This window comes from Cajanus cajan, chromosome 10 (genome assembly GCF_000230855.2).
Source record: "Cajanus cajan strain Asha chromosome 10, NIPB_CcT2T_4, whole genome shotgun sequence".
Lineage (NCBI taxonomy): Eukaryota > Viridiplantae > Streptophyta > Magnoliopsida > Fabales > Fabaceae > Cajanus > Cajanus cajan.
Genome location: NC_138526.1, coordinates 48,303,782 through 48,374,973, shown reverse-complemented (window position 1 = coordinate 48,374,973; position 71,192 = coordinate 48,303,782). Strand labels below are relative to the sequence as shown.

The 71,192-nt window shown below is 30.0% G+C and overlaps 9 protein-coding genes across 14 annotated transcripts in view; 7 read left to right on the top strand and 2 right to left on the bottom strand.

Moving 5' to 3' along the window:
- The first annotated feature begins 4,693 nt into the window (after nt 1-4,693).
- LOC109805733 (ubiquitin-conjugating enzyme E2 7) lies at nt 4,694-9,291 on the top strand. Of its 2 annotated transcripts, none has more exons than XM_083066046.1 (6): nt 4,694-4,968; nt 5,066-5,168; nt 5,786-5,883; nt 6,025-6,125; nt 7,606-7,683; nt 7,769-8,892. In XM_083066046.1, exons 1-6 carry the CDS (start codon nt 4,926-4,928, stop codon nt 7,784-7,786), a joined length of 441 nt encoding a protein of 146 aa, XP_082922172.1. In that variant the 5' UTR covers nt 4,694-4,925; the 3' UTR covers nt 7,787-8,892. The 2 variants fall into 2 exon arrangements, with proteins under 2 accessions (XP_082922172.1, XP_020223503.1); XM_020367914.3 differs by lacking the exon at nt 7,769-8,892 and adding an exon at nt 8,912-9,291 and having other exon boundaries at nt 4,698-4,968.
- A 146-nt stretch (nt 9,292-9,437) lies between these two features.
- On the top strand, nt 9,438-16,618 carry LOC109806668 (uncharacterized). 3 transcript variants are annotated; one of them, XM_020369140.3, is made up of 7 exons: nt 9,438-11,406; nt 12,334-12,712; nt 13,382-13,533; nt 14,120-14,215; nt 14,918-15,174; nt 15,413-15,633; nt 16,103-16,618. In XM_020369140.3, the coding sequence occupies exons 2-7, from the start codon at nt 12,359-12,361 to the stop codon at nt 16,469-16,471; spliced, it is 1,449 nt and encodes a 482-aa protein (XP_020224729.1). In that variant the 5' UTR covers nt 9,438-11,406; nt 12,334-12,358; the 3' UTR covers nt 16,472-16,618. The 3 variants fall into 3 exon arrangements, with proteins under 3 accessions (XP_020224729.1, XP_020224730.1, XP_082922171.1); XM_020369141.3 differs by having other exon boundaries at nt 12,316-12,712; XM_083066045.1 differs by lacking the exon at nt 9,438-11,406 and adding an exon at nt 11,428-11,529.
- A 12,533-nt stretch (nt 16,619-29,151) lies between these two features.
- LOC109806295 (P-hydroxybenzoic acid efflux pump subunit) lies at nt 29,152-34,752 on the top strand. Its single transcript, XM_020368665.3, has 3 exons — nt 29,152-29,783; nt 32,220-32,387; nt 32,666-34,752. The coding sequence occupies exons 1-3, from the start codon at nt 29,256-29,258 to the stop codon at nt 34,325-34,327; spliced, it is 2,358 nt and encodes a 785-aa protein (XP_020224254.1). The 5' UTR covers nt 29,152-29,255; the 3' UTR covers nt 34,328-34,752.
- A 2,567-nt stretch (nt 34,753-37,319) lies between these two features.
- On the top strand, nt 37,320-42,981 carry LOC109805625 (UDP-glucuronic acid decarboxylase 6). Its single transcript, XM_083065838.1, has 14 exons — nt 37,320-37,475; nt 38,073-38,186; nt 38,815-38,901; nt 39,073-39,160; nt 39,518-39,609; nt 39,957-40,021; nt 40,099-40,187; nt 40,354-40,431; nt 40,555-40,648; nt 41,022-41,023; nt 41,907-41,971; nt 42,045-42,108; nt 42,220-42,260; nt 42,553-42,981. The coding sequence occupies exons 2-14, from the start codon at nt 38,097-38,099 to the stop codon at nt 42,736-42,738; spliced, it is 1,041 nt and encodes a 346-aa protein (XP_082921964.1). The 5' UTR covers nt 37,320-37,475; nt 38,073-38,096; the 3' UTR covers nt 42,739-42,981.
- A 151-nt stretch (nt 42,982-43,132) lies between these two features.
- Nucleotides 43,133-47,973, top strand: LOC109805624 (ACT domain-containing protein ACR9). Its single transcript, XM_020367787.3, has 6 exons — nt 43,133-44,191; nt 44,288-44,500; nt 44,735-44,840; nt 45,863-46,214; nt 46,605-46,889; nt 47,724-47,973. The coding sequence occupies exons 1-6, from the start codon at nt 44,029-44,031 to the stop codon at nt 47,868-47,870; spliced, it is 1,266 nt and encodes a 421-aa protein (XP_020223376.1). The 5' UTR covers nt 43,133-44,028; the 3' UTR covers nt 47,871-47,973.
- A 3,069-nt stretch (nt 47,974-51,042) lies between these two features.
- On the bottom strand, nt 51,043-51,804 carry LOC109805885 (histone H2A). The gene is made up of 2 exons (XM_020368153.2): nt 51,510-51,804; nt 51,043-51,419 (listed from the first exon to the last, which is right to left on the bottom strand). The coding sequence occupies exons 1-2, from the start codon at nt 51,717-51,719 to the stop codon at nt 51,180-51,182; spliced, it is 450 nt and encodes a 149-aa protein (XP_020223742.1). The 5' UTR covers nt 51,720-51,804; the 3' UTR covers nt 51,043-51,179.
- A 13,254-nt stretch (nt 51,805-65,058) lies between these two features.
- Nucleotides 65,059-65,855, top strand: LOC109805985 (histone H2A.2). Its single transcript, XM_020368304.3, has 2 exons — nt 65,059-65,342; nt 65,433-65,855. The coding sequence occupies exons 1-2, from the start codon at nt 65,133-65,135 to the stop codon at nt 65,670-65,672; spliced, it is 450 nt and encodes a 149-aa protein (XP_020223893.1). The 5' UTR covers nt 65,059-65,132; the 3' UTR covers nt 65,673-65,855.
- A 2,131-nt stretch (nt 65,856-67,986) lies between these two features.
- Nucleotides 67,987-68,794, top strand: LOC109805995 (histone H2A). The gene is made up of 2 exons (XM_020368316.3): nt 67,987-68,296; nt 68,387-68,794. The coding sequence occupies exons 1-2, from the start codon at nt 68,087-68,089 to the stop codon at nt 68,624-68,626; spliced, it is 450 nt and encodes a 149-aa protein (XP_020223905.1). The 5' UTR covers nt 67,987-68,086; the 3' UTR covers nt 68,627-68,794.
- A 1,778-nt stretch (nt 68,795-70,572) lies between these two features.
- The window catches only part of LOC109806644 (uncharacterized), a 2,364-nt gene continuing 1,744 nt past the window's right edge, over nt 70,573-71,192 (bottom strand). For 2 of the 3 annotated variants that reach the window (XM_083064945.1, XM_020369115.3), the window contains exon 4: nt 70,573-70,775. Coding sequence is in view for 1 of the 3 variants with exons in the window: in XM_020369115.3 (XP_020224704.1) it covers nt 70,728-70,775 (48 nt within the window). In the remaining 2 variants the exon portion in view is untranslated. The other variant, XM_083064946.1, reaches the window with a different exon arrangement.

Genomic DNA, 71,192 nt, shown 5'->3' with positions numbered 1-71,192 from the left:
CAAGTTATCCATATATACTTATATCCCTAACTCAAACTCAATATCTTGTTTAAGGCCCAAAGAGAGTAAGTTTAATATCACATAAACTAATGACTTGTTAGTATATAATTTTTATATACTTAAATGTTATATTTGTTAATTTTGATGAATAGTTAAAGTGACCGTTATACTTAGTTATTATATTTGTTTATTAAATTATATTTTATATTTTATTAAATATCATAAAACTGGCTAGAAAGATAATAATCAATGTTATATTTATTAAATATAGTATATTTTAAATTTATTAAATATAATAAATATGTATATTAAATTTAAGACATTTCAAATAAATAAATTGCAATTTAAACAATAAATGCATTAATTTTTCATAAAATTAATAAAAAATAATAATTACACAATAAATATTTTTCTTGGTATAGTAGAGAGAAAATAAGAAAGTGATAAATTTTTGAAGAATTGTATTGTATCTTTTATAGGCTAAATTGTATTTTTAATCATTTATTTTATTTTTAAAAAATTTGTTCTTTATTTTTTAAAATGATTATTTTAGTTATTTATCTTTCATATTTTAGTCAACTTGTTTTTTTAGATACAATTTTGATTATTCTCTAAAAATACTTTCATTGGATTAACTTACTTAAAAACTATTGATGTTAAAACTTTTTAATTTAATAGTTTGAAGGTTGAAATTCAATGTGGAATATTAGTTATTGAATAAAGTAAGTTTATCAAAATTTATTTTTTAAATAAGTGGATCTCCATCTCTCCTCATATATATCTTGTAACTTTTTTTAAATTGTTGTATTTTTACCAATAATTATATGTTGTAATATTCTGAGGCGAAGTGTTTAAAAATTTTGAGAGTTGAGGAATTCTTGATGAGTCTTAGGATGTTTTAGAGTTTTTTTTTTTTTGTAGAAATCTAGTTTGACCCTAAAAGGAAAATTAATAATGATAGAATTGATATACCATGATTTTGTTTTATAAATTTAATAAAATAACTAGTATAATTACTTATATTAATGTGTGTAATTTGATTAAAAATATTTTATAATAAAGACAATAAAGATCATATGCGAAAAAGATATTTGTAAATAAATTTTATAATATTTGCAAAATTAAGAATAATATATTATACTAGTATTTTAATATGTGTATTTCATAAGTTAAATATTGATTATATATAACTAATACTTATAATAAATTACATATAAATAAATAATAAATTTGAATATATAAATTATATTTAAACTAATACAAGTAAATATTTTAAATATATAAATTATATTTTAGATATATAATAAATAAATATATTAATTTAATTATTAATAATTTATTTTAAAATATTAAAATGTATTTCACATGTAAATGTGATAAATAAAAAAATTGAATTTAATAGAAAGTTAAAGAAAATCTCTCAAAATGCTTCTATTGAATAATGGCTCCTAAAATTATTCTCCTACATATTAGTTATTTAGATTTAATATATATGAATTGATTAAAAGTTAAAATAATATTATTTAATTATTGTTAATTCTTTTACAGTAATATAATTAAATATTTAATTAATATGATTTTTAATACTTCAAAATCAATTATCAATAATTAACATATTTATTTATACTGGTTTTATATAGTTTATATATTTAAGTATAATATTCATTTATATATAAGTTATTGTATATTTTAATTATATATAATAAATATGCATGTGTATTTAATAAATTATTATATATATACATAAATATTATGTTTGAATATATAACTTTTATTTAAAATTTATACAAATAGGCATTTTTAAATTAAATTCTATATTATGATAATATTTTAAAAAAATTATAATGAGAGAATTTTAGAAATTCTTTTAATTTCATGTCTAATTAAATTTTTATTTATTATAATTATTATCCATTGATTGAATTTAAATATTTTTTAAAACAAATTAACTCTCTCTCTCTCACATAATATATATATATATATATATATATATATATATAGAGAGAGAGAGAGAGAGAGAGAGAGAGGAGAGTTATAATAAGAATTTTTATTAAGTATTACACCATAATGGTGTGTTTGGATGAGGAATTTTACAAATTTAAGAAATTTAAAATTCTTTGTATTTGAATTACTTTGATTTCAATTTTTATCATTCTTAAAATATTTTATTTGGATAAGTCAATTTAAATTTCTCAAATTTTAAATTATTGGGTTGGATATGGTAATTTGATTCCACCATGATAAAATTGATTTTAAAAATATATTTATATGTTGATATTTTTAAATTAAATTTAAAAAAAATAAATAATAGCTAATTTTAAATATTTAATAATTTAAAAAATTAATATTAGGTAATATTTAATAATTTAAAAATATTATTGAATATTCAATAATTAAAAGAATGAAGAGATAAGAGATAAAATAAAATATATAAGTGAAATAAGAAAAACAAATATGAAGAATTTTAAATTCTTACTTTTTGAAAGAATTTGAAATTCTACTATTTTAAGGAATTTCACAAATACTTGAATTTCAAATTCCTTATAAATTCTCTATCCAAACAAGGTATTTCACCTCAAAGAATTTTAAAATTTTCAAATAAATGAATTACTTCATTTAAATTCCTCATCCAAACACACTAAAATAAAATTGACGTAATAATATATATATATATATATATATATTTCAAAATATACTAAAATATAAACATTTTAATTATTTTCAAGTTGTTGTTCAATTTTAACAAAAATTTGATATAAACATATAAAGTGATATGAACTTTTAATCTAATGGTTAGATTTACAAAATTCATATTTAATATAAATTTATTGAGCGGTGTAATACTTAGTAAAAGTTATACCGATATTATTATAACTCTCTCTCTCTCACACACACACACGTGTATATATATATATATATATATATATATATATATATATATATATATATAAAATTTATTTTGAATTTTAGTTTGTATCATTATATGTTTATCGTTGATAACATTACATTTGCAATAAGATATTTATGGTGTGTTTGGATGAATAATTTTAAAAATTCAAGGAATTTTAAATTCTTGGTATTTGAATTACTTTGATTTCAATTTCTATCATTCTTAAAATATTTTGTTTGGATAAGTCAATTCAAATTTCTCAAATTTCAAATTATTGGGTTGGATATGGTAATTTGATTCCACCATGGTAAAAATTAATTTTAAAAATATATTTATATGTTGATATTTTTAAATTAAATTTTATAAAAATAAATATTAGCTAATTTTTAAATATTTAATGATTTTAAAAATTAATATTAGATAATATTTAATAATTTTAAAAATATTTTTGAATATTTAATAATTAAAAACATGAAGAGATAAGATAAAATATATATGTGAAATAAGAAAAATAATATGAGAAATTTCAAATTCTTACTTTTTTGAGAGAATTTGAAATTATACTATTTCAAGAAATTTCACAAATGCTTGAATTTCAAATTCCTTATAAATTCTCTATCCAAACAAGGTATTTCACCTTAAAAAATTTAAAATTCTTAAAATAAATGAATTACTTAAAATAAATGAATTACGTCATTTAAATAAATGATTTACATTTATTATAAAATATTTAATTTTAAAAAATATAATTTTTTATAGATAAATTTATACTATAATTTACATGTAATTCATTCATCAAACAATCTCACAAAAACCTTTGATTTCACATGATTTTTCCCCTTCTATTTTTACTTTTTCTATCTTTTTCTCTTTTAAATCTTTTCTCTTACATTTCTTGCTTCTCTCTCATTTATTTATTTATTTATTTTCTTTGTCTCATATATTTTTTTTCTCTATCTTTATCTCTCGTCTTTCTTACTTTTTTCTCTCTCTCAATTTTCTATCTCTTTTATATATATATTTTTATTCATTTATCTCTTTTTCTTCTCCCTTTTTCTTATCTACCAACTAATGTACAATTTATCGGTATTTTATTTTAAATTATTAAATATTTAAAATGATTTTTGTATCATTTAATATTATCTATTGTTAAATTTTTAAAAATTTAAACATTTAACTATTTATTTTTAATAAAGTTTAATATTAAAATATAAAATTTTGAAACACTTGTAGGTCATAGACATGACCCTCAAAATGAAATTGAAGTTTTCAAAATTTAAGCCATGCATCATTAAAAATATGATTGAGAAAATATTTAGTATTTTAAAATCATGTTTCACAATTTTTAAGCCAAGATTCCTATTTTTATTAAAGACACAAGCTGGACTTGTATTAACATGCAATACTACATAAGTTTCCTTGGAAAGAATGTTAGTTTGATGAATTTTTAATTGAATTAGTGCATGAATTTTCATCTTTAATATTATTAATTAATGAAAACCATAATTTTAAACATATTATTTAGACTCAAATGCATGAAAGAGAATATTTAATTATAATAAATAAATATAAAATTAATTTTTTTAAAAAACTTTCTTATCTAATTAAAAAAATACATTTATACAATAAAACGTTTCTATTTAATAGATAAGAGTTGAATAAAAAAATACCTAAATTTGTGAAAGTTGTCTAATTTATGTATGGTAAAGTGTACGAAAATAAAAAAAAGAATAAAAAATTATAGAAAAAGAAAGAAAAAGGAAAACGGAAGGAAAGAGAGAATAAAAACTGAAACACGCACCCTTCGGAGCTGGACACACCAGGCACGCAGGCAAGACACAATACACATTACATTACACACACAGCTCAGAAGGAAAGAACTCGCATCTGTATCTCTTTTCGAATCATTTTCTCTCTCTCTCTCTCTCTCTCTATACATTTACGTTACATAATCCTTCACACACTATATATACCATATCATACTTCATATACAATTCAACCTCTTTTCTCCTCTCTCTCTTCTTGAGTTCAATTCATGGCATCTCAAGCAAGCCTCCTCCTCCAGAAGCAACTCAAAGGTCTCCTACCCTTCACCCAATTCTCCCCTCCGCTCTTTCTTCATTTCCTTGCGTGCTTTTCCCGCGCTCTTCTGATTCATCTTTCTCTTTCTTGCAGATCTTTGCAAGAACCCTGTCGATGGCTTTTCTGCTGGTTTGGTCGACGAAACCAACATTTTCGAATGGAGCGTTACCATAATTGGACCCCCTGATACTCTTTAGTAAGCTTCTTTACTAGATGCCCTTGTCTTTTTTTTTTTTCTCGCCAATTTCATTTTGCCATTTTCAATTACTGGTGATTTCCTTGCTTCTGTGTTCTGGGGTTTTGGGTTTCTCCCTAAAGATCATTTTTTTAATTATACTCATCGGGGGTTTTGTTGGATTGCTTGGGTTTTGAGATTCTTTTTAATTCTTGCACGGAAGGGGTGTTTTTTTTATCTGCCCTAATCGTGATGAATCCAGTGATTCTTGTGTGAGTCTTTCCGGATGTTTTGTTTAATTTTTTAGATTATGGGTTGATGTTTGGAAGTTTGGTTAAATTTGAAAAGAATATATATAGATTGCGTTTCTTTTTTATTTCGGCTTCTACAAAAGATAAAACTTTCCTGATTTGGGTTGTTCTTGGTTGGTTTCACTTGATTGATTTTCCTAAGATGTAGGCTTTGCTTATGTTTTTGTTGTAAAAGATGACCTAAGTCACTATTTTCCTTTCCTTTTATTGGATAGGCATAGGCTTTATTGTTGATTGTTTTATTTTGTTTGTATGATCTTTTATGGCACTTGAGTTTTTACTGACCACTTGGTTTTCTTGTTTTGACAATTCTTTGATTTCGTGTAGCGATGGGGGATTTTTCAACGCCATTATGAGCTTTCCACCCAACTACCCAAATAGCCCGCCATCAATGAAATTTACCTCTGAAATATGGCATCCCAATGGTTGGTTTTATTCGTTTTCCATCTTGCATTGGTTAAAACACCAAGTTGGATTATGTTGTTCAATTTGCAGTGTATCGTTTTACCATTTCCAATCTTGCTTTGATTAAAACACGAAATTAAATGATGATGTTCAATTTGCAGTTTATCCTGATGGGCGAGTTTGCATATCAATTCTTCATCCTCCTGGTGATGACCCAAATGGTTATGAGCTTGCAAGTGAGCGCTGGACACCTGTTCATACAGTACGTAAAAACACAAAACCATATGTTTAATTATTTAGTTTAATTTTATAATGAGAACTCTGCCTTTTATTATTCAATTGGTGATTATGCTTTGATTTGTTGGCTAAATTAACCTAGTTGTAGAAACATGACAGGTTAGTAATTTACAATATCTCTTTGGCATGCTTTTGTTAAATAATCAAGTTAAAATCTGTAAATACCCACCACCATAAGCAAACCATGTAATAATTGACACATGTTTACTAATTTTCCTCCTGTTGTTTGGCTGTATGCATGATGTGCTTAATCTGAAGGCATTTCCATCAATGTTATTTTGCAATAAGAGATACTTAAGAAATACTAGAAGACTTTAATATTTTCAATCCTTTCACTCCATAAATGGATCTAGACATATAGTATATAGTATATTTTTTAAATGCAATTCACTGCCCTAGTGTTGGAGATTAGTGTAGTTTAAACTTTGTAGCAGTAGCACGTGTGATCTTGTTTGATAAGTGCTCCAAAAATTAAATTGTCTGTGCACACATTTGGTAAGGTATAAGGTATATATATACATGGCAGCAAATAATTGTATAATGAATTTATATACTATGCTTCATATCATGGTGGTTCCTCTGTTTGCTTCATACATACACATAATCTAGAGTAGATCCCCTTGTGATGCTGTCTGCATTGCATTAATAATAGTTCACATGGTCATAATAGGATAGAGCTCTCCACTCCATACATGCATTTTCAATGAGAAGGAAAATATTAGTGTTTGGTTTGAGGGAAATGTAGGAGAGCAAAACCCCTCTTTATCTAATTTTGGCTCCTCTTTGATATTGGGGGAGGGGGGGATTTGGAAGAGAAGTAATTTAAACATTTTTAGTATAATATCTAAAATATCCTTAGTTATATTTTTAAATTCAAAATTCTAAATGTTCAAAGATAAATTAGTTTTTAAAATCTTTTTCCTTCCCTTGTGAACCAAACAACAAAAGAGCTACCTCTTTTCTCCTCCATTCCTTTTGCCTCCCCTTCCTTCCCCTCTTCTTCCTCTTTTGAACCAAACAAACCCTTGGTCTACTGCTAGGCATTAAAAGTCCAACTTTCTGATGGCTAACACTCTTCCCGGTCTCTGAATAAACATAGAAGACTGAAAGGCTCATGAGTAGTAGTTGTTGCAGTTTTTTCGACTTTCAAGTCTGTGATGGCTCATAGAAAAGCCGTAAGGGAAAAATTTTAAGGTTGTTGTAGAAGCTTTCCAGTATCATTTATGAAATTGAAATAACTAATGAGCTTGTAAAGGTGAACAATATTTAATCATAAAGCTAATTTGGAGTATTAAAAATTTTAAGATTAGATTTTATTAATATTTTTGCTGGTTGTTATTGCAAAATGATATGCTACTTCTTGTCCACCCCTAGTGGTTTGACATACTACTTGCAAAGCTTTTAAAACCTGCTTATGAATAATTATTTTCTATGCTATCTTGCAGGTAGAGAGTATAGTCCTAAGTATCATATCAATGCTTTCCAGTCCTAATGATGAATCCCCTGCTAATGTTGAAGCTGCGGTAAGTTTGACCATTTTCTGATTTGATTTTATTTCTGCAATCTTTCCTGAACTCCTATCTTATGGTACTTATTTGCATTCTACAGAAGAAAAATGTAAATTGATATTTTTCACGAGAAGCATGCAAAAGTATCAGTAACTAACTGTGAAGGGAGTACTTTTGTTGATGCTGTTATCATAGTCTTAAAAACTTGGTGTAACAATAAAACAAACTTGGGTCCTGTGGGATTGATTTGATCCTTTATTTTTTTTTAATTATTTCAGTAGTTATTTTCTTAGATTAGGTATTGGATATTAGTGAAATTCTGAATTATTTAGGTACTTGAGCACAGATAGCTAGTTGGTGTGAAGAGTGAAATGTGGAATTGCAAATAATACAAACTTTAACTTGTAGAATACTTCTACTAATGATTAGATAACAAAGTGAGACAAATTCTATTTTTAGCCTGTAAGAAGTTCACAAGTGATTAAATATGGTAAAAGCATAATATTAATAAATGGTTTGTTTAGGAAATGTGTTATGAGGGAAGTAGGCATTGCTCAAATTGCTCTGATTTAAGCAATACCCTGAACTTTTATATCAGAGTTATGAAGCACAAACAAAGGGCATGAAAATGTTTCTTTTAGTAGTATTTCAGCAAGCTTGGCAATGGGGCTAGTAGGGGTAGGTTTTTTGCTCTACCGAATCCTGTCCCATCCTAAAAGATAACATTTATGTACCCCTTAAGTTTTAGGGTGAACCTGCACTGCTGCACCAGTCCCACAAGAAAATATTGAAACCTGCAGCGTATGTCCCCACCATCACTATCTCATATTTATGAATACATATTTCTGTCAGAAGATTTTAAATAAATATACCAAATAATGAATTACGATCTTATAATTAATTCATCATTTCATAAAATCTATAATACATATGTTCAAGATAAGTGTCATACTAGGAAAAGATTAACAATAAAATTTTAGTACCTGGATGAGCTTCTTTGGGAATGATTTTATTCATCTTCGACATACTTTTCCTATTAAAAAAGTATATCTCATTTGTTTGATGAGTACTTTAAGTAGATAATTTAAAATGATTCTAGAAATACACATTGCTGCTCCCTATTAAATTTACTGATTAAAGTGCCACGTCTGGGGCTATGAATTGCTTCGATCTTTACATTTTAGTAGATCTTTATATTGTTTTGTAAGTTTTTCTTAGACCGTGTTGTGGTCTTGTTTTTCAGAAGGAGTGGAGGGAGAGCAGAGATGAATTCAAGAAGAAGGTTAGCCGTTGTGTGCGGAAATCACAAGAAATGTTGTGATCTACAGCTCCTGCTTTTGTGAACGAAAGGATATACAACTCTGTATGGATTGATTCACCTGTTACTGAGTAGACAAGTGGTCATTTGTCTTGGAAAAACCAACTGTATTCTAAGTGCTTGGCCAGAGTGTTTGGTGACTAGTTATTGGAAATTTAGTTTGTTCATTTGCATGACCTTATTGTTAAAATCTTTGATTAGGTGCAAAGTTTTGCCTTTTGCTGAATATTTTGATTGTGGATGGATGGATGTTGCATTCTGAATTTTGTCATTGCCTGTGTTAAATATAGGCTTCTTTACCTGTATATTGCTGTTTTGCCTAGCGTTGGTTACGTATATGGTTTGAGAGACCAAAGAGGTTGGTCCTTCGCTTGAGGCATCACATCACTTGTCTTCTGTTGCCTCGGGTAACTGCATGCATCGACATCCTCAGTGCATACGCAATCGCAATGTTATAAAAGGAATACCTTTTGAGAACTGTTTATGTTTTCCATTTTTATATTAACTATTTTATCCCTTATTATTTTCTATGATTCTTTTAAACCACTTTTTCCTATATCAGTATTTCTTACTATTTTCATTTCATTTTATTTTGAAACTACTTATGAACAACGGTTCATAAAAATAATCATTTTTAAAGTGCTGGGTGCCTTTGTCCTGTAACTATCTAATAACTCTTTTCTATTTTTTCCCCTATGTTTAACCTCCCTTCATCCTTATGTGAAGTGTATACTAATACAACGTTTTTGTATGGAATGACTAAATGAAATATGCATATTTTTATTGCATTTACTAAATCGTAAATATTTTGTTGCGGTCACCAATTGATTTTGGTATCAAAATGATGAGTTTTTACTAAATAAAACTATAATTTCAAAAGGGCAAGGAACATCAACTTCGTGTTTACACCTGATTGAAGTAGACGTTGAGCTTATCTATTTCGCTTGATGCAAATTATGGATTATGCCAGGCTGCAGTTACATATGATCACTGGCATGTTGGTTGGTTGTACCGACGTCAAAAAATCAACCCTCTCACTTTCAGAATTTTCAATTCCTCTAAACTCATCATTGGTCGGTGATCTTGTCAACGTTTATATTAATTAGATTAAGTTTATATTAGTTTATGTAAATAAAAATTTATTGATGAATATGTGTATTGAATTCTGTTTTTAAATTTCTACCGCTTGTTTGCTGTTTACAAACTTATAATCAAGAGCCTTGTAGGCCTTTATGCTCCCGAGGTGGTTTCCTCCTTTTGAGACAACAACTCGTATTGATGTGGAGAAAGCATAGCTAGTTGCTATATTGCATGGGCTTCAAATATGTCGGGATAATAATCTAATGGACATTCAATGTCAAACTGATGGTTTCAACATTGCTAATATCCTCCAATCTAGAGTTTGCCTGAGATACCATCCTTATGCGACTTTGGTTTTTCACTGAATAAAAAAGATATCCTATATATGTTTTTTTTTTTGTTTTAAATTATATTGATTAAAAAACATTAACTTATTATATAAAAGATAATTTATGTTGATCATTTTTATTTTAAAAAAGTGACTCGTGAGCCAGCTTGTTTTGGTCAAGGGCTTGTAAAATTTCAGTCCCACACAAAATTAGCCCGCCCTGCTTTCCTCAAATTTTTGTTGGTCTTTGATAGACTAACTTGAATGGACTGCGTTGTCTCAAATTAACAATAAATATTTACTGCCTTATTAATCATTAAATGATCAGTAATTACTAATTCTTATATGTAGTTTGCACATTGATTATTTTGACAATCAAAATAAATAAATTGTATTTTTATGAATATTATGTAGTATTTTAAAGTTGATAATTAAGAATTAATTTTCATTGACAGGATGTGTTTTCGCTGATCAAGTGTTATTTAACAATAGACAAACAAAAAGCAAATCTGAGAGTACCAAATTGATCTTATATCTTAGAACAAACTTTACAACACAAATAAACATATTATTAAACACAAATAAATTGTGTTTAATAATATATATTTACAACTCAAAAAAAATATTTATAAATATTTATGTGTATTTATAAATACACATAAATATTAAAAATTTGCAATTATTTAAAAGTATAACTATATTAAAAATTATTTTATTTACAAGTTTAGTTTATTGATAATAAAAATATTGTAAAAACTTTTATGATGAACTTCTAGCGCAATTGTAAACAAAAAAAAAAAAAAAAAACGGTAGCTGCTGAGTCTGAGGCCCAATACCCATGTCATCCCCCTGAAATGACAACTGAACAGCGGAAATGCGTAAACTAACGAAAACAAAAGAAAGAAAAAACTGTTGAGTAATGAATGCGCCGGTTCATTGACTTTCGGCGACGAAGGAAGATTCATCCATTGGCGATGCGCTGAACTTGCAAACTGTTGTAATTCTATTCCAGGTCCACTTGTGCAACTAATTTCATACTTCAATTTACTCCAATCACTTTGTTCCCAATTTTAATCTCAACATCGTTGCATAACTGTAGCCTTTTAAGTTTTAACAGCTCAATGTTTTAGCTAAGGTTCTCCGCTTCCTGCGTCATAGTTTAAGTTCTAAAGATGCTTCGTATAATCGTATCTGTGTCATGATCGTTTTAGAGTGTTTGTGTTTGTGTTTGTGTTTGTGTTTGTGTTTTTTTTTTTTTTTTTTGCATAATTTTTACAATTAACCACTATCAATGCACTGTGGTTAAATAAGACCGTGTATTGACTTTTTTTTTTTTCGCTTAAACTTTCTCTTGTGCTCTTCAATGTCATGTTTAGTGATGAGGATAGTATAATTGGATGCTTTACTTTACTCTTCAACAACGTATGGATATAAATAATCATGTTTAATTGACGATGGTACTCTACTGTGGTTGGTTTATGATATAAATAAATAATAATGTATTAACTTTTTGGAAGATGGTGTTGCACTCTGACAAAATTCAACATTTCTGCTTCATATACACCTGTCGTTGGCATGCGTTTGGATTTGCTTAAATTTTAGGAAGCAGTTGGTTTTTTTTTACTTTTTTTTTTATTTTTTTTTATTTAAGAAAACCTCTCTTCTCAAGGTTTTTATTATAGGCTACTTTAAACACATAAGTTAATCTAAACACCAACTGTTGTCGTGTTTTAATATTGCTGTTTTAAGATTTTCTCTCCTTGTTTGCCTGTGGTTACTTTGTTGTTATCTAGTTACTTCCACATCCGTGACGTGTGCTTTAAATATAATGTATTTAGATTTATATTAGATTGATCTGTGAAACATGTAGACTCCAGTTTGAAAACATTTTCATTTAATATTGGTTCTTCTATTTGAAAAGATACTTTGGTTGTACCAGAGAAACTTGACTGCCATCGGTTTACATGGGAGTCATGGTGGATAATTCTGATTTGAGCAAGATCCATAAACCAAGCAGTGTCGTGACTGAGAATAAAGCTTACAAATATCTGCTAATTGCATCTCATCCTAAGAGTTCTGTACAGAGAAACTATGGACATTTCATTTCGCTGATTCATGGCCGCTTTGGAAGTTGTTCTGTGGGTCGCATCATATTTTTTTTACTTAAAGTTGCTGCTTTAGAGATCATAAGGAGGTTCTCCAAGACCAGATGCCCATGTGTATGGCGAGGTCTTCAGGCTCTACAGATCCTATGTTATCCGCCTTTTAAATGGATTCAGGGGTGGGCACCCTTCAAGGGTTTGGTTGAAAACATGCAGGTTTGTTATATAAATTTGTGAACTTTTTCATCAAAGATATATTTGAATGACATTTTAATGAGGAGAGCATAATATAATTAACATTTATAGTATATCATTTTCAATTACAGTCAGTTATTTTCATATTGATTTTGATTCAATATATCAAATTTGCTCCCCTATATCTCAGGATGTATATACCAAACTGACCTGAAAAATGAGTTATTTGGGAGCATCTGTGAAGTTTTATAAATTGGCTCGTGTTCTTACCGAAAAAGAAAAACAAATTAGCCTATCTCATGTATTTTTGCGTATCAAGGAGATATAACATAGAGCTATGTTAATCACAATACATAGGGCTATGTTAATCACAATCTCTTACACCATGCTTTACACTTTTCTTTCATGGGAAGAATGGAGAGAGTGAAAAGGGAAAGGTCAATATCTCTCTCTTTCTTTGCCCCATCTACTGAAGAAGTGAAGGATGATATTGAAGATTTTGATGTGTGAATAGTATTGATGAATACTATATGGTACTACGCTTGCCCCCTTTTACCATTTTGGTTGAGGATCAAATTGATTGAAGACTTCTCTCATTGCTGTTTGTGCCAAATCCTTAATGTTTTCTAAATGTACCAAGTTTAGCTATATTCATGAGAGCAGATGGCTAATAAATCTCTATGCTTTCAGGTTCTATCAAGACCTTTGCTAGCCCTTTCAATTGCAACATTGTTTTCTGATCAATCAAAATGTAGTGATGGAAAGTCAGATTGTAGTACTGATTCACAAGATGCAGTAGCATACTCAGAATTATCTCCTTTACAGGTTGATTTGAATACAAGGTATATGAACACTGATACTTTATGCTAATGTTTATTGTGTGCTTATTTATTTCCTACTCTCTAATTCATAAATACAGGTTCCTTTATGAGCTTTAATAGCAACATAAAATTACTTTTTCCAAACTCAGGAAAGTAGAAAATGTAAACTACATTGATGCAGTTTGCTGGATTTTAGAGTCTGGTGATTTCTTTGTAGAAAATGTAAACCCTGTTCAATGCACTGTAAATCCGGTGATTTCTTTTGTATTCTGTAAAAATATCAACCTTTAGTTAAAAATTGGGATTTTTTTCTTCATAACTAGGGTTACCATTTGCTAGAGGTCTCGTGTTTCTCCGCAAGTAATGTAGGATATTGATATTTGTTGGGCCAAGAATGTGAACAACCAAGATCAAATCAACCTTGATGTTTTGATATATCATGTATGTGATACATATGAATCCCAAAATTTAGTGTATTGATGGCTGAATCTTCTGGTGAATAAAGTGCTACTGGTTTCTCCTTCTCGGGATTAATCATAGGGTTTTACAATCTCTTAAATTTGTAGCTCTACTTTCAAGCTTCTTACATTTTCCTTACATTATGCAGCCAGTGTTTGACAGATCCTAAAATTTTAGAATCTGAGAAGTGGTTGATTCATCTGAATCAAGAGCTTGAAAATCAAGGGCTTAGTTTACCAGAAAGGTATTTTACGGTTCCCTTGCATTCACGATATAGAATTCTAAACATGATATGATACTCCCAAATTGTGCCATTCCAAAAGAATATCATAATGCGGCATCCCCAAACTTTCTGTTTCAAGCTAGGCTACTGGATATTCGTGCAGTTAAGTCATACCACTTTTTTATATTGATGGTGTAGCCACTATTTTCTGTTAGCAAAAGTAAGAAACACAAAACATTAATGATTTATTGACAATTGCATTTTGTCTCTTATCATGAAGTTGAATTTGCTAGGATATTTTTGGGTGAAATTTGAATTTATCACATCACCTACTTCTCAATTTTGAACTCATGTAACAGTATAGTATTTGACTACTGGATAACCCAACTATATATAATTGATTAGTATCTTTATACCAATTGTTTCTTGAAAAAATCCTAAACTATGTTAATAATATTTCATGAAAATGATTATATGAATAACACTCCTGGCTGGTCCCTTCCAATTCACTACTTTTTTGTTTTAATTTTCTTACTTGTGTTTAAACATTCTTATTTGTTAGTTTGTATGAAAAACTTTTTGAACACTAAACAACTTATCTTTATATTGTGCATGGAGTCAGGTACTAAAATCAGGGCAGGGAATTGCCTTTTCAGTTAGCAATAGCATATTTCATGGTTTCTCCTGTTGCAACAGACCATAATTTAGTAGTTATTTATGCAGAATCAATGATGACGAGCTTCGCAGATTTTATGCAGCTTCTAATGAGGAATTTTCTTGCTTCCTTACCTCAATCAAGAAGACCATACGATGGCGAGAGACATACAGAATTCTTTCAGAAGAAGAGCTGAAAATATGGTCAAAAATGGTGTTCTGGCACGGGTCTGATGTGAGGCACAGACCTTGCCTAATTGTAAGGCTTGGGTTAGCCTGCAATATGTTGACATCTGAAGATAGACCTCGATTTGCTCAGGCAGTCAGTAAGTTATTCTTTTGTGAATGGAGTATTTCTTGTCATTTTCCCCATATATTTGCTTATTACCAAAATAAAAAAGTTACAAATTTTTCTTTATTTTGTGAGTCAAGACAAATACTTATTTTCCCTTCCTTTCATTTCTCACTCCCTCTCTCTTCAGAACATCAGCCAGTTTTGTTTTCTTGACGTATTACTTTTTGTTCTATAGTTTTATGACATTTGATTTGAAGATGTTATTTCAGTATCACAGGTAGAATATGGAGTCTTGCACCTGGTTGATTCGAACAACCCTCAAATTACAGTGTTTGTGGATTGTGAAGGGTTGTCACCAGTGAGAATTCCCACGCAAATAATGAGGTCTTGTTCTTCCCTTCTGCAAGACCACTTTCCTAATCGTCTTGGTTCTCTGTTTGTCATACGACTGCCAGCCTTTGTTCATGTTATTGCCCAGACTTTTATTCGGGTTAGTTCTCCTTTTAGCTTATTCAGCCTAAAATAACTAAAACTAGCAAGGAAGGTGCATCGAGTTGGTGATCATGAAACATGTAGGGGTATCAAACAAATTGTCTGGTATATTGCAATTTAATTTAACAGTGGAACACGCCAAACTAGATATTAATAGCCAAAGTAGTAGGGGTCTCTTTAGGTACTTCTCCAAAAATAGTTTTAGGAGAGAAAAATAGGAAAAATAAAATAAGTTTTTATATAAGTTAAAATTGGTTTATACTTAATTTGTAAAAGTTTTTTTCCTATTAATTTTTTCAATATCTTACTTTTAACTTATGCATAAGTTAGTTTTATCTTATAATTTTTTTTTTCCTTTCCTATTTTTTCTCCTAAAAAGACTTCTGAAAAAGTTTATCTAAATAGGCTCTAGATCTATAACATAAAATGCGCTTTGCTAAACAAACTAATTTGTGTATCTGAGTCAGGATTTGAAGCCTGCTACCAAAAACAAGTTAAAAATAGAAGGGGAGAGGTATCAGAAAGCTCTTTCTGATCATCTGCCAAAACTGCCTTCATATCTTGGAGGCTGCTGCACTTGCATGAAATGCTCTAACATTGACAAATGGGATATGCTGCAACCTTATGCATCTGGGACTAGTAGGAGAGACGGGGTGGAGGATACCAGTGACAGTGACAATGAGGATTCTCCATCATTGCCTCCTTCTAATGAATTAGAAGGCTGCTTATACGGAAATTATGACCAGTTGTTGAGAACTGCAATCGTAGGTTTTCTCATAATTTGGGTTTTTATAGCTCTTGGTGCTGTAGTACTTGATCCCAGTAATTTTTATTAATTAGCCCTCATAATATAAAGACATGCCAAATTAGTTTGTATCTTGTCTTGGTAAGTAAATCTTTTTAAGGGGCGGCTTAATCCAATTCCAAACAGTAACGGCATACTGTTTATGATTCTTAAGATGAAAAATATCTAGTTATGGCTAGCACTACAATTTATCTTTTTAGTTTTATACATTTTCTTTTAACAAATAGAATCACGTTAGATATTCTAACTAACTACCGAAAATCTTGTTAAATGTTATTTATATTTAGGCTTATAGAAGTGGTTTATGGCATTTGTAATTTTATTTTGCTTATTTTAGTTAGCTTTGTGGACGAACTTATCAACATAAGGTTTTTTATTTGTATTTTTTTTTATGTTCATTATAGTAAGTTGTAGTCAAATTTATAAATGACTTCTTATTTGATAAGTAATTAATTAAGTTATTAATTTCTACGCGCGCTAAATCTTTCTGATGAACTAAATGGAGATGAGCTATTGTGGAGTGACATAAATGATATAAGATTCGATCGTAGTTTGTGTTTTCTATGACGCAAGTTTGATACTTCCTACGATCATAAAATTTTAATTTTGTAGGCTTATCTACTTAAGTAGATCGTTTGGTGTCAAAGGTGATATCCCTTTGATGGGCTTTTGTTGCCCTCAATTTAGCAAATAAAGTTATGGGTTAAATTGTATATTATTGAAATTCGATTAGTTATTAAGAGGACAATAATTTTGGTCTAAGAATTTTTAACATGTTATTTGATTTTTTGCTTGGTGGTTATGGAGCTTCTATTGATTCCAGTTTGATTAGTAAAATCCTAGGCTAATGCGAACATTATTGAATTTTGGTTAATTACTAAGTGGACAATAATGTTTGATTTAAAGATTTTTAACATGTTATTGGCTTCGTGTTTGGTAATCATGGGATTATAATCTTTTATCTACCATTTTAATGATTAAAAAAAATGGAGATGTTATACATTAATAATATTTATAAAATCAGCATACAAACTTGGTGTAAAAAAATAAAAATAAAAAACTCTGCACATGAACTTCGATAGTTGTTGTAATTATTATTTATACTTTTTATTAATAAAGGTGATTGCTCATTTGATATACATATTTTTTGAATAATTTTGTTCCTAAAATTACCTCTCTAAGTTACTCTTGATATTTTCACTATTATTTAAAAAATAACCCTTATATCTACAATTATCTAGAGGTGTCTAATGGGTCAAACTGACCTAATCTAACTGACCTATACAGATCAAATGTTATTTTTTGCTAAGTTGGTTTGACTTTTTTTTTTTTGCTGTCATTTTTTGGTTAAATTTAGTACATGTCAGGCCATTGGGACAAATTGGTCTAATTAAAAAAATATATTAAAAAATTAAATTTATTTTTTTACGATGAAAAAAAATTTATGACATGATTAATTGATATTATATATTTTCATGAAATACCTAGTCATTTTTGTGTAGTTATGAATACTCTATCACTACAAGTTAATTACAAAAGTTATGTTGATTTCATTTGTCATTCTTTTCCTTAAAGTTGAAAACCCATCCCAGTTATTTTTTTAAATCATATTATACTATTCACAATTTAATGCTCAAATAACAATATGATAAATAATAATCAAAGGTTGCAAAGCAAATGTAACACTATCAACAAATAATAAATTTCATACTTTCTCTTAAAATTTTGAGTATGTTATCATTGTTAGAGGCATTATCCAATGTGAGGGAAAATATGTTTCCATGTATCCCTCACTCCTGAAGAACACCAAGTAAATTTTCAAATAATTCTAACATGGTATGTGAACTATCCAATTTGCAAAATGAAAACAACTTCCTATTTAGCCTCTAATTTAAATAAACATAATGAGTGATCATAATTATATAGCCTTGAGTAGTTGCAGATTAGGGGTGTGCATGTATTGATTCTTTAAAAGAACTACATCGAATCGCACCATTTTATCAAATTGAAAACCAAGTTTATGGGCTATATGAACCACATTAATAAATTGGTATAGAACCAAACTACTTTTATAAACAGGTTCAAATTTGGTTTATAAATGATTTTAATATCAAACCAATTTTGAATCGATTTTACGAACTGAACCAACTTTAAATCGATTTTTATAAGAAAAAATATTTTTTCTTCCAAAATTATGAACAAAGTCATGATTAATAGACTCTTTAGAAATAGATTAAAAAGCTTTTACTATTTAAACATTTAACTCAGAGACTAATTAAATAGACAAATACATCATATAAGATAGAAAATTGTTTATTTTATTAAAAAATATTGTTTGAAAGATTTTGTTTTTTTACACTAACAAAAACTTATAAAATTCAACTCAAAAGCATTGGAGAATTATAAGTGTCAGATGAAAAGTTATTTATGAAGCATGAATTGATAACTAACATTATTTTAATAGTCTAATGACAATCAAAAAGTTTTAAAAAATAAAAATAGAAAACACAATGATTGTAAACAATATTCAAATATTTTATGTGATATTATAAATCACTAAGTGAGATGAGGGACATAAATAAATTATTTTAATTTAATTTTTTTATAATTTAAAAGTGGTGCATCAGTGTACTGAACCTAATTATCAATGCGGTTCAATTTTTAAAACTCATTTTATATAAACAATGCGGTTTGATTTTTTTTTTCTTTTCAAAATGGTTATTTTTTTTTAAATAGTTTTGTTCAACTTCAAATTAAATCAGTTTATTTGATTCTTTGCATATCCCTATTACAAATGTCTATACATCATAAGTCAAACATATTCTATCCAGAATAGTAGGTAACACACATTCTTTAACTTTTTCTATTCAATTAAAAACACTTTACTTCAAATGATTAATCCTAATTTTAAACTTATAAGCACAAGCAAATACAAAAAAATGAAAAATTATTACTGTTGTAGTATTATTATATATATTATATTTTATTATTTTATAACACATTACAAAAATTGATGTTAATTTAGATTATTTCAATTATTAATTTAACATGTTAATCCATAAGCCTATGGGTAAGTCCAACTTGAGGCCATTTGGCTAGTCGGGTTTAACGGGTCAGATCAAAATGACCTGATTCTATTTAGGCCTTCTTTTTTAAAGCCTAGACTTTATTCTGGATTGGTTGGGTCGACTCATCAAACTAAATCCAAATTGACAGTTCAACAACTATCTAAGAACTGTTTACACTCTCATTTTCATTATAAATTGTTCACTTTTTTTTAAATACAAGAGTCACAAAATGTCTTTATAACATTTGGCTGGGTCGGTCCATTGTGCTAAACCCAAATTGACAGCTCTACAACTATCTAAAAATTGTTTACACCCATTCATTTTCATTATAAACTATTCACTTTTTTAATAAAAAAAATGCATGAGTCACAATGACAATGATAATGATAATCAGAGATATGTGACAAATGTTGCATTTATTACTGTTTGGTAAATTATTATTTTTAATTAGGATGCATGAGAGATACTTGTTACTCTATCAAAAATATATATTTTTTAATCTAATTTCACTATATTTAATTCAATAATATTATTTTTAAAATAATTTTCATTTAACTTTCAACGTTCCTTTTTATTTTTAAGGCTTAAATATGTTTTTAGTTTTTTTTTTTTTAATTTGTAATAAATTTATTTTTGACCCCTCAAATTTAAAATTATTATTTTTAGTTCTTGTAATTTTCAAAAATTTTATTTTAATCCTTTAGGTTACCAGTAACACATTTGATAATGAAAAATTGAGATAATTATAAAGTATCAACTACGTTTAATGTGATATTTTCATTAACATCGACATTAATAGGTATATTGTATGCGACAATATTTGATAGATTCCCTAACAAGATTTGAGTATAAAAATTAAAATAAATTTTTTAAAATTACAGGAACTACAAAAATCAATTTTAATTTTGAAGAATTAAAATTAAGTTAATTTTGCTATATTTAAGTTTACCATTCATGATTATTTTTTCATTAACTATTCACTTTTCTTTTTATATAAACGAGATAATGGGGTACTTATTAAATAAGGGTTTTGGTTTCAAATATAAGAAAAAAAAACTAATTCACATTTTAATTTCTCTAATTCGATTAAGAAAACAATCTATTTTTCTAAACTATACCTTTTATTATAACTTGATATCATGAATAAAAAGTTCATGTCAATTATATTAAATCAAGAGGTATTTTAATAATGATATCATTAAATAGAGTAAAATTAGTTAAAATTTATTTATATTTGAGATAAATATCCATGATTTTTTCTTTAATTATGTTTAAGACTAGAAAGATTACTTCTTAATTTACGTGCTTTAATCCTGAAGAATTAAATATTTGAGAGGAAATTATTACATCCTTATAAAAACAAATAAAATTGGTGCAGAATGAGTAACTCAATATTATATCGCTCAACTTTATTATCACATTTAACCAATTAATAAACCGATTGAGCTAACTCTTTAATTTTTAGTTTTTTATGGGTTATGTGTTCAGTATCACAGTTTTGTATGTATTAGATTTTCTTCACCACTTTTGTTGAATTGGTTCATTTCATAAAATTTCCCTCGAGAAGTCAAATTAGACGATGTAGAATCTTGCACAAACAGGCTGCACAACACTAGGCTTTATTTAAGTTGTTTTTCACTCCATGTCAAATTCAAATCAGTTGAGAGGTAGCTGCAGCATTCTTTCAATTTAATTATATGCATGAGATCCATACAGAAATTTCTTCTTATTCTTAAAAATTCGGACGAGGTAGTAGCATTATTGTAGCTGTAGCAGTTACGATTGTGGTTACATCTAAAACACGCGTATCAGTATTTAGCGACTAGCAAGAAAAGAAAAGAATTTGTTTTCTTAAACATGTACAAACTAATCTTTAATGTATCAGTTTTAAGATATTGCGTGGATTTTATTAAAAAAAATGAAATAAATACGATCAATAAGTTTTGTCCCATGTTGTGGCATGGTAAAACTCCATTATTAGGTTCGTCATATCACCCCCACTTTACCCTGATCTCACTTCTTTATCTAATTTCAGATTCTCAGGAACCACCACTAGCAGCAGCAGACAGTGTTCGTTGTTTGAACAGTGCAAAGCCTGAAGACCAGGAATTAACCATAAAAACAATAGACAATAAATTTAGAACTAAAGACTGAAAAGTACACCACTGAAGTGGGATAGATAGAACTAGTAGTATTTTATAACGTATAGACAAATTAGGAGCATTACTTTGTTACATAGGATTCCACTAACAAGTATATATATGATTCTTAATGGGCTGCATCCTAGTTCTTGACCTAATAAATTTTCACACCAAAAAAGATGGTGCTGTGGGTCCTCAATACTTTCTCTGTATCATGCACTGTTTAGACTTAAGCAAAAGAAAGAGACATTCATACTTATTTCATGGCCATTTCTCTCTCGAGCTGAACAGTGTATAAAATGTGTATCCTCTTACCCTTTTTTTAAGACAGAATATATATACCATGCATGCTTGCTTTGGTTGCATTTAATTTGCATGTACTACACATATAAAACCTTGATGACCGATGAGATTAAAATTTTAGTGAATTACTTGGCGATTGATGATGCTTTTGGTTATAAAGAGTCATTCTTATATATTTCGTGATCATTCTTTCCCTCTTGAGTTGAAGAGTGTGCAAAACGTGTATCCAGTCTCCTCTTCCACACTTAATTTATTTAAGGGCTAATCTTGTTGATCAGGATAATCTCCATTTATTATATCATGCTTGCTTTAATTTTGTTGCATTTGCATGGATAGACCTCTGTTGTATTTTATTTTCTTTCGATTGGTTAAATATTCCACCGATGGATTTCGTTCATTTCATCACGAGTACAATTCGTTGGCATATGCACCGTTGAAAATGTGGATATGTTATCTATGCATATAAATCTTCATTGGAGGCATTTCACTCTTTTATTATTATATACAAATGAACCAATCAACATACCAATAGACTTGTAAAAGGATAATAACTCGTACTAGAACTATTTTCCCAAAGCAAGTAGACACATGGTGGATGGTGACAAAGCACTTAGCTATAACTGCATGCAGAGACCTTACTATTTGATTTGTAACTTCAATTGCTAGCTATTAAAATTTCATGGGAGGGGGTGGCTTTAATTGCTTTATTTACTTTGGTGTGTACGTGGCTATATATCGAATTGACAATTTAATAGAGAGAAGGCAATTTTATTATTTCCCTTATACACTTTTTTTTTGTTCTACTTTTCAGTGTAAAAGAGGGCTACACCTGTTGCAAGAGTCACACCAACATTTTCTCTTCAAATATTATATGTTTTACATTAATGTATAACTAACAAATCTTTTAGAATTAATATATTAATATTTTACCTTAATATATGTACTGCTATATTTTCATACTATATATAATACATTTGACGTATATGCCTATTAAGTTAAAATTATAGAAATTAACATATTTTAATTTAATTTTCCCAGATCATATATAGTGACAGAATTTGTGACTGATTTTTTATTATAAAAACTCAATAAACCGGTCACTAATCATTATTAGTGGTTACTAAATCAATCATTAAAATTAAATTGTTCGTTTAATAAAAGTAAAAATAAAATTGGTAATTGAAGACTTGGTTTCAACATACATTAGTACATATTAGCAACCAATGGTTCAACAACTATTTGAAACCACCCTTCAACTTGAGAATTTCTAGTAATTAGTGCAAAATATCAAAATTTGGAGCAAGTGGGAGTGATATTTTATGTGTTGCTTTCCAAAGTAAACCAAAAACTGAAACTCCAGCTAACAAAATCACATCTCCTTTACACTTTCAGTACTGTGATATTAAATTGTTCCAGAAAATACTCATTATATAATAATTAAGGGGGGCAGCAGCAGCTCTGGTTTGATCGACGAACTTGTAGAACAATTTCAGTTGATAAGTGCCCTATCGTTTCCCACTTGACCTTTCCTAGTCCTAAAGGGAAACGTTTCAGTACAATATATATATATAGTCGAACAGAAAAAAATAATATTTAGTGGAGATCTACGAAAATCCCACTTTTACTTGCATAGTGCATGAACGATTCCTTTGATGCTCAGAATGTATGGTTGAGTTTCAATAGCGTTAAACCCAATGCCACTAACAACGCATTCGTTTATGACGTTTGTGATTATTTTTTTTTATCAGGAACATGAATTGGGTTTGCATTTGACGTGTTACTGAATATGTTTGGTTCAACTGACAAAAATGAACAAACATGTACAAGCATCATGATTTTGGAATGATGTAACTTTTTCTATTCAAGTATTATTCTGTAAGGCCATTTTCGTCCCACCATCTCTTTTTTTTTTTTTTTTTTTTTTTTTTTTTTTTTTTAACATTTTGGGATCAATATTTTCGGTCAAACTTAGTCTTGATTATTGCATTTTTAAATTGATGAATTCAGCACTTCATTCCTTGCAAATATGTGAATTTAGTTCCTTTCCAACCATGCTAACGTCACATTTATTTTAAATAACTTAATTAAATATGAGTTAATCAACAGTATAAAGATTTTTACGCTAACAACCAATCATATCTTTTAAATTATTTTATTTTATTTCATTAAATAAACAACTGACATAACACTATTAAAAGATATGATTAGTTATCAGTGTAAAAAAACTTTATACTGACAGTGTATAAGCGATTAACTTATTAAATATTATTCGTTTCAAAAAAGAAAACTAATATTTATTTTACATGAAAATTTGTTCATAAGTTAAATTATTCAAACATAAATATATACTTTTACCCATCTAATGATATATTATCACTTATTAAATAATATAGCATAAACAAATAAAAATATTTTTTTATTTTTTATTTTCATTATAAAACTGCATTAAGATTAAACTCTCATTGAACACATGTTCAATGATATAAGAATATTATCTCACTATTCGTTCAAGCTGAATGAACGACAATATATAAAGTGTGGACTTAAAAATGATCCTACTTGCTTTGGATTGCAAAATGACAACTTGTGGATTACTTCAACTTTAGAGAAGCTAGACAAAGGAAAATGGCCGTTTCGTAATCGCAGACAATGATTAAAGAAAAGATAAAGTTATTTTTTACCAGTAAAGAAAAGATGGAACTTTATATATTATTTAAAAAGGAGTTGTATTTTTATATTATTAAATTTACTCTTTTAAAAAAAAATTCACAGTTAAATTAATGATTTTATATATATAAACGTTATTATTATTATAACAAAATCCTCACATGCTCACATGTTATGTCTTGGGTATTGATATTTTATATCCTTGAGATAAGAAGTGAACGTGGTGTGCTTAGTTCAGAGGAGGGAACCTTCTCTAGCAAAAATATATAATTACCTAGTTAAACGGTCTTAAAATAAAGAAAGCTAAAATATATTTTTAATCTTTTAAAATATCTTAAAATTTGGTTTGGTTCTCATAAAATTTTAATATTTTTAGTTTTTATATATTAATAGAAACATAAATGTTTTTCATTTATGATGAGAGACTACAGCTACATTACTAATATAGGGACTAATAAAAATGCAATAAAATTTTTAAACAAGTTAAATCAAATTTTAAGGATTTAAAACAATTTGACAGTAAAAAAATATTTTACTCAATAAAGAATGAGTTAATCACCTATACACTGTCAGTGTAAAGTTTTTTTACACTAGCAACCAATTATGTCTTTTAATTGTGTCATGTCACTATAAACACATTTATTTTTAACAATAACATGACACAATTAAAAGATAATTGATTGTCAGTGTAAAAAATTTTACACTAGCAGTGTATAAGTGATTAACTCATAAAGAATAAGGTTTTGTGGATACTCAGTCCTAATCTTCACCCTAAGAGAGAAAATTTAGAAGAGGAAATATAAAAGTTTGATAGGTAAAATTATAAGAAGAGAGAGATAAAGATAATGTTAGGTGATTTAGATGTTAGTGTAAATTATGATTTTGTTAAATACAATATGCTCTTGTTTGGTTTCATGTCAAACACACGTTTAAAATTAATTTATTGCGATTAAAACAATTAGAATCATATTTGTTGTAAGTTATATTATTAGTAAATTTGATTTTAAGATGTAAAAATTTACATTTAATTGAAAATAATTATTGATATTATCTATAAAAATATTATTATACCTTTAAAATTAATTTTCATAACAAGTTTTCAAACAACATTTAATAAAAATCAAGTTCATATTTCTTGTTATTTTAACAAAAATTATGTTACTTTTAACTTACATCTACTCAAAATCATGATCAACTTTGCAAAGTCACATTGATTCAAAATCAATTATATCGATGTATATCCAAATACATATTATGTATCAATGAACAAAGAAATAAGAAAAAAAAAACATAGGGAAATGTAATAAAAAAAATGCTTTTAATTTTTTAACTAGGACACCCCTTAACACATTTTAAAAGAAAAAAAAATATTTAATTGCATTTTTTTTGCCACCAATATCTTTCATATTTTCGCAAACCTTGTCATTCAACTTTCAAAATTTTTCAGATTATCACTTAACTTTTAAAATTTCATAGATTTTGTTATCATATTAATTAACTATTTAATATAATATATTAATTATTGATGTGATATGTTAATTATGAATGTATATCATTACTATATCATAAATATGTACTAGTGATCAACTCTATGTTACCTAAAGAATCATTGTACTATGTTGACTAATAACATCATATAGTTAACTAATAAAATAATAAAACTATGTAAAATTTTAAAACTTTGATAACAAAATATGCAATTTAAAGAGTTGGATGATAAAATTTAAATTAAAAAACATAAAATTTAAGTAAAAAAAATGCAGTTTTTTTAATAAAAAAAATCGATTGATGTTTGGGTCAAATGTGCTTTTCCACCCCGCTTCGAAATCGACCAACCTAAAGCAGATAAGTAATTTCGGAAAAGCAGATACTTTGAAACGCGCCAACGAATAATCAACTTAAAAATTTTGGTTTATGACAAGTTTATGGATGATGCTATTTGTCCTAAAACTTATAAATTTCTTTGACCATAAATAAACTTATTTAGTATAATAATTTATAATTTATTTTCATAATTTAATTAAAGTATATTATAATTTATAAATATATCCTTATTACTTGAAAATCTTTTTTTTTTAATTTAGAAGTTATTTTAATAAATATATTATTTTATATGTAACTCTGAGCAACTTGATCACAGAAAGCCATATAACAACGGGTGGTGTTAGCAAAGTATCCGTCCTTATATTTACTTCCAAGAGAAATATACACAGGCAGACTAATACTGCATCAGTGCTTATTTTATATGTAACTCTAGTGTGGCCGTTGTGTTGAAAGACGGCACTTTAAGCAATATTATACAAAGAAATCCATCTGACCAAATTCGATCAATTGATCAATCTGAAACCGACTTAATCAAAAATATTATGGTTAGAAATGAGGTTAATTTTGGATTTCTTAAACCCGATACCGACCGAACCCAAAGCTTATTCAGGATGTCCTTGACAACCTTATTTCTTCCTTCTGCATGTCAATTAAAGGACCATGTGATTAATTGAGACGTAAACTGAAATCGTCATAGAGAAGGCAATAGTTTTCCAAGAAAATCATTCATTCCCTTTCATTACAACAACTTCAATATTTTCTATAGTACCGTGGTTTAATTCACATTAATTATTTTACCGTCTCTTTTGTACTACCTATTAAATTTATTTAATACTACCGACCAAACATTACTCTATTTAGGGTTCTTTCCCTTTCTATTTCTTCAGCCGTTTAGGCTTATACTAATACAGTTAAAAAAAACAAAAAAATTGTAGCTAGTTTATTCATTGTTGGGCCTTCGTAATTAATTAAGCTTTTGTCCTGTTTTCTGCATGAAAGCATTCCTTAATTAGTTAAAACTACGGAAAAACATTAATGTTTAAAAATGAAAAAAAATTGCTTTTTTTTCCCTATAACTAATTAATTCGGACATGCGCATTATTTAAATTAATTAAAGTGAAACATTTCTCCATTTGGAAAACGAGAACGATGTTAGGATTTTTTTATAGGCAAGCGCACCCAAGTCTATGTAGTATGAATAAAAGGTTGTCGAACCTCAGGGACTTGTGAGATAAACTTAGATTTCTATTATATTAATTGATGCTTATGAATTGAAAACTGGAATAATTACACATATTCAAATTTGATATAGATGATTTTCCAAGTTCAAGAAATCATAGAGTAATTTGATTTAAAGAAAAACAGATATAAGAAACAGTTGGGATTTGATTTCATCAATCTCCCTCCTATGCATTCCTATTGATTCTTTCTAAAAATTCCATTACCCATTACCATTGAGTTCACTAAATTCATTCAAACCCAATCCCTTGGCATAAGAACTTCTAAGATATTTAACTAGACGAATGATCCCTCACTTCATTCAGTTTAATATCTTGCATTAAGAATCAGAACTTGATACAACTATTAAGTTCAAGACCATTCCTGGCTCTCAAAACTAATAGGTGATTCGTTCCAAGTCTGGGTTCAGAAAATGTTTTCCAACCAAATCCCAAACCCAAAATTAGAGATAAATGATCAGTTTATCAAAGCATTAAAAACAGGAACAAAATCACTAGCATAAAGTAATGGATGATATATATATTTGAATCAAAGAGAAATACATAGGAGTTTGATGATTACATCTATCCCAACCCTAGAGATTAACTCTCCATTTTACAAGAAAATCACCAAATTACAAGTTGAGAGGTAGAAGAAGAAGAAGATCCTTTGAAGATTCGCGTCCCCACGAGCTCCAGAGTACTCTGTTTCTATCCTCTCTCTGTTTTCTTTTTTTCGTACAGCTAGACACCTTATCTCTCTGTTTTTTTTCTTATATATTAAAACAGAGTGAACAAGAGAGAGACGAATCCGCTCAGCGCCTTGAAACGGCTGAGCGGATTGGGAGTTCTTCACCATGAAGAAACCTCAAGGGCTGAGCGCCTGAGATCCGTTGAGCGCTTTAGAGGCAGAGAGCACCCCTTGTTCCTGGATGAAATCCGCTGAGCGGATGGGAATGACTGAGCGGATTGGAGGCAGAGAGCACTCCTTCTCCTGGATGAAATCCGCTGAGCGCTTTGAAGTGGCTGAGCGCCTTCAGTTTGGGAAGTTCTCTGACCTGAATCCGCTGAGCGCTTTAGAATGGCTGAGCTATTCTTCTCCAGGTTTCAAAACCTACAAAATAAGCACCAAGTTGGATCAAAGGCTTCCTATTCCCTGTACTAACATTAATCAAAAAGCACCTCTTTGATTCTAAGCATATATATATCAAAATAATATTAATATGTACACAAAATGTGCTAGATAAGTGTCTTAAGTGAGTATTAAATCAAACTAATTAGACACTTATCAAACGACTACAACATGGTCCATCCATGCACAACTGTTCAATTGTCGGAATCATATTTTTTTTAACTCTCTTTCTATATATGTTTAATTTTATCCAACCTCTTACAAACAATGATACATGAGGAGGAGAAAAAAAGTAACTGTTAAGATGGGGACAAAAGTATATGTAAAGCCGCATTTAAAAGAAGCTTTTGTGAGCAATTATTTTTGTAGAGGGAAACATACAATGGTACTGCATTTGAATATTCCTCCATTCTTGTCATTATAAAACGAAAGCAAAGCAAAGCATGGCTCCTAAGGAATCAAAATGGGACGACCCTTGTGGCGAGAGTGTCTCTCATCTGCGTTGAGAACAGCCCTAGCGTGCACCATAGTGGGGTGCGTCACCCTCTACGCTCCCTCCTCGCTCTGCAACCTCATAGCCTTCCCTGCATTCTCCTACGTCACAGCCATTATCATCATCATCAACGACGCCACCTTCGGACACGCCTTGCGAGCGTGCTGGCTCGCGCTCTACGCCACCCTTCAGGGCATTGGCCCCGCCCTCTTCGCCTTCTGCCTCCTCCCACCCAGCCGCTTCAACAAGTTGACCACCGCCGTGGCGGTGGCGCTCGCCGCGTTCGTGGTGGTTCTGCCTTCGCCTCGCTGCACGCACTTGATAGCTAAACGCATATCGTTGGGTCAGATAGTGCTCGTGTACGTTGTGGCGTATGATAATGGCGTTCACACTGATCCTATCATGCACCCTTTACGATTAGCGGCTAGCACTGCCTTAGGTGTTCTTGCTTGCGTTCTGGCCTTGATGCTTCCATACCCGCGTCTTGCATGCTACCAGGTAATCCATTAATCTTTCGTTCATGTCATTTTCTTTCACCAAACCTAATTGTGTTAGGCGTGACAAAAACACTCAACTCTATAGCTAAGTTATAGTTAAGAGTAATCTTCATCTTACAAAGTTGAGTTAGACTCAAAAATCATAATATGAGAACCAGGTTTAAGGCTGCAGCTACTGTGATGTTTTAACGTGGTTCACGACTTTTTCAAACGGACATTTTATGTGTTGCTAAAGCTTAATTTGTTTGAACTCTAAAAACCACGTCAACATCAACATGCATTTGTTTTCCGAGCAAAATATTGCACTAATTGCTGATATATATATTTGTCTCTTCAAGATGATTTCGGCTGTGCCATTACAATACTGACTTTTTGTTGACTGAGATATAACAGTCTTTGCGGCCACCTTTTCCGAGTGCATGTATACACTCCATATAGAAAGGAAAAGAAAGAATATAACATATTAAGGAGAAAAAAAAAAAAATATATATATATATATATATATATACACATACCAATAATGCAAAAAAATTGCATTTTTATCTAATTATATACCGTTATGAATGATAAATTTACTGATTTTTATAACAATTATCTTAAAAATAATGTTAACAATTTTTTTTTATTGGGTGTGAAAACAAATTTTTATTAAACTCAAAAAAAAAAAAGGAAAACATAGCCTAATAAGAATATTAGAGTTATTGTTAATGAATTATTTTGATTTTTGAATTCCTTAAACACCATGCTAGGTATAGGAGGCTTACCGTTTACTGTAACTAGTATGACACAGAAAACTATTTTATTTACAAGCTTACTTTTTTGAAGATTAACGTTATCCTCCCCCCCCCCCCCCCCCCCCCTTTTATTTATTTGTTTGTTTTGATTTGATTAACTTGAGATTTAAAAGAAGTATTGCTTGAAAGTCATCCATCTAGTTGTAAAATTCTTAACGGAATTGTACATATATTTTTTCGCAAAAATTTTAAATTGTTTTGGCATGTAAAACATTTTAGTATCAGCTTATTTTGGAAAATTATTTTTATAGCTTTTACAATATATATAATTTAAATACTTAAGGTCTACCAAATTGAGAAAGTAAATCTGTAAAGGTAGATAGAATGCAAGTTGTGGTTTTTTTTTTATTTTAAAAAAGTGAAAATTAAAATTGTGAAAGCAAAAGGTTTATAGATATTGTTACCCTTGAAACAACACTTATTCTAAAACAATGGTATTGATAGGTAGATATATACCTAGAGAATGCGCACTAAAAATGTTACCAAAAGAATATCACAAGCACAACGTAATAAAGGTTGTGGCTAAAATGCGATCCCGCTGTCAACTAAGTAACAAGAGTGCACGAGTGACAATTAATTTAGAGGGATGATAAATGTATATTCTATTTTTGGTAAATTAGTCGAGGTAGAAAAAAGAGATAAATAAGAAAGAAAGAAAAAGGTAGAAATAAAAAGTGATTAACAGAATAAGTAAATTGATATATATATATATAGATGAAGGTTCAAACGACACCGGTGTAACTTTTATTAAGTGTTACACCGCTCAATAACTTTATATTAAATGTGAATTTTAAAAATCCAACCGTTAGATGGAAAGTTCATATCTCTTAGATCATATATGTCAAATTTTGTTAAAATTGAACAACAACTTGAAGGTAATCAAAGTGTTCATATTTTAGTATATTTTAAAATGTATATATTACGTCAATTTTGTTTTATGAGAATGAAGTATTAAATCATCTTAGATTAATATAAAATTTGATATATATGATCTAAGAGATATGAACTTTCAATCTAACAGTTGGATTTAAAAAATTCACATTTAATATAAAGTTATTGAGCGGTGTAACACTTAGTTAAAGTTACACCGGTGTCGTTTAAACCCTCCTCATATATATATATACTATTCCGTATTTATTTATAAGAATTATTTAGAATAATTATTTATTTATTTTTATATAAGATTGTATCTCATATATTTAATTATTTTAGACTAAAATATTCCAAATTGAGATGTGTTCTTTTAATTTGATAAAATGCATTAGTTAAGAACTCTTTAAAGAATATCAACTTTAATTGGTTAGAAGAATAAAAAATATTAATTAAGAAGATAAAGTACATAACATACATTTTAATTGGTTAGAAGATATAAATATTAATTAAGAAAGAAAAGTAGTAGAATAATAATTTTAAAATATATATATAGGACAAATTTATTGTTATTAATTAAATTAATTATTTTTTTAATTTTGATAAATTAGATAATTGAATCTTTTATATATATATATATATATATATATATATATATATATATATATATATATATATATATGTGTGTGTGTGTGTGTGGGTGTGTAGAAACGAAGGTATTATTTTCTAAAACATATTTCTATAACCAAATTTTTTTTACGCAATTAGTACAGATGAATCAAAGCTACAAGCTATTAACAATGAATACCTTGAAGAGATTGAAGCTTCTTGTAAAAGTGATATGCGAGGAGGACAAGACCATTGCTGTCGGATTAATCTCCCATGCCAAGTCATTGGTAACTAAGCGAACCAAGCTCGTTTCAATCATCATGCACTACCAAGTAAGCCCTAAAACTCATTTCATGAAAGCAATGTATATTATTTTTAGAGAAATAATATTTGTACATCAATTTATATAACTCGGACAGAGAAAAGAAAGAATAGAGACAAAATTTTGAAAATAAATAAATAAATGATGTAATAGATATATATAGACACAGAAGATGATGTTGTACAAATTGTTTTTATATATATCATTAATCTTTCTTTTTCATTGTTACATGCAAATAAGCCACAAGCTTGTTTTTTAATTATGTTTTTTTTTCCTTTTTTTGTTCAGGAGGGCATGCAATGGGAGAGACTTCCAATAAAAATTTTCAGATCACACTGCTTGAGCCTAATAGAAAGACTTGAAGAGGTAGATACCAATCTAATAGGGATGGAGTTGGCTTTGACTTGCACCAATTCATTCCCATTCAACACTCTCGACGAAGACCTCAAAAAAGGTCTTAATAACCTTGAGAAGCACGTTAGCCTAACCATAAAACAAGCCAAACAAACCTTAAGAGGTGGTTCACTAACCGTTCCCGAATCCAACGCAGAAAACATAACTCAACTTCTCCAATCCCTTCATGCCATTCCAACAACTCACCAAGAGTTACCCATTTTCTTCTTCTTATTTTGCGCCAAACTCCTCCACGAGAAATCATTGACCGAACCTCCAACTTGTGCTCAAGACAAAGTTCATGGAACTTCCAATTCTCCCAAAGGCAAAGAAAAATGGGCCAATTGGGTAGCAACATTAAGAAGTACAAATGTTATGCCAGCAATTAAGTTCTCTCTCTCTTTGGGCCTTTCAGTGTTCGTGGGCTTAGTATATAGCAAGGAAAATGGGTTCTGGGCTGGGCTTTCAGTGGCCGTGAGCTATGTTTCGGGGAGGGAAGCCACGTTTAGAGCAGCGAATGTTAAAGCCCATGGGACCGTGTTGGGTGCTGTGTATGGAGTATTGGGCTGCTTCGTATTTGAGAGATTCTTGCCCATTAGATTCTTGTCTCTCCTTCCTTGGTTCATTTTCACAAGCTTCCTTCAGCGAAGCCGAATGTATGGGCCTGCTGGTGGCATTTCTGCAGTTATTGGGGCCATTCTAATTCTTGGTAGGAAAAACTTTGGGCCACCGAGTGAGTTTGCTATAGCCAGAATCATCGAAACCTTTATTGGGCTTTCATGTTCTATTTTCGTGGATCTTATTTTTGGGCCCAAAAGAGCTTCCACGTGCGCCAAAATGGTACTCTCTCAATGCTTGGCCACACTTGGTGGGTCCATAGGGAGTTTGAGTCTACTTGCTGGCAAAACCGATTTGGAAGATAACCAAAGGAAATTGAAAATGCAAGTTAACGAGCTTAGGAAATTTGTTGTGGAAGCTGAAGCAGAACCCAATTTTTGGTTTCTACCATTTAATAGTGCTTGTTATAATAAGCTTTTGGAGTCATTGTCAAGAGTGGTGGATCTCTTGTGGTTTGGAGAACATGCATTGAAGTTTCTTCAACAAGAATTCCAAAGAATTAGGGTTTGTGGGACAGAGGGTGTGCACACGCTAGAGGTTGAACTTGGACATGTTAAGAAGTTGATTTGGTCTTCAATCAAATGTCTTGAGGAGATTTCAAGAATAAAATCACCTAGGAGTATTGGAAAAGAGGTTGAGAAGATGAATAACTCTTATGATCTTGAAACAGGAAAGTCAAGTGAGTGTGATATCTGCATGGTTTCGAGTATAGGAGAAGAAGGAATAGAAGAAACTATTGACACTTTTCTACAACAATCTAAAATTGTTGTTGATAACTTATATGATGATGAAGGTGACAAGGAATTGAAGAGTCAAGTTGCTCTAAGTTTGAGTGTCTTAGGGTTCTGCTTGTATGCATGTATACGAGAGACGATAAAAATTGAAGAAGCAATCAAGGAACTTGTTCAATGGGAAAATCCCTTTAGTGAAGTTAATTAATTTGGAAAAAATGATGGGTGGACACAAATACTATGTGACACCACTTAGAGAAAGAAGGGAGAGAAGTATAGGTATGAGGGGTTAAGAAATAGAGAAATATAGATAAATTATAGATGTTAGCTAGTAGAGTGTTTAGAGTGAAATACTATTCAAATATCATTACTTTAAATTTGGTGTGAGATATCACACTTTTAACAAATGAATTTGAATGTTGAATATATTTAGATGTACACATCTACTATAATTTTTAACATCTCAAACTATTTTAACCTTTGTAAATCATGTAACTTGAGTTTGCCAATGATCATAAAAGAACTAATGTGATCATGATCAAGTCATTTTCATAAAAGGGCATCATCTAATTTATAAAGAAGAAAAAAAACAATGTGCACTTCAAATTATGAAGAAAAAAAATTATTGCATGGTTTAACACTATATGATCATGACTAATTTGCATATGTACTATAACATTGATACTCTTTTTACTCAAACTAAAATGGAAAAGAGAAAAAAAAATGTCGTTTACTCACATGAAATAGGAAGATAGGAGGCTACATATTCATGGACCCCACTACAATGATAAAAAAATCGTATAAACTAGATTACAATGACCTAAAAAGAATAAAATCAATTTAATTTACTTTTGATAGGCCAAATAAATTTAGCTAGGATCCATAATTTAAAAGCTTAAAATTCAAAGATCTTTTTTGATCTAGTATTTTATTATTATTATTTTTCCTTTGTAAGATTTTAATAAAATTAGGAGAAAAAAAAGTCAATTTAGCTAATATTTTTTGTGGTTAACTAAAGATTTTTTTTTATTATTATCTTGCATTAATGTCCTAATATTTTACTTTAAACTAATCTGATTCAACTAAAAGGTAAATAAAATCTAATTAAAAATTATTTTTGTCAAAAATTGAATTCAAATATTATCAAATTATTCAACTTTGAATTTAATACTTTAATCACTTATGTCTAACTAATCCCAAACGTGTGGTTCAGCAGTAGAGGTTAATCCACGTTTAAACAAGATACTCCAGTGACGAACCAAACAAATCATGTATAACTTCTTAGTTCAACAAAGATTTAAGTAATAATAATGATATTATTATTTAAGGACAAACCGAAAAAGCAGTTAATTTTAGAGAGTTAATTAAGTTCTTAAAGTAATTTAGAAATTGATTTAAAATTTTCGTAGTTTCATAAATTAATGCAACAGCAAGTTATGAATTCAAGGATAAGATGCATCATTAATTTCTTTTTATTATAAAGTTAATAGGTTAAATTCGTGATTATGTTGTATCTTTTCTTTTACTTTTCAATTTAAAGATAAAAGAAAATATTTTTTTATTTTCTTTCCTAATTCCATTTGGTGCAATGATATATCTTCATTCAGAAGCATTGCGGTGTCTTTGTGCAATTTAGAAACTGTACCCACGTTTTTATTTTATGTTATCTAAGGATTGTTGTTGTTCAACCAGATGCGTTTTGTCTCCTTTTGGTTGTTTTATCTATTTCTTTAATTAGAAATCAACTTATGACTCATAATTGATGAGAGGTAAAAATATACGCCATAGTATTTATCAGTATTTTAATTATTGCAATGCGAAATTTAAATATTTATTATATAATTAAAATTTATAAAAAAATTATATATAAATAAATCATATTTTAAAAATAAATTTATTTATATTTATTCTACTTAATAACTTATCCTTTACAATACTAATCACTAAATTAAAAGTTAATAATGTATATATCAAATTTACAAATTTTTAAAAATTTAAAAATTAATTAATATTTTATTTTATTAATTAAATTAATATATAAAATATTTTTATTATTATTTATCAATTTGAATTAACGAAATAGGATATTAAATAATTTTTAAATTTTCTTATAATTTTATAAATTTAATTTATGTATTAAAAAAATTATTTAACCGTTATATCGTTAAAATTTGTATATAATTTATTGAGTTAAATAAATTTAAATAAAATTAAAATAAATAAATCTTTCGTCCTTGTATATATAATATTTTAAACTTTTATCATTTGACCAATTTTAGTTAATTACACATTATAATATAATATGCCTAAATTACAATACGTAACAGTTCGAAACAATTCAACTGATTAAAAAAATGGGAAAAAAATTGTTAAAAATTTGTGGCTAAAGAAGCATAAGCCGCAACGGGAAGAAAAAAAAAATGAGCTTCTGAAGTTGACTTGAGTAAAAGCTCATGAAGTAACGAATAAGATGAAGGTGGTGTTCCAGTAACATACTCTTTTTTTTTTTTTTGAATAAGATGAAAAATATTAAATAAAAGAGAACATTGGTTACAAACATAGAGTTTTTTTTTTATAATATTAACAATAAAAAAACACACATCCTTTTTAAAATATAAAAACAAATAAAGGAAAATTATAATTTACAGAAGTATTTTGGTTTTTTTATCATGCGATTTTGTATTTTGTAATGTTTTTTTGCGTAAAAATATTAAAAACTATTTCTTTGTTCTACTAAACAAAATTTATACTTTACCAAAAAAACAAAATTTATGCATTTATCATTTTTTTTTATGGTTTATTGTTATAGAAATTGAAAAATAAAGCTTAAGAAACTATAAAAATAAAAAATATAAATATAACTATTATAAAGAAAATATGTTCATGTAATTATCTTTCATTTCCACTTTTCTTGAAATAATTAGACTTCATATATATTTTTTCATAATTACACATTTGATTTTTACTTTTATACAACACAATTATATTCTCAAACAACCATAAAGAATATTAGTTAAAAAAATGTAACTATGTATTTTTTTTTTTTATTTTTTTTTTTAATAGATACACAAATTACTTCTTCTCTGTATAAAGACTAAAATAAAATATTTTTAGTTATAGTGAGAAAAAAATAAAATTATAGAAAAATAATAATTAAAGTTAAATTAGAAAAGGTAGGGTGGAGTTGACGTGGCAGTGCAGAATATGTAATGTAACTGGGGCTGACACAATACTCCATTCTCATGCACTTCCACCCTATTCAATTTCCTTTCTCACTCTACCTTACCTCATGCTTCTAAATTGAATTCAATTCGACTTCATATTATTCGTATCATACGATCCATTTGTTCGGTTAGGTAATTAAAGTCATAGACACAAAATTCAATGTGGGGTTTGGTTTGGTTTGGTTGGGTCGCCCTTGGTTTTTCTTTTCTGCATGTTTACTTCAGAATAATAGTTTGGTGTGATTTCCATTACTGTTGTCGTTGCCTGGGAGCTTTCATTATGTCCCTCAACTTTCCGTGACTTTTAAGGTTTCCAAATTGAATTATGTTTTTGGGGGGTTAATTTTATCTATTATATAAACATGTAAAGTTTTTGTTTTTATTTTTATTTACCTTCCATTTTGAATTTAAGTTTGGTGGAAGAGTTTTCAAATTTTGGTTGTTACTTATCTATATAAATTGGTTATGATCATGGAGTGGTAACACAAGAGTGGTTAGGGTTTTGGGTTGGTGTTTTTGTGAAGCTTGAGATCAGGTTCTTTATTTGCTCTATCCCTTTCTAACTCTCATTGCTTTTATTGATATCTGTCTCTCGTTGCCCTCTCTGTGGCTCCAATTGACCCTTTCATTAAATAGATGTGAAGTCACATGATTTGGTTTGGAATTTTGATGTCCTACTTAGTTTATCTGATCTGTGCACGACATTGAGCCCCCCCAAAATTTGTGTAGGATTTAATTTCGGAGGTCCAGAGAATGGCAACAAATTCTTCTAATGGACATCACCAAGAAACAACAAAGCAACCTCCTTTGCCATCTCCCCTGCGCTTTTCCAAATTTTTTCAGGTGAGGCATTGCATCATTTTTATTTTGATTACCATATCCATAACATTCATTGCTTGCTTTGTTCCAATTTCATGTTAATTAAGTTATTTAAATTCACTTTTTTAGTACAAGTACATTGATGATCATGTCGTATTGATGGAGTTAGAAAATTAATATTTTGTGGATGGACCATTTTGTCTTTATTTTACACAAACATTATAAGAAACTTAAAAAGATTGAAAATGCTGAGAAATGTGGAGTGATTTGTGTACTTTAATATTTTATAGCTTGACCACAAGCACTTATCAAAATGTTTGACAACAAACCCAATGTTTTATTCTGTGAATCTTCTAAAAAGAGGTGATGTTCAACAAAAGGTTGAAATTTGTTGTTTTGAATTTAGTTATATATTTAATATACTGATCTGTTGAACTGTAAAAGGTTTTTTGTGTTTCTCTATCCTCTTTTGTAGTACTAGCTTTGGTTCTGAATTTTGTGTAATAGAACATCTGTTCATCTTACATCCATTACTCAGAATTTGTTAGGTGTTTGTGAATATATGGCTTTTGTCAGAATCACCTATTTTGCGTAAACCTCTTTTCTTGTTTTGAGCCTTGTTTACCAGTATTTCTTTCATTCTTGATAATAGTCCAACATGAGAATCTTGGTTACTGGAGGAGCTGGATTCATTGGATCTCACTTAGTCGACAGATTGATGGAAAATGAAAAAAATGAGGTCAGCAGGTTATCTTTTCGTTCATAATACTTCTGATATTAATTAATGATTTAACCGATATTATAAAGATGACATTACTTGTTATCATCCTATATGTGATAAATAAGTACAGCATATAAAACAAAGTTTGATTTGGTAAGGTTCTACCAAAATATCTTTGCGTTTAATCAGGTCATTGTTGCTGACAACTACTTCACTGGATCCAAGGACAACCTCAAAAAATGGATTGGTCATCCAAGATTTGAACTTATCCGTCATGGTATAGTGTCTCATCTTTGTTTACTGTCAACTATAAATGCCAATAAAATGTTGTATGTAAGATGCACTGAAGGTTTTTATTGATTTATCTTTTTCTCATTAGGCTGATATATTTGAGCTTTTAAGTTAAGGAATGCAATCAGCATAAGCTTCACAGTTGTCACACCATGAATTAAAGCAGTTTTTATGTAAACTGTTTCTTAAATAACCCCAATTAGATTAGCCATCTGATGTTGTTCTCAGGGAACAATAATGATCATTCTGTATTGTGTACATAATATACTATGTTCAGCATTACTTTAAATCTTTTTGTAAACCAATGATATTGATGCTCATTATCACTTTGATCCCTTTGTAGATGTCACGGAGCCTTTGTTGATTGAGGTTGATCAGATCTACCATCTCGCATGCCCTGCCTCTCCCATTTTCTACAAATACAATCCAGTGAAGGTATAGTTTTGAGAGTCTACTTTTGTCTTTCTAATCATTTGCCTTGTACTTAACAATTAACATCCACACTTATTCATGTCAAGTGTTGAAGAATTTGCATTCTTATTCATTGCACACTCACTGATATGGTTTCCTTTTTCTGGAAAAGAAAAAGGAGGGGGCAGGAGTATACTGAACCCCTTCTCATTCTTTCTCCTTTCCCTTAAATTAGCTTGATTACTGTGCCTATTGTTATGTTTTTCCCATAGTTATGTCCAGATCACGTCACAAATCAATGGTTGAAAGTTTTCTCTGTTTATTAGACCTTGAAAGACTATCTAATTTGTAAGACAATTATTACTTTACAGACAATAAAGACAAATGTGATTGGCACACTGAACATGCTTGGGCTTGCAAAGCGAGTTGGAGCAAGGTTGGGATTTTTTTTTTTAAATGCTGATCTCAACTGCTGCCATTAGTTGGTCCTAATTAGTTCAAAATTATTGACAGGATTTTGCTTACATCAACTTCAGAGGTATATGGGGATCCTCTTGTGCATCCCCAACCTGAAAGTTATTGGGGCAATGTTAACCCTATTGGTAGGTTCCTTTATCTCATTCTCAACTTGCACAAAACACTTCTTAAATGGAACTATTTTGGCTAATATGTCTGTGAACTGTAATTCAATTTCAATGGAGATATGTATATCCTCCATGCACATGCATAAAACTGTACCCTGGGAACTTACATATATGATAATATCAGGAGTTCGCAGTTGCTATGATGAGGGTAAACGCGTTGCTGAGACTTTGATGTTTGATTACCATAGGCAGCATGGGATTGGTATTTTCTTGTCTTCTTTTCCTTATAATTGATTCTCATTTTGTTTAAGCCTTTAAGGCATATCTAGTAGAGGTTCTCCTTTGTTTTTTAACTCCTTGAGTAATTTATTTATTTTTGACATAGAAATACGCATTGCAAGAATCTTTAACACATATGGACCACGCATGAATATTGATGATGGGCGTGTTGTTAGCAACTTCATTGCTCAAGCACTTCGGTAATTACTTGACTGATTTCTGGTTTAAATATATGCTATGATGTTGTTACTTCTGTGTGGCTTATTCGAAATATCCTGATGGTTTTAGTTTGCCAGAACAGATGCATGGTTTGTTCAATTAGCATGCTTGCTTGCTACTTGCTAGATCAATTATTGATTTAATTATTTTAAACTTTTGATACTTTGATTTTGGTGACTAGCTATGATTTCTATTTCTATCTTAGCTCTGTTTCTATGTTGATTCACCCTTTAATTCTCTCTTAATGGTTCATTATAGGGGTGAACTGTAACAAGTCCCACATCGGGGAGGTCTCCTCACCAAGGAGTCCTTATAAGGCGGGAGGTTCTCCAACCTCTTGGGCCGGCTTTTGAGGGATGGTTCCCCTCCTTAGCCTTATGCTCGTTACAATGGTGCTCTCGTTGAGAGCCAGCCAAATCGAGAAGGGCTACCCACGGAGGGTTCTGACCATCGGAGGGTTCTGACCGGCAAGGGCCGAGTGAAGTACCGATGAGTGAAGTACCGTGGAGTGCAGCCATCGAGGACGCTGGCTTTCGAAGGGGGTGGTAATGTAACAAGTCCCACATCGGGGAGGTCTCCTCACCAAGGAGTCCTTATAAGGCGGGAGGTTCTCCAACCTCTTGGGCCGGCTTTTGAGGGATGGTTCCCCTCCTTAGCCTTATGCTCGTTATAATGGTGCTCTCGTTGAGAGCCAGCCAAATCGAGAAGGGCTACCCACGGAGGGTTCTGACCATCGGAGGGTTCTGACCGGCAAGGGCCGAGTGAAGTGCCGGTGAGTGAAGTACCGTGGAGTGCAGCCATCGAGGACGCTGGCTTTCGAAGGGGGTGGTAATGTAACAAGTCCCACATCGGGGAGGTCTCCTTACCAGGGAGGCCTTATAAGGCGGGAGGTTCTCCAACCTCTTGGGCCGGCTTTTGAGGGATGGTTCCCCTCCTTAGCCTTATGCTCGTTACAATGGTGCTTTCGTTGAGAGCCAGCCAAATCGAGAAGGGCTACCCACGGAGGGTTCTGACCATCGGAGGGTTCTGACCGGCAAGAAGGCCGAGTGAAGTGCCGGTGAGTGAAGTACCGTGGAGTGCAGCCATCGAGGACGCTGGCTTTCGAAGGGGGTGGTAATGTAACAAGTCCCACATCGGGGAGGTCTCCTCACCAAGGAGTCCTTATAAGGCGGGAGGTTCTCCAACCTCTTGGGCCGGCTTTTGAGGGATGGTTCCCCTCCTTAGCCTTATGCTCGTTACATGAACCCTTGACAGTCCAATCTCCAGGAACACAAACTCGGAGTTTCTGCTATGTCTCTGACCTGGTATATATCCCACAATCTTTATATCTTAAAAATACTACCTGAATGTGATTATGATATTTATGAGATGTCTTAGGTTGATGGTCTTATCCGTCTCATGGAAGGGTCAAACACTGGGCCAATCAACCTTGGAAACCCAGGTTAGATTTTGACTGGAAAGCCCGTATTTGAATATCATTACTTCTTTAATTGGGAAAGTATCGTTACTTTTTCTGCCCTCGGTTACTTATTTGAGTATCTTTGCATTTCAGGTGAATTTACAATGACAGAACTTGCTGAGACAGTGAAAGAGGTCAGTTTTAACTGCTTTTTTTTTTTGTTCTTCATCAGTAGCATTCACTTAACCTATTATGTTGGTTTACACGCTTGCTTTCATTTTAAGTTTAAGCTGTGAGTCGTAAAATGTGAATTGGAATTCTTGGTTACCAATCCGATGAATTCATTGAGCTATTTTTCTTTTTTTCTGAAGTAGGACTGCATGTTCTATGTACCAAATTAATACATCTAATCTATATTTGTGTGCAGTGCAAGAATGAAAATATTTGCAAGAAGTTTCTAATTAATGCTTTGTGGGTGGTTTGCAGCTTATTAATCCAACTGTGGAGATCAAGAATGTGGAGAACACTCCTGATGATCCTCGACAAAGAAAACCAGACATAACCAAGGCACAAGAATTGTTGGGCTGGGAGCCGAAGGTGAAGTTGCGGGATGGTCTTCCTCTTATGGAAGAGGATTTCCGTTTGAGGCTTGGAGTTAGCAAAAAGAGTTAACTTGTTTTCGCACCTTTGGTGACATGTCAAAGTAGAAATAATAAGTGAGATGAGTATGGTGGTTTTCAAAATTTTCATCCTTATACTGGGGAAGTTGGGGTGCCTGAATTTTGGCGTCTACAGCTATCACACTTTTTAATATTACATCTTGTTTTTCGTTTCGCAAAAGACTACAGCATGTCACTTCAAATTTTGCTGGTTAAAAGACGATTGAATTTGATAATTTTTCCTGTTTTCTGGTAATCTTTTCTTCTTTATTTTTTCAAGCTTCTTTGTGAAATGTGCTTGCGTAATGTCAATTGCGTAGACCGGAGTCATTCCATTTACTTCAATGCAGGGGATGATGTGAAACTGATTCGCAATATCTGAGTAGAAATTCATTTTGAATTGTATAATTCATGCATTGGAGAACCATTTTTTTTTTGTAATAAAATTCTGTTCATAACTTTATCCTAATCTAGAGTTAGTTGAGTGGTTTACGTAATCACTTTTTGAGAACAGCATGAAAACATTGCCCACTATTTCTTTTTAATTTTTATCTCTATTCAAACCATGGACCAAATAGGATGCTAAAGAGGGGGACATATGGAACTATATTTTTGTCCAGTCAAATTTTGTCACATTTATGCAGTAGGAAAATCGATTCTATTAAGATAAATATCGGATGATTTAGATTTTAAATGTGTATTTTAATTGATTTACCCAAATAAAATATATGTCAGTCATTTTTTTTATCCTGTTATGAGTATTCTCTAATACATCAGGTCAGAAATTAACCTCTTGATAATGTGACTATTGTTAATTTAATGTTTTTGCACACGTTGGAGCCTGAACATGGAACTTTTTGTTAAATAAATTGTTTCTACATAGTGTATTAGTCTGTTTTTGTCTGATTTTTCATTAATTAATTGCTTAAAAGAGTGGAAAAGCAAACTAGACAAATCCAAGTCCAGAAGAATTTACTTAGGTGGCATGAAGCTAATGAATGTGAAAGCAAATTGGTAGCAGATACGGAAACAAGATATATGAAATTATAGCCTCAAAAAAGAAAAAGCTAACCATAACAACTAACCAGTAATTAAGCGGCGATATCCCGCCACGTCCACAACAGTGCCTTCGCGATTGCTGACGTGTACCCCTGCAATGACCATTCACCTGACGAGCCAGTTACAACTTGCAACAACAACAATAAGTACAAAGAAACAAGAGCAGTGTCATAGATTTCTGTCTTCAAGTTGGCATCCCAAACCTTAACCATCCTTTGACCTGCTAACTGTACTGTACACCCATATGATGGGAGTGTCCGCCGGCGATGACGACGTCGTTCAAATCCAGCAACCCACGAAGCCCTCCGACCCTTTCATCATCACTGTCAATTGCCCCGACAAGACCGGCCTCGCCTGCGACATCTGCAGAATCATTCTCGATTTCGGTCTCAGCATTACCAAAGGAGGTACCTCTCACTTCCTCACAGAATCATTCTCTTCCATTCTTTTTTTTTTTTTTTTAATACCTTCAATTTATTCGCTTAATGGACCCTCTTGTTCAGACGTTTCAACCGATGGCGTGTGGTGCTACATTGTGTTGTGGGTCATTCCGCACTCCGTCTTGCTTCCTCTGACTTGTTCTTATCTGAAAGACCGGCTTCAGGGAATTTGCCCACCTTGTTTGGCCTCCTTTTATCCCATCCAACAACCTTCCACGTCTTCTCCTCTCTATCTATTGAAGTTTTGTTGCCTTGATCGAAAGGGATTGTTACACGGTATTGGAAGAAACACTCTTTATGTAAATACCTATTTTAGTCCTTGAATTTGTAACACGGAATCATATGGATCTCTGAAACTAAGAAATTATCAAATAAGTCCTTACCCAAACTAATATGATAACGTTTTCCAAATTCAATGACTAATTTAGGTGTTTACTCAATACTCTTCATTTCAAACCATGTTTCATGTGCTATTTTTGTTCTGATTACCCTTTTTTGATACTGTTGTAGATGTAACAAAAGTTCTCTCAGAGCTTGAACTTGCGATTCAAAAGGTGAAAGTGACCACGACTCCTGATGCCAGAGTCTTGGACCTCTTTTTCATAACAGATAACAAGTGAGTAGTGAGTTTGATTCGTGAACTGCAGAATGTGATGTTTTTCTAAATGTCATGATGGAATCTCAAATATATATATTTTTTTATAACTGTTTTTGATACAAATTATTTATCAACTTTATTAATGCCTAATTTTCGACGAGAATCTATTAAAATATTTTAGTATAAATAAATAGGAATATTTCAAGATTTTGTTGTCTCTAATTCAATTAATTGGGATTAGGTCTAATAGACGAAGCTAATCCCACACATACTGGTGAACCACATATCAAATCTCTCTTCAGAAAAGTGCTTATATTTTGTGCACGACCGTGTCTAAAAGAGAATTGTTTCCGAAAGAAAATACTTGTGGGAAACTAAAAGAAAAAAATTAACTCACTGGCAATTTAGAATTAGTTTGTTATAAACCTTTGTGTTAACTTCCCTAGTAATAGTTCTATGCATTTATCTCCATGGCATAAGCCTTTTTCCTTGACTTTCTACTCATTCCTAACAATGCCTTGCCTCTGTGTATATATATATATATATATATATATATATATATATATTGGCTATGAACCACCTGTTCTAATGCTGATAGAGCTTGTTTTTTGGCCAAACCAGTAAGTTTCTACCGTTTAAGATATGGGTGATTGAATCCTCTCAAATTAATGTCTTATCCTTCTGTTTCCTCATGTTGTGTTTTGCATCTTACTACCAATCAAGGGGGCAAGGGTTGAAAATGGCAGGGAAAGAGAGCGAGGATAGAAAGAAAATAAGTATTTTATTTCTCTTTATTGATGTCAGTGCTGCTGTTCTTCAGGACTGTTATGCTTATGGGAAATTATCTTAGTGATAAATATTAAATCCCAAAACTCTAAAAAATGATATTGTAGGGGTGCAGTTCTTCTTATATAATCAAAGTAAATAGCAATATTTTGTTCTGTCTAACATCTTAATGCATCTTATCAACTGCTAATTATATTTCAAGTGAATATTGTTGCTAATAAGTAATCAGCACTTGCTTCAATTTTTTCTTTTAGGGAACTTTTACACACAAAAAACCGACAAGATGAGACATGTGAAAGATTGAATGATGTTCTACGAGACTCCTGTATCAGCTGTGAACTTCAATTGGCAGGTCCAGAGTATGAATGCAATCAGGGCATCTCTTCTTTGTCTCCTGCGTTAGCTGAGGAGCTATTTCGATGTGAGTTATCAGATAATGAAGTTCGTTCTCAAGCTCTTAGCCCTGACATGACAAAGTTGAAGAAAACCAATGTAACACTAGACAATTCCTTAAGCCCAGCTCACACGCTAATTCAAATACGATGTGCTGATCACAAGGGTCTTCTTTATGATATTATGAGAACTTTGAAGGACATGAATATGAAGGTATAATTTTCTTTAACAAAATTATTTGTTGCACTCAATCAATGGTAGCTTTTCACTTTCCTAGTTTCCTCCAAGTTCCAGGTCCTTGTCCTTGAAGGAAATAATGTTTCGGCCAAGTTTTCATAGGGTTAAATGTGTCAAATTATGCATCCGATTTCGAAAATCAATGGGTACTTTATCAGTTTTGTGTGCATTGGGTCTTTTTAGTTGCTTTTAGGAGCCATCATTTGGACTGAGGTAGTTAGATGGTACAAACTTCTGATGTAGCTTTATATTTCACAAATCGTTCATCTTGTCATGGATAATTTTTTGAATGAAAATTGAAATTGTGTTAAATTTCTTTTTGTGCTGGCAATTATAGCAGTTTGCTGACACTCTAATTTTTCTTAGATTTCATATGGACGATTTTCACCCAATACCACGGGGTATCGTGATTTGGATATATTTATTCAGCAGAAAGATGGGAAAAAGATATTGGATCCGGAGAAGCAGAATGCACTCTGCTCTCGTTTGAAACTGGAAATGCTTCATCCATTGAGAGTAATCATTGCAAACCGAGGACCAGATACTGAACTGTTGGTTGCTAATCCAGTTGAGCTATCTGGAAAGGGGAGACCGCGAGTTTTTTATGATGTCACATTTGCTCTCAAAACACTTGGAATTTGCGTTTTCTCGGTAAGAAAATCAAGGAATGTGATAGCAAATCTATAATGTCTTCGTTGCTATAAAAATATAACTGCATTCATAATAAGCATTGGTATATCAAGCTGCATAGTCTTGTATGTGAAGCTTAGTTCCTTTTATGTACATATAGCCCTTGTTTTGACATTGGAAAATCAATTCTTATTCTTTCTAATGGAAGGAAAACAAGTAAGAAGAGAAATAAAAAATTGAAATTTGAATTAAAGGGAAAGGGAGAGGAAACAAAAAAAAATGAAATTTTGTTTTTAAAAGTCAATTTTTCTATACTTTTTCCTTTGTCTTTCTCTCCAACCAAATTGAAAGAAAATACATTGGTATTTTCTTTCTTCTTAACTAAGCATACCATAAAACCAAAGATAAAACTTATATGCAGTAACATAAGTGTTATTAATGATGTTCTCTTATCAGAATTTGAATTTTATCTCAATAATATGTATTATAAAAATTTCATTAAATACTAATGTGTATTATAAAAAAAGTGCATTATCAAATTAAAAATTTAATTATGATTGAAAAAACACCAACAATACATATGTATTATATCCAAGTTTTGTTCTAAAACAAATGAGCCCATAGTTCCTTCCCCGTGTTATAACGAATGTGGGGACATTGAATGGCAGTTCTATTGCAAGGATATTTTGAGTCCAAGATTTCAATTGCTTTGCATGCATATGACATGGAGAGCTATCATTAATCATATTTTCTCTCTGTTAGATTATAAAATACTCCAGAGCTGAAGTAGTGTAAGGAGTATTAGGCTTATAAAAAATTTCAAAATCTAATCATTTTATTCCATTTTTGTGATAGGCTGAAGTAGGAAGGCATTCAACTTCAGAGCGTGAATGGGAAGTGTACAGATTTCTGTTGGATGAGAACTGTGAGTTTCAATTAACAGGTGGTACTGCTAGAAATAAGATTGTAAATAAGGTTAGAAGAACCTTAATGGGTTGGTAAGTAGTATTTTTGATAATATTTGTTATGGAGCATTCGGTGTTGCAATGTGTGTCATGTACCATTGATTGTCTTATAATTATTATTGATATGTTGATCTTTGGTAGTTCGCTTTGTAATTCCACTTGCCTGTGTTTGATCTTCTTGGTGACTTGGTGTTCTTCGAATTACGATTATCATAAAACCTAGTTACGGGTTTTAAGATAAGAAGATGCCTAAGTTCCAGTTGTAACGTTGTAAAATAAAATCAGGGAAATACTATTAGGGTCAGTCTAGTCATAAATGATTGAAGTAGTATGAAGAAACTCAACATGTTACTCCAAACTATACTAGATCAATTTATTAAGCTGACAATGATTCCAAACAACAGCCAATAGGCCAAAAGAGCAATTAACAGCATGCAAATTTTTCTTTTTCATCCACAAATACAAGTTACAACTGCAGTCCTGCTGATAGTCAACTTAGCAATCCCCTCCCACGTGAACTATGAGAATAGGGAAACATAAATTATCAATATATAGCCTCCTTAAATCCGATCATCTTCCACTACACAAATCCCTATTGAATAATCCTGTTCAATCAAAGTCAAGTGTACACAAGATCATCTTCCACTATGTTTCAAAATTTACAAATGAGATAGAAAATTGAGAAGAAAAAAGAATATTACTCCTTTCGGTAACTAATATAAGGGGCAAAAGTGTTGGGAATTAACATATGTAATCCCATGTCTATGAACACAAAATAGGAAGGAAAAATAAGAATAAGGAGTGACAGTAAAAGATCTTCACTATAGAAGTAAGATTACAATTAGTTTCATTTTTTCAAGATGATCACTTTAATGATCTTACCCCTCTCAAATGATTATCTCTCAATTCTCACAAAGTGTAATTGAAATAATTTTCTCTTTTTCTCAAAAAAGAATACAATAATTTTCTCATTCTAATTCTCTTTTCCTCTCAGAGAATTCTAGAATGGATTTTATAGAATCTATGACCCCTCTAAGTGATAAATCCCTCTAGTTTGTGTTTCATCATCCCTATTTATATGGGATGGAATAATCATCTATTCATCTTCATTCATCTCTTAACTTTTCACATACTGCATTCATGATTGGGGATTTTGAATTGGCTTTCTTACAAAAAAGCATGTTTATTGATCTCAAATAACTATTTAATAATGTTATTTCAAAATATCTCTTCAATTAATTAAAATTATATTTATAATGAGTTTTTTGGATACCAAGTTTCAATGAAAAGTAGTTTAGAAAAATACTCTCTCGACTTTGTGTATAAGCAACACAAATCACATGGATTTACTCTTTCAACTAATTTAATATTATTTGATAATATTATCTTTAAAGTGCTTGTGTTTAATTGAAAATTTTATTTCTAATATTTTTCTTCTTGATATTAAGCTTCAATGAATGATAGTTAAAAAAATTACTTTTTAGTAAAATTAATATAATTAAATAATATTAACTAATTTTTTCAGTTAACGTAAATAAGTGATTTTCTTTATTTATATATGAGACTAAAGGGAGTAGATTTTATTTTTTTAGATGAGATTAGTGAAATTAAGTGATATTAACTAATTATAAATAACTTAAATTAGTTTTTCCTTATATTTAATATTGAAAGGAAGGAGAATAAAATAAAATAAAATGTATAAAAAATTATTAACCCAAATGATTCCATACGTATATTCTTTAATTAAAGATTTAGATTTGATTTTTATTTTAAACAAATAATCGCGATCAAAATATTGTTGTATGAAAAATGCTTTGTGACAAAGAATTAATGTAATCTTATAAAACATGGATTAATCATGGTGAAAACAAAACTCCAAAAACGCATCACAATAAAATCCAATGAAGCTTCATCCAACCAAAAATCAGGTCAAGGACAAGTATATGCACATACATGTTGAAAAAATAGTTTTAAGCATGCGTATTTGTACACTACTGTGATGTTCTTTCTTTTACCATTATAACTTATAAGTTTTGTAAACACCAATAGACATTTTCAAGATCCTTGGAAAATAAATCCTAAGAACTCCATTTAAAATTCATAAGGCTCTATTTGATTCAATTGAGGAGTGAAAAGTAACTGTAACAAAGGTAAGGAAAGAAATAACTCTATCTTTATTAACAGAGAACATTTTAGTCAAACTATTTAAAATATAATATTCACTTTTCCCACACTCCAAATTCAGTGAAGATTGGAGGAAAGAAAAATAAAATTGAACAAGGAGAACCCCTGTTAAAAATTAACCAGACAAATAAGTTTTCAAAGGAAAACACGATCATACCCTCCCTTATTTTCTCTCTATTGAAATATAATAAATAATATTTAAATTAAATTAGTTCACATATAATTTTCAATTCACAATCTTAATCTCTTAAATTTTAAATTTAGTAATTTTAGTCTCAACTTTATAAATTCTACAATTTTAATTCTCTTATTAAATATTTATTTTTTAATTATTAAAATTACAATATTTAACATAACCTAATATTAAGTATAATATCAAGTAATATCTAAATTAAATTGTACTTGTAATTGAATTTTTAATAATTAAAAGATAAATACTCAACACAAGGATAAAATTATAAACTTTATAAAATAAGAAAACAAAAATTCCAGTTTAAGCATTATAAAAAATACTATATACACAATATGGCGTAACATTTATTTGCAGCTAGTATAATAATGTCTGTTCCCACAAGTCTCCATGAATAATTCTTTACTTCTTACCACAACTCGACTAAAATTACTACGAATTTCACAGACATTGTATAAAAATTCCAGTCAACATCTAACAAAAACGGTCAAGTCCCAAATTAATGACAAGTCATTGTTTTATCTTAACAGGCATGAGGCATTTATTAAACCTGGAAATTTAAAGGCTATGCACATAGCAAAGAAGAGACTGAGTAAATATCTCAAAACGCAAACTCGCACACTCAAACAACACAATAGTTATACCCATGTGAATACAAGTCCCAACTTTGACCTTCATTAACTAGACCAAAGTCAATGCAAAGACCACCTCAATTAAGCATCAGAAAGACCCATCAACAACGCAGCATTATAAAATCTGAATTATTTGCCCGTGTTAATATCTCAAGATGTTTATCCTCAGAGTATAAACCATAAACAACACCGCCATAAAAAAATGATTTAAAACAAGAGGATTTCTATTAATGAAGCAAACACCTACACACAAGACAATGCACTAAGAATTAGAGTGTTTGAGACACACCAATTTTCCTTTTACACAAAAAACACCCAAACACTAATACATATACATAATCTAAGCCTTCTTGGGAGACTTGGTAGCTTTGGATGGGGATTTAGGCTCCTTAGCAGCCCTCTCAGTCTTCTTAGGCAAAAGCACAGGATTAATGTTGGGAAGAACACCACCATGAGCAATGGTAACACCAGCAAGCAATTTCCCCAACTCCTCATCGTTCCTCACAGCCAAAAGCACGTGCCTGGGGATTATCCTGTTCTTCTTGTTGTCACGTGCAGCATTCCCAGCCAACTCAAGCACCTGCACAATCCACGCACACCCACTTCAATATCCAATCACAAGATCACTAAAAATCATAAATTTAAGAGTGGGTCATGAAAAATTGACTACCTCAGCAGCAAGGTATTCGAGAACTGCGGCAAGGTAAACGGGAGCGCCGGTACCCACGCGCTGCGCGTACCTTCCTTTCTTCAAGTAACGCCCAATTCTACCCACCGGGAACTGGAGACCAGCCCTCACTGACCTTGTCACCGGCTTCTTCTTTGGGCCGCCACCCTTCCTTCCTCCGGCGCCCTTCTTGATCTTTCCACCAGTGTCCATATCGGAACCCTAGAATTTAGCAGCGAAGAAGAGGAATTGGGAATTGAGAGAGTTGAACACGAGAATTGGATGAGAAAAGATATTGCGTAGGGTCGGTTTTATAGATAAAGCTTTTGGACGCTGTCGATGTCATTACAAGGATCCGGTTTTCAGACAAAACATGGACGGTTGGATTAGCTCTTATCTACGGCTCAGGCTTCATTATGTGGCAATCCGTGTGTGTAACAACTGACCAATGGGATGCCGCCACGTCACATTTTTTCATTTCTGCTCAGATAGAGTAATAATTATTAATGGTGGAGTGTTTGCCTCACAATCAGACATTAAAAAAAAAAAAGTTTCGGTTGGGTTTAACGTCATGGCAACCAAGTGTTGCTTCCTAAAGTCGTGATTGGAGAAGTTTAACATCATGTTTGCAAGGAGGCAAACGGATTTCTATAACTTGCATTAAGTTTTTTTCTTTTTCTTTCTTTTAGCATTACACACACTTTTTAAATTTATGCATTTTTAAATTTTGTGTGAAGATATCATGGTAGATGAGTTTACTTTCATTATTTCTATTATCAAATATAAATAAATATGATTTACGTAACATATTTTGAGGTCTAAAGTAAATTTTGAAGTTTGATTTTTTTAAAGATAAGAGAGTAATAAGAAAATCAACTATCATTTATAAAAAAAGAAATTTTCAATAAAAATTTACAATATTATGATCAAACCTCAATCTTTACAATGTTAGACTTAGGGGGTGTATTGGTTTAGGATTCCGTAGAATTTTAAAAGATTTTTTTGAGTAAAAAAGTCTAGTAGTATTCAATCAGGATTTTATGCCACTTAAAAATAATTCAGTGGTATTCAATTTGGATTTTCAAGATTTTTTAAAGAGTCCATTAAAATCCATTGGTATTCATTTGAGATTTTTTACGACTTAAAAATAATCCATTAGTATTCAAAAATATAAGGATTTTAAAGGATTGTTGTTTAGAGAGATTTTGAAAGACTTTCTAGTGTTATCTATAAATACCAAATTCATAAAACAATCACATCCAAACCTATCGGATTTTGAAGGATTATTTGAAGTGACTTTTCAAGTGCTTCAAGAATTTTCAAGTGAGTTTTCCATTTTTTTTTCTGTGCTCCTGTCTTCTCCATTTTTTGTCTGCTAATAATATTGCACTATTGTTCATTGGTCATATATAATATTGTAGTACTGTTCTCATTCCATTCCCCTATTTTGTGAAACTCCAATATGTAAATGATAGTATCATTGACTTATTCTATTTTTTTCATTTAGTTGAATTTCTTTCTTTATATAACACAAAAAAATGCTTGAATATCAAATATTCTCTTTATCAGACCTAACAGTCTTTTTATAGGTCCAAAACTAATATTTTTAAAATAAATAAGTTTTTTTAAGAGTCTAAATATGATTTTTTTACACCATGCAAGACCTTTAGTTCCCTTAGGGCACCTACAATAAAATTTACAGTTCCATTTGCAATTTTATATGGGACAAGCCTTCTTCTCATTGGGTAGGATGGGATAAGGTCACTCAATCGAAGTGTACAAGAGATTTATGTATTCAACAATCTAGAGAAACAAATATTACACTCATTGGGAAGCATATTTGATCCTTGCATCACCACATAAACAAGCTTTAGGTGCGTGTGTTGATGAATAAATACTTAACAGATTTGAATGTTATAAGTGGTGTTGATAACAAAGGTATTTCCTTCACTTGGCAATCTTTGATGCTTGTGTATGACTTTCTCGAGGATGGCTTCAGATATATAGTGGGGAGGGGTGACATCTCTCTATTTTTTGAGAAATGGCTTGAGGAGGAACTACTATGTAACCAAGTGGAGTTAGTTCACAAAAATGACGATTATCATTTGTGCATCAATGATGTGTTGGTCGACGATGAATGGAGGTGGGATGTTTTGCACATGCAACTTTTGCAAGATATCAAACAAAGTATGATGAGCATCTTCTTGGACATTAATACTGAGGATAAAATTATTTGGAGCCACAGGTTGTTACATTGCCAAGTCTGTTTTCTAGTGGATAATCCATGAGCCTACCAATCATTCTTCTTTATTACGAAATTGAACTTGCGTTTGAAATATACCTTTTTAATTGAACATGTCAAAATATTTTGATGGCTTGCCTTCTACATAAGCCTAACCGCTAACCTTTTCCACATTAAGCGACATGTAGTTGTTGTTTGCTCTTGTTGTAGGAGTGGGGCTCTCGAGGAGTCCCTTCTCCATATGCTTCAAAGTTATCCTACTGCTATAAACATATGGAAGAAGCTCAATCTTGTTAATGTAATTGACGAGGTTCAATGGCTCAAGCACCACATACAGGGACAACATCACTTGTTGATAGCTTGCGCTTACCAATTTATATGGCGTGCTTAGAATGCAAAAATTATAGACAATGTGAAGTGGTCGGTATGGTTTACTATAAATCAAATAAAGTTGTTACATGATATTATATTAGGTGATCCATTAACTTCTACAACATCTTCGTCAAGGATAGCGGATTCTTAGATTCACCTTCTAGAACATGTGTTTAAACTTAATGTGGATGGAAACTCCATTGACAACCCAAGACTTGTAGGTTATGGAGGTCTCTTAAATAATTTAGCTAGAGAATGCATAACTGGCTTTATAGGTTCATGCGACTTGGTACAAACCTATATGTAGAATTGTTGGCTTTATTGAAAGACACTCAACTTGCTTAGGACATGAATATCTGTGATCTCCTATGTGAATCGGACTCATTGTCTACCGTTCAACTCATTACTTAGGATACTTCATTTTATCCTCATGATGCTGTCATAAATAAGATTTAAGAGCTTAAGTGTCGAGATTGAAACATCACCTTCATGCATATCCTTCGTGAAGGGAACAGTTGCATAGATATGTTGACTAAGATGGTATCTGCCTAAGTATGGCTATGATGGTTTCAACAATTACATTCCTTATTATTGACTGATGTCGTAAGTGTCACTTATTTTGGGTCTTTGTTTTGTTTATTATTTTCGCATTTGATAAAAAAAATCAACTCAAACCTTAAATAGATTAGTCATAAATTTATATTTAAGATCTAATTTATTCTCATTCTTATTAATTAATACAAAATTGAATGTGAACACTCTTGTACTCAGAGTCGATGAACAATAGTGTTGATTGATCACGAGTCATTTAGTCAAAATTAGTCATTATACAATTGATTAATAACATATTTTATGTGCTATTATAATTTATAATTATATTTTTAATAAATACTAACATATATTATATATAATATATGTAAAAAGTAATTTTTTATAATAAATAATATGTCACTATAAAATATGTTTTTCATTATTTTTTTTTTAACATATTGAGACAGTCTCCAAGTTGTAAATACTAACAAAAAGAAACTCCTTTTATAGCAGTCTTGTTAATTAGTGAAATAGATGTCTCATAATTATTCTATTTCAACGTATTTTATTTCAGTTGATCCTGCATGTACATTTATTTTTCATTACTGCAAAATGTTGCTCCCAAACAGTGAAATGAAAACATAGTATCTGGAAAAGACATAATAAATCGATACAAAATAAGTATACAAAAATTATATGCATAATACAAAAGCATCACTCAACTTCATGATAAAATAACATTAATTTAATTTTTTTTCCTTTTGGTACATGAGTAAATAAACTCAGTAGTAAATAGTAATACATGAACAATAATATTTTCAATCAAATAATGTTTACACCATTCAAATAAACCCAAAAATAAGGGTATCAAACTACATCAAATAATGTACGTAAGCAGGCAATTGTTGAAGCACCAACAACCAAAATAATGAACAACATTGACAAGAAATTGAAGCGAGACCGCATAACCTCTTGTTCCGACAAGTAGACCACCTGTCTAGGAAAATCCAAAGGAATCCTAACGAAGTCACCAACACCATTAGAAGAGGTGACACTTAGTTATGGAAGCGAAACCATTTTCGTTGGTTATTATCTTTGAGTGATACTAACTAATGTTGTATAAAATGCCTTTGGTGGATGTAGGCTTGGGCTTATAATCTGGGCACATAATTGTTGGTTTAAAGATAAAATGGATCGCAAATTATGGATACTGATCGGTTATTAGCTTATAAGTTGATGGGAAACTATTATGATAGGTATAGTCAGGTTGAGATATGTTTTTTACTTACAAAAAAGTCCATTAGGTTAATATGACCTACTTTTTAAATAAACATAAATCAATGGTTGTATTGATTGACATTCATACTACTACTTAAACTCGTACTATTAAATTTTCTTGAATTGACATCTTTGTTTTAAATATAATTGTAATTTTTTTAGTTTATAAATTGATTGGTCACATAATTATCAATTAGTTTGATTTTGTGAATTTAATTTTCTATTAATTTCATTACTTTTAAAATGGATTGAAGTTGGATGTAAAAATAGATTAAAATTATTTAAGAAAATGAGTTAAGAGTCTTACTTAACCTTATAAAATTTATTTGTAGGATTAAGATTGTTTACTACTTATACATATTATTATATAATATGATCTCAAACAATTACAACAAGTATTATAATTACCAATCATTTTCTAGATCTAAGCAAATCACATAAAAATTGCCTAGAAAACAAGTATACAATCCATTATCCTAAGAGACAAACAGACAAAAAAAAATCAAATTGCTTAAAAAAACAAAATAAAAAGTTATAGATAGCTTTTTCAAGGAGATTTTAAAAATAACTTTTGTTGATATTCGTTATCTTTATCGACTATGCACAATTTCTATTCTTTCGAGTCTTCTAAAATAGTTTAAAATAAGCATCCATTAAAGCTTTACTATTTTTGTGTGTGAAAATGTTAATATTTGTGCATTTAACATAATAATAAATGTTTTCACCAACATGTAACATAAGAGTTAATAAACCATTGCGTTTGTCTTTTTTCCTAGCACTTTCCATTGTGTATTATTATTTTTTTGACGTGAGTATGCTACTTCATTGAAGTGTTATTTTATCTCCTTAATTTTTTCATTATTTTTCACTTTTTTTTAGATACCAGTGTAATTAATTTTTTTTCTTGTGTATTGGATAAGCTTATGAGTTTTTTTTTTAACATAACGTTTTATTTGCGAGTATATTCTATTCTAGAAGAACTTTTTAACTCTTTCTTGACAAATGAAACTTATCAGATTTATTATAATATCTTGTCAAAACAAATCTTATTACAAATAATTATAAAATAATTAATAAAATTAAGTGATTTTAGTAGTCAGAGAAAGGAAAATGTCCAACAAGAAAAATGACCCATTAAGGGGTCTAATAACACAGACCAATAAACATAGGAGAATACAATATCTACCTGTGGCCTAGAAAATAAAGAATAGAAGGAAGAAAGATAAGGAAAGAGGATGAGAGAAGAAAACAAATTCTCCGTAGGATGACTCTAGATATTTGTATCTATAGTGAGTGTAACCCTTTGCATAAATTCCTCTCTCCATATATGTTATTGTAGACCCTTGCATATCTTTTTAAGTACCAATCCTTATTAGAACTTATTGAAGCCTGATGTGATGACAACCTCAGTTTCTTAAAATTAAAATTTGGCTCCTAATTAAGCAACGAGTTCTTAAAAAAAAAAAATAGAGTATAAAAGTGTGTAGCTTATAAAATTTCATTATTGAAACAAAATATGTAAAAAGTTAATATGATTTGAGTGATCCTACCTTGAGTTAGTGTTTATAAGCAACTAACGTTATAGTTGCTTTTAGATACTAGGCAGCTAAAACATTGCACTCAATTATCCTTGGCGTGCTTCTTATTAGATATAAAATGGGGAATACATTCATTTTTGTTGGAATGATATGAGGCATTCCAAATGAATATAAATATCATATTTTAGACTTCATTTGAGTTCTATTAATACTTGGTGTGAGAAATTAGCTTTCATTCTTACTGCAAGCTCTCCCCTCTTGCATTGAAAGAAGAAAAGTCATAACTCAACCCACCATTATTTCCTTTATTCATTTTCTATCTTTAGAAGTTTATTTCAACTCTTGCCTATCCATCTATCTTTATTACATTAGTATTTTGAGATAGTGATAGTGTATTTATTCTCAACCTTCCCCACATTCAAATCAATAAATTTCATAATTTAAATTTAGAAGTGAAAATAACACATTCTTTCACATTTTTTGTGAAATTTACTTTTTAACGAGTTTCTCCTTATTTTTGTAATTTAAATAAGTTTTTAGTACTAATAGTGAAAGAGCTTAATAGTGATGCATTGATAGTGTAAAAAAATTTCACATAAATTATAAGTTTATAAACTTTTATAATAATTAACTTAAAATTCATACAAACTATCATTTTTTATTAATTGTCTGTATAAAATTTTATACATTAACAATGCATCACTGTTAAATTCACAATAAAATGTAATTTAGATGATTTTTATTTGAATTTTACTAGTTGTGAAGAGGGGGCTCAACTCGCATGAGTATAAAACAAAAGAATGGTATTGAATTTTAAAAGGTGGTGCAAGTGCAACCTCAAAGGAATTTACACACTATATGCTCGCTAGATATAGAATAAAGGGAGATTCTTCTAGTTCTCCTAACAATTCATATTAGTTGGAGTGAATTTTCATGGTTGCTTATCAATTTGAATCTATAATAAAATGTGTGTTAGATAACTCTCATTTAAATTTTACTAGTTGTAGAGAAGGGGCTCAACTTGAATGAGTATAAAACAAGAGAACAGTGTTGGACTTTAAAAGGTGGTGCAAGTGCAACCTCAAAGGGTTTTACACATTACATGCTTGTTAAAGATAGAATAAAGGGAGATTCTTCCGGTTCTCCTAACAAATCATAATTGGAGTGAATTTTCATGGTTATTTGCTAATTTGAATCCATAATAAAATGTGTGATAGATAATTCTCATTTAAATTTTACTGGTTGGGGACTCAACTTGAATGAGTATAAAGTGAGAGAATGGTGTTAAACTTTAAAAGGTGATGCAAGTGCAACCTCAAAAGATTTTGCACATTACATGTTTGCCAGAGGTAGAATAAAGATAATTTCTTCTAGTTTTCTTAACAATTCATAGCTGGAGTGAAATTTCATATTTGTTTATCAATTTTAATGATTTATTGTTACGAGATCCTAAAGGAAGTGTGATTTGAATATTAACTTAAATCAAAATGTTCTGTTAATTTGAGAGATTTCAATGGTGTGCTTCTAAATTCAAGGTGTGTTTGGTACAAATGATTTTTAAATTGATAATATTTATATGTATGTCATATTGGAACTCATTTAGTTTTAAAGAGTTGTGTTATTTTATTTGTAAGATAATAAATATAATATTAAAGGGTTAGAGAGGGTTATGAGTTATAATTGTAAAATCCAAATAAATAAATTATTTACATATGACAACTACTTATTTTTTTTTATTGGTTTTACATACAATTGTCTAAAATACTTAAATGTGTAATTGTACCATGTTCGCTTCCTTATTGAAATTCTAATTATTTATTTTTCTTATAATTAGAAATGTCAAAATGAATCAAAATCTAATGAGCTAACTTGACTCGTTATGGGACTTAAATTAGGCTGAGCCCAAAAGAAAATAGATATTAAAATTTTGTTTTAACAATAATCCAATTCATTTGAATCACGGGTCAAAACATGTTGAAGTCAAATTAACTCACTTAACTAATTTAAAATTTTAAAAATATTATTGTACATTGAATTATTTGATACTTACATATTACTATCTTATTATCTATATTTATATTAGAATCATTAAACGATTAATTGAAGAAGAAAAAAAACGTGACTTTTGTTTTTTAAAAAAGTGTTATATGAATTTTACATAAATCCGATTTCTATTTTATTAGTTAACCTTATTTTAACATTAAATAGGTTGCGAACGTAAGAAGAAAGACCTAGTCAATCAATAACGTAGTTTATACAATGCAAATAACTTAAAAGGGGACAACAAAATTGCCATAGTTATGTTGGGAATAAGATATATGCCCAAAATTCAATCTATCTTATATGTATTAATAAGATTATACTTTATTTTCATATTTATTGATTATGAGAAATAATTAATATGATAAAGTCTTTGATTAAAATTAAAGACTTTTTTTTATAATAAAGATTATAATAATGAGAAAAACAAGTCTTTTTTAATTTTAACTTAAATTGTTCTTGATTGTAAAATTATTGAGGATATGACATCATTAATAATCAATATATGTGTAATAGTCTTTATTGAATAAAGATTAATAGATCTCATTTATTAAATTATTCATATAAATAGTGCATATAGGGATATAACTATTGAACATACTCTATAAAGGAGAATTCCTAATGGTTATGTATTAACTTAAAATTTTGTCAATAAGAAATTCTTAAGAAGAAATATATATAACTTCCTTAGACTTGAGATTATCATAATAATTAACAAGATATTTATTATACTTTGATTTCGGACACCTAATACCTAAAGGTGTTAGTTGAATGATTATTGGGTGTAATTAAATTATTGTAGAATTAAATGATTAATTAAGAAAGGATCCATCGACCCTTGGTAATGAGTTTGAGTTTTATAAAGAAAATAAGGACCTTGGTCAAGACAATTGAAATAATAAAGAAAAAAAGGTTTTTCTTGTATTTTTCATTATATGTTAACTTATTAGAATTTGACAATTAAACCATATTCTAAAGTTAATATAGAGCTGTAAAATGATGAAAGAAAATTTTATGTTAGTCTTCTAAAGGTTCTTGGAAACATTATTTCATACTATCCGGACGTTACTAGACGCCAACCTTAATTAGTAAATTAATGTAGTTAATTTACTACCGGTTTAATTTTGAACCTATAAGGTCACACACTAACGAGTGTTCTAATCTTTGCTCAAGAAAAAATATTATTTGATAATTAAATTAAAGAATTTGATTATATCAAATAATTTTTTTTCTTATAAATAAAATATTATTTATTTATTTTTGACTAGCATCAAAATATAAATAATATTTGTTTATATTAAGTTAGAAAAACACGTCAGTTTTTTTTCAATTTCAAATTGAAAGATTCAATTTTAATTTTGACCTAGTCAAAAGTGGATAAGAAAAGATAAAAACTAATTTTTGTTTGAATATTTGATTATTCCTATTTTTTAGAAGATAGGATATGAATGTTGTTGCTGAGAGAATAGATATGTTTACATATTTATAAATATACAGCTCTACCGTGGAAGATGAATACACAGAAAAGATATAAGAAAATTAGTTATTTTCTCTCTTATCATTCTTTGAAAAATTGTTTGGTCAAGAGGTTGACAAACAAAGATTAGTCTCGGTGTGGATACACGTGAGACCTTCATAGTCTTGAAGGAAATTTTTTAAATTTCAGACTTCAACCGAGTAAACTTTATTTGCTTTCATAAATATCTTATTAATTATCATGTGTAGTTTTAGCATAAAGTAGATCTTTTTATTTCCGCTGCATATGTTTAAAACATGATTGAACTAACAAGTTATACGTAGATAAAATGTTTATAAAAAAAACCAATAATCACACATTTTCAAATGATATGTGTGAGAATGCTGAACACCTTTCATTTATATTTTTAAAATATATTTATACTTAAATCATAAAGATTTAACTTTACTTGTACAAACTCTTTTGTAAAAATAAATAATGTTATTTTAAATATTTAATTCTTAGTTATTTGTTTTAGTTTTTTTTACACTCTTATATAATTTTCAAATATGTATGTGTTTGTAATGAATAACAATTACTCTATATATAATATGCTCTAGTCATGTAAAAATAATTAAATTTTAATAAGCTTTTTATTGTTCATATTATTATATATACAAAATATCACTCCTCTTACATATAATTTAGTGAGTCATATGTTTAAATTTGTATAAATGCTAACATTGGGTTTGGAATAGTGAAGATGGCGGCGACGAAATAAAAGCAAAATAAGAGAAATATCTGCGAATAATACTAATAATCGTTTGTTTTAATAGAAATGGGTCAGATGATAAATTTAAAAATGTGGAATCCACGTTTGTAAATTTGTCCATTGAAAATAAAGAGAACTATGAAAGAAACAAATGATAAAAAAAATGTTTTTACCCACTTACCCCCAATAATTGACAACTACTTTCCACCAACACTCAAACTCACCAATGTACTCATATTTGAATAAGATTCTCTCCCTAATGCTCTTCTTCTCAATAGACCTCCTTTTTGCCTTCACTTATTCGAATAAGCTAGCTTTTCTCTTGCTACTCTTGTGATTTTTGCGAAGCCTCTCTTTTTGGCTTGTCATTATTGTTCATTTCAATTTTACATTTGTTTTTTGATCATTTTTTTGGTGATGTATAGTTGTGTGGTAGTGTTATATGTTTGTTTCAACTCTATTTTATTTTTGTTGTTATTGATTGATTTTTTTTTTTGGACTAATCTAAGCTTAGATGAAGTTATTTGTTTGATTTGTGTTTTAGATCTGGTATATTTTTCATGTTTTGGGTTGGTTTGGATGTATTCGAATACATACCTCAATTACCTTATTCAAATAAATGATGCTTTTATTTAAATGCATGATACAGTGCCAATTTATTTGAATAAAAGGAGATTTTATTCGACTACAATGTTTTTTACTTCAATAAAAGGCCATTTTATTAGAGTAAAAAGCATTTTTTATTTGAATAAAAATTTTATTCAAATATAATGTTTTTTATTTAAACAGGGCGTTTTATTCAAATAAGGGCTCATTTATTTGAATACCTTAAACAAATCTATACCTATTATAAAAGAGATACATTTTAGTAAACTTCATTTTGGCCCCCACTTTTTAGTGGACTTTTATACCCCTTGAATGTAAAAAAAAAAAAAAAACTTCTTATATCTTCTACAACTTCTAATATTTATCTGTATATAATTATTAGAAGCACAGAGTGTTTCAGTCCCTCTAATTGAATATAAAAATGCTAATAGAGTGTGATAATATGTTGACAAACAACAACACATTAAAGAAGATGTTGAAGATCAGGGTGACAATCAAAATGATGATTTCTGTCATGAACCAATTTCTTCTAAGGATAGTAATATTTTAAATCGTATATATACTATCATTGATGGCTTACAAAGCGGATTATAAAATTTAACCGTTAATGTTCAAGCTTCAGATAGATACGAAAGTTAACACAAGATTTGAAGAATTGAATTAAAGGATAATTGAACTTGAAAATCTTTAATGCACAGATCTTCTAAGTAGCTCATTATGATCTAACTGTCTTCATATTTTTCCATTTATGTGTATGTATTTTATGTTTTTTAGTGTATGTGCATAAATACCAAATTTAACTTTACACTTGTATTGTTAGTGTGAACCTATTTTATACATTTTATTATTTATTTTAATTAAATTTTATTAAATCTAAATATGATTGTACATTATTAATATATTAATATTAATTGTAGAAATAATTACATAAAAATTATTAATAATTATTCATTAAAAATGGTTGTTTATCATTAATATGATTTTTTTTTCACTTTTTCAAAGATAATTATTATATTTGTATTTTATTTTTTTGGGCAATATATATATATATATCTAAGAATAAAATAGAAAAAAATTATATACAAAATAATAAATAACAATAAAACTATAATTACCCATTTGTTTTCAAATGTTTTATACGAATCGGTAATTGTAATTAATGATTAATATCAATTATAAATATATTTATTAGAATAAAGTCACTCTAAAACTCTAAGAAGTAACTTTATTTGAAAAAAAATATTATTACTTAAGAAACAACAAAGTTTATTAGAATAACACCACCTTCTCAAACAATGTTATTCAAACACTAATTTCAAATGAACAACAATTTCATAGAGGAGTAAAATCATAATTTTATTATTATTTATAATTTCTCACTTCTCTCCATTTAAACAAAATAACTTTACAATTTTTTTTCTATTTTTTTAAAAATCAAACTACTTTATTTTCCCTTTATTTCTTACCTATTTATATTCTCTTATTTCTCTTTATTCTATTTTTCTTCGCTTTATTTTTTCCCTATTTATTTCCTCACAATCAAACATTCAATTGTTGTTGTATAGTTACAATCTTTTAATGATCAGGCTAACTTTTATATTTAGATAAAATATATAAATTTAAGTTACGAGTCAAAAAGTTTTTATATATAAAGTTAAGGGTGTTCCTAACTAAAGGCACTATTAAAGAATTGATACGTAATTTTTATTTTCTATTAAAAACTGCACTTAAAGTTACGTGTATTTATTTACTTATTTTTTATATTTTAACCAGTATACTTTAGGGAATATTTTTCTAATAACTAGGTGAATTGAGTGATTGAAATTTGGAGCAGATGTATAACAATTTAAGTTTGTTTTATATCATTATTATTATTATTATTATAGTTTTTAAAATTGTAAAAAATAATATTGTGTTAAATTTGTTTTCTGGTACAGTATTTTTTATTTTTATTTTTAAAGCTATTTTTTTCTTTCTAAAAGATGATATTAGTGGAAAAATAAATTAGATATTATGTAAATTATATCGACATGAAGTCCATGTTGGAAATGATGTAGTCACGTTATAATTATTAATAGATTATTATCTATTTTTTTTTAAATAGTTTTAAGTATATAATTGATATTAAATGTTATTTTTATTTATTTATTAACATTTAATATTATTTATACATTTAAAACTATAGAAATGAACAAGAAATTCAGAAAATTTAAACTCATGATGAATGTAGTTTAATTTTAATTTTTAGTTTATCAATTTATCTGTGCAAAATATATTCTCTTTGAAATTTAGGATCCAATCTATTATCTATTCATATTTATCTGGTTATTAAATAATAAATATAAGTACCATCTTTTCCATTGAAATTATAATACAAAAATATGCCTTAATGAATAAAATTTACTTTTAGACACTGATGAGATGAATAAGATACAATATTTCATCTCCAATTAATAATTAATAATTAATAATTCAGACCCATCTTAGGAAATAAGAAAAAGGTGAGATTCTTACAGGGGGCGTTATGCTGCTGTGAATTGCGTGACGAAGTCTCAACCCATTTTAAAATTATAGCGGCAGCCTATTGGTTGGTCTGGGAGAACACGGATCGCCAAGCGAGTGATCATGAGCCGTGGATAAGATCTAATCCAACGATCCACATTTCTCTGTGGTGGATCCTCGTAAAGGCGTCCAAAGCTTTATAAAGAAGAAGGGTGCGCTCATTTCTTGCCATCACTTTCGCACTCGTGATTATTCCCTTTCTACCATCACACCGAAATCTAGGGTTTCCATGGACACCACCGGAAAGATCAAGAAGGGCGCCGGAGGAAGGAAAGGCGGTGGCCCAAAGAAGAAGCCGGTGACAAGGTCCGTGAGGGCCGGTCTCCAGTTCCCGGTGGGTAGAATTGGGCGTTACTTGAAGAAAGGAAGGTACGCGCAGCGCGTGGGTACCGGCGCTCCCGTTTACCTTGCTGCAGTTCTTGAATACCTTGCTGCTGAGGTAGTCAATTTTTCATGACCCACTCTTAAATTTGTGGTTTTTAGTGATTTGGTGTTTGGAAATTGAAGTGGGTGTGCGTGGATTGTGCAGGTGCTTGAGTTGGCCGGGAATGCTGCACGTGACAACAAGAAGAACAGGATAATCCCCAGGCACGTGCTTTTGGCTGTGAGGAACGATGAGGAGTTGGGGAAATTGCTTGCTGGTGTTACCATTGCTCATGGTGGTGTGCTTCCCAACATCAACCCTGTGCTTTTGCCTAAGAAGACTGAGAAGGCTGCTAAGGAGCCTAAGTCTCCATCCAAGGCAAAGAAGTCCCCCAAGAAGGCATAAAAGGATTAGTTTATTGTCTTTTTACTTAGCCTGCACAATGTACATTTGTGTTTAGGTTTTTTTTAATCCTTTTCCCAGTCACATCCCTCATATGTTTTCTTTTTCTTTCTCTTTCTCAGTCGGTGTAAACACCAGGCCCTCCCCTCAGTAATGAATGAATTTATTTTTATAATATTTATATAATTTCTTCTCTGTGGAAATAATTCTTTGATGTATGCCACTGCAACGAAAGTGGGTGGACGAATTGAGATCGAGAAAGAATGAGTTGTCGAGTGATTTTGATTTCGTCATGATTTGGTTTAGTGTGCGTGGAATCATGTAAAGAAGTAAATTTTACTTGATGTCATGTTTTGTGCGGTATTAATTTTTGTTTATTCTCGGATGCGCTACTGAGGACAGTGGCGTGAGGGAAATGGTGTCAAATTTGTACTTGGTGGCTTGACTTGGTTTTGAATTTTCTTTCTTATTTACTACAAGTCTATAATAAGATATGCTAATTTGTGCAAATAAATGATTCTTTTGGGAATGTAAATTTGCAGATAATTTGACCATGTTTTAATCTGCACGCAAGATTGGCGAGGCAGTTTGTTGTCGTTGTTGTTATTATAATTATAATTACTTTTTTTTTTAAGCTTCCCGTGTCCCCCTTCCCAATCCACTTTTTTTTAATTTTATTTTTATTTTTAATCTTATTACTACAGCTATCACTTGGCTCTGGTTGTCTCTTTGATGTCTTAGAAGTTCTAACATAAGAAATAAGACTGCTTGTTTGAATAAGTTTAACTTGGATTTATAGGTAATAAAATTAAGAATAGATAAATTAAAGTTTTGAACAAGATAAAATTAATTTATCTATATTATAAGTTAATTTATAAAATTTTTCGTATATTTGTTTTGAATGTTTTTTGCTTGTTTTTATACGACAATTTGAATGTTATAGTTAAGAATGAATTCAGAAATCTGTAACCTATTAGATAAGTGATGGAGTGTTTATTCATAAGTGAAAATCTTTATGGGAATTATTGTTTAGCAGAAATATCATTAATTTAGATAATAATGTGTAACAGATGGGTTTTGATGAGAAAAGGTTGGGTTGTTACTTAGAGATTATGAAACAGAACTTGCAGTTATCATTATAAGGATCTGTAATGATAAAGAAGAGTAACGTGATTTACATTACTCTATTTTCGTAGTTGTCAACACTTAAACTACCTTGAAGGTGGTTCTTTGGTTGGCCTAGCTGAGTTGGGAAGCGGCTCGCCTAGTGGCCTTAGATCGACTTGGCCAAGTTACCTTCAGCTCATGACATTTTTTCTTTATAAAAGCAAAGAAATATGTCAATTCATCTAGGAAGAACATCAACATCAAAAACCGTAAGATGTGCTTCTCTGTGTTCAAAATATGATTCTTCAAACAGATGCACATTCGATTAGTTAAAACAAAACGGAACATGCACTGAATGTCTGTTCAGTATCCTGGTTTGGATGTGCTTTAATAGCATCAAAGGTTAAAACAAGGCTAAAAACAAAGAAGTTATAAGTATTTGCTTTTGTGGATGTTGATCAATTTTGGCAAGTTGAAATACCAAATAGGCATGATTGTTTTCATGTTTATACGTGTTTTTTACACTAGTTCTCCTGCAAAGGCTTGAAATTGATTGGATTGTTAAGGAGAAACCGTGTAACATGTGACAGTTGCGAACTGAGTAATTTTACTTTATTAAACGCTTTGTGTTGTATATCACGATTTTTAACCAAGTTAATTTTCTACTATGTACTAGTTCTCCTGCAAAAGCTTGAAATTATATGAGATTTAGTATGTGAGTATTTTATAATTTGTTGTCTTATAAATATATTATGTATTTATTTATTTATTTTATTATATGTAATTTGAGATTTTTTGTATTTTAAGTTTATTAGGAGTGTTATTATTATTATAATTTATTTTATGATGTAACAAATTTAAGATTTTTTGTGTAATAAATCTTAATTATAGTAATTTATGTGAATGATTTAAATATTAAAAAAATATTGAGAGAAATAAATATGTTGAAATAGCAATTAATAATTCAGATCCATGTTAGGAAATAAGAAAAAAGTGAGATTATTACACGTGGGTGTTGTTGTGATCCATATCTGAAGTCTGAAGTCTAAACCCATTTTAAAATTATAGTGGCACCCCATTGGCTGGTTTGGGAGAACACGGATCGCCAAAGGAGTAACGAGGAGGCGTGGATAAGATCTGATCGAACGGTTGAAGTGTTTGTGTTGAGGATCCTTCGTAAAGGCTTCCAAAGCTTTAAAAAGAGAAGGGTGCCAACGCACCGTTCATCCGCATCTTGCCATCACTCTCGCACTTGTGATTATTCCCTTTCTAGCACCACACCAAATCCACGCCCAAAATCTAGGGTTTCCATGGACACCGCCGGAAAGATCAAGAAGGGCGCCGGAGGAAGGAAGGGTGGTGGCCCCAAGAAGAAGCCGGTGACCAGGTCCGTCAAGGCTGGTCTCCAATTCCCCGTTGGAAGAATTGGGCGTTACTTGAAGAAAGGAAGGTATGCGCAGCGCGTGGGAACTGGTGCTCCCGTTTACCTAGCTGCTGTTCTCGAATACCTAGCTGCTGAGGTAGTCAATTTTTCATGACCCACTGTTAAATTTATGATTTTTGGGGGTTTTGTGTTTGGAAATTGAAGTGGGTGTGTGTGGATTGTGCAGGTGCTTGAGTTGGCTGGTAATGCTGCTCGTGACAACAAAAAGAATAGGATTATCCCCAGACACGTGCTTTTGGCTGTGAGGAACGATGAGGAGTTGGGGAAATTGCTTGCTGGAGTTACCATCGCTCATGGTGGTGTGCTTCCCAACATCAACCCTGTGCTTTTGCCTAAGAAGACTCAGGCTGCTGCTAAGGAGCCCAAATCCCCATCCAAGGCCACCAAGTCTCCCAAGAAAGCTTGATGATAAATGCCTAGATTAATTGTTTTCGGTTTAGTATGTATATTAGTCTTTAGATGCTTTTGTTGTAAAAGAAAAATTTCATGTGTTGGAAGACACTGTAATTTTTATCTTGTTTTCTCTCATTTAAGAGTTTGCTACATTAATGGAAACTTCTTGTTTTCGGTTCAATTTTCTTTTTTGTGTTTCTGTTTGACATGACTTGTTTTTCTGTTACAGAAGTGATTTATTATGTTTGTCGTTCTTTGTGGTTGTGAATATTTGATTAGGTTGTTATTGTGTAGTAACATATCTGATGCGTTTGAGTTGAAGTGTTTATTTATTTATTTATTTATTTATTTATTTTTTTTAGTTTTTCTTCCCCTGAATTTTTAATTTTTACTTCTTTTGTAATGACTTTAAGCTTCTAGTATTTTTTATGCTTGAAACAATAGTTAGGAGATGATGTTTCTTTAACTATAACTATTGGATGGATTGCTAAAGTTATGCTTACTATTATTCATTTAGTAGTATGTTGTGGTTAGATTGATTGAGTTTTTTTAACAGTTCGGACAAAGGTGAAATCACCCGAGTTTCTAGTTTTCTGAAGTGATCCATTTTTATTTTTATTTTAGATTTTACTTTATTTTTGTTTAGCTTTTGCAGTTTTCCCGCCTAAATCTTCTATTGAATGAGTTAAACTTGTTTCGATGCACTTTTGTGTTTTCTCGCTGTCGCTATTGGTGTACGGTCGTTTTAGGCAGTCAATTCTTAACTGATTAGACTTTATTAGAGTTCTTTTTACGTTGAATGATTCAAAGAAATGGCAGAGGAATAACATTTCATCTTTTTTTTATTTTGTTTCTATCTTTTACAATTGAATGCAATGCAATACTTTGCAATAAATTGTAATAACGATGTTTTACTCACTTACACCAACATTTCTTTCTCAAATCTTATTAATGATTTTAGTGTTGTTCAATTAAGGGTATAGTTTTTATTATTGTTCACCTTTTTCTTACTAAAGCGAATACTAGTTTTATTGTTTTATGCAAATGCCGTCAAGTAAAAGTAATGTAATACTTTCTCTAGACTATAATATTTGATGTTTGAAGTTTTTGTCACTTAAGAAATATTTAATGTAAGTATTGTCTATAATACCTTCATTTTATATCTATTTCAAAATCAATTATGAGTCGAAATAATAATTATTAAATAAGAATATATGTGAACAATGTTAATTAATGTTACTTGAAATGTGAAAATTATTAAATATTTTGAAATAAAGAAATAGCTTTCAACAAAAAATTATGATATGAAGGGAGTAATATTTTAGACACTAAATTTCAAATTCTAAGCCAACACAGACCGGTTTTGCAAATGTGTTGTATCACAATGTCTCAAAATTGGACATTGATATTCTCATAATGTTAAGTCCCTTGTTAGATGATTGAAGAATATGAAACCAAGGAGCCTTGAGCACAAAAAAATAAATTTGTTTAGGTGACATTGCACAGATGATAATGTATTTATTGTATTGTTATCTATGTGAACAATCCAAATCATGATCTATTATGAACTCTCAAACTTATATAATCATGAATATTAATTGCATGAGACATACAGTAACATTGACCTCAAGGATTTATCTGTGTGATATGAAAGTCTGCAAAGACATAATAGGTTTTTTGGATAATAAACTAACAATAAAACTATCAAGTTTTTTTCAATAAGAATGATTCAGGATTTCACAGAGAGCGAAACAGAGAGCTCTCCAAAATCTTTTGAAACATTTTTAAATGAAGAAAACAAATGTTTCTATGATTGACAGACTAGGTCAAGAGGATAATGTGAAACTAGCTGCTGAAATAACAAGTCAAAAGATAGGACCTAGTTTAAAGGACCTAGCCAAAAGGATAAGAGGAAGTCTAAAACCAAATTAAAAAGATCAATTTTGAGTAAAATATCTATTTTATAAAAACTAAATCAAATAAATATATCAACCCTTTGAAATATCATCTAAAAATATACAAAAGTTTTACTCAACATCTGTTGAAATATTATATTAACAAAAGATTATTTCATGCACGAATGTGGACACTGTATATAAGACATTGTCTTCAGGTCATTTCTCGTTTGCAGGTTCAACCAAAATCAGCTTTCCATTAACAATCTGCGCCATGCAGGACAGGAAATGAGCATAATGTATTGAAGTAAATTCAAAAATCAATTCCATAAAACATACAGGCGCTATGTAAATTTATTGTTAGATCCATGTGTGGGCCTAAGATTCTTTTTATTAGTGGGTGCTCCAATAACAACGAGAAAGGTAGAGAACATATCAAGATATAGCAAGACTACTGTTCTGTTCACGCGTTAGATGTGTGCATGCCTAATAATTTCCATGACCCAGCCTTTTCTCAAAATTTTCATCTATCATACAGGCTGCATAACAAAAATTGTACAATCTTGATGTGTGTATGTTCAAATATGATCATTAATTATCAAACTACAGTAAGCCCAAGCCATGTATGCGATGAACATTAAGCTAAATAATTACTTAACATATGAATTAGGAAAAGAATTTGAC

Coding starts and splice junctions, on each gene's coding strand:
- LOC109805733 (XM_020367914.3), top strand. CDS start 4,926: ATGGCATCTCAAGCAAGCCTCCTCCTCCAGAAGCAACTCAAAG. Junction 4,969..5,065: donor CCTCCAGAAGCAACTCAAAG/GTCTCCTACCCT, acceptor TCTTTCTTGCAG/ATCTTTGCAAGAACCCTGTC. Junction 6,126..7,605: donor GCTGGACACCTGTTCATACA/GTACGTAAAAAC, acceptor GCTATCTTGCAG/GTAGAGAGTATAGTCCTAAG.
- LOC109806668 (XM_020369140.3), top strand. CDS start 12,359: ATGGGAGTCATGGTGGATAATTCTGATTTGAGCAAGATCCATAAACCA. Junction 13,534..14,119: donor CAGGTTGATTTGAATACAAG/GTATATGAACAC, acceptor TACATTATGCAG/CCAGTGTTTGACAGATCCTA. Junction 15,175..15,412: donor TCGATTTGCTCAGGCAGTCA/GTAAGTTATTCT, acceptor ATGTTATTTCAG/TATCACAGGTAGAATATGGA.
- LOC109806295 (XM_020368665.3), top strand. CDS start 29,256: ATGGGACGACCCTTGTGGCGAGAGTGTCTCTCATCTGCGTTGAGAACA. Junction 29,784..32,219: donor CGCGTCTTGCATGCTACCAG/GTAATCCATTAA, acceptor CAATTAGTACAG/ATGAATCAAAGCTACAAGCT. Junction 32,388..32,665: donor CAATCATCATGCACTACCAA/GTAAGCCCTAAA, acceptor TTTTTTGTTCAG/GAGGGCATGCAATGGGAGAG.
- LOC109805625 (XM_083065838.1), top strand. CDS start 38,097: ATGGCAACAAATTCTTCTAATGGACATCACCAAGAAACAACAAAGCAA. Junction 38,187..38,814: donor GCTTTTCCAAATTTTTTCAG/GTGAGGCATTGC, acceptor TCTTGATAATAG/TCCAACATGAGAATCTTGGT. Junction 42,261..42,552: donor TTGCTGAGACAGTGAAAGAG/GTCAGTTTTAAC, acceptor GGTGGTTTGCAG/CTTATTAATCCAACTGTGGA.
- LOC109805624 (XM_020367787.3), top strand. CDS start 44,029: ATGATGGGAGTGTCCGCCGGCGATGACGACGTCGTTCAAATCCAGCAA. Junction 44,192..44,287: donor TCTCAGCATTACCAAAGGAG/GTACCTCTCACT, acceptor CCTCTTGTTCAG/ACGTTTCAACCGATGGCGTG. Junction 44,841..45,862: donor TTTTTCATAACAGATAACAA/GTGAGTAGTGAG, acceptor TTTTTCTTTTAG/GGAACTTTTACACACAAAAA.
- LOC109805885 (XM_020368153.2), bottom strand. CDS start 51,719: ATGGACACTGGTGGAAAGATCAAGAAGGGCGCCGGAGGAAGGAAGGGT. Junction 51,420..51,509: donor TCGAATACCTTGCTGCTGAG/GTAGTCAATTTT, acceptor TGGATTGTGCAG/GTGCTTGAGTTGGCTGGGAA.
- LOC109805985 (XM_020368304.3), top strand. CDS start 65,133: ATGGACACCACCGGAAAGATCAAGAAGGGCGCCGGAGGAAGGAAAGGC. Junction 65,343..65,432: donor TTGAATACCTTGCTGCTGAG/GTAGTCAATTTT, acceptor TGGATTGTGCAG/GTGCTTGAGTTGGCCGGGAA.
- LOC109805995 (XM_020368316.3), top strand. CDS start 68,087: ATGGACACCGCCGGAAAGATCAAGAAGGGCGCCGGAGGAAGGAAGGGT. Junction 68,297..68,386: donor TCGAATACCTAGCTGCTGAG/GTAGTCAATTTT, acceptor TGGATTGTGCAG/GTGCTTGAGTTGGCTGGTAA.